General features: G+C 42.3%; 2 protein-coding genes across 5 annotated transcripts in view; both read left to right on the top strand.

Moving 5' to 3' along the window:
• The first annotated feature begins 20,095 nt into the window (after positions 1 to 20,095).
• Positions 20,096 to 54,662, top strand: LOC128709675 (voltage-dependent calcium channel type A subunit alpha-1). Of its 4 annotated transcripts, none has more exons than XM_053804684.1 (30): positions 20,096 to 20,266; positions 20,370 to 20,642; positions 20,853 to 20,953; positions 22,636 to 22,791; positions 22,866 to 23,086; positions 23,163 to 23,266; positions 23,548 to 23,663; positions 24,840 to 24,899; positions 25,852 to 25,956; positions 27,455 to 27,652; positions 27,721 to 27,935; positions 28,008 to 28,672; positions 28,797 to 29,360; positions 29,435 to 29,578; positions 29,654 to 29,855; positions 29,981 to 30,145; positions 32,413 to 32,523; positions 35,685 to 35,768; positions 35,967 to 36,149; positions 38,335 to 38,426; positions 40,537 to 40,687; positions 40,784 to 40,911; positions 41,157 to 41,359; positions 41,430 to 41,644; positions 50,876 to 50,988; positions 51,078 to 51,235; positions 52,955 to 53,185; positions 53,949 to 54,097; positions 54,170 to 54,441; positions 54,509 to 54,662. In XM_053804684.1, exons 1-30 carry the CDS (start codon positions 20,175 to 20,177, stop codon positions 54,660 to 54,662), a joined length of 5,625 nt encoding a protein of 1,874 aa, XP_053660659.1. In that variant the 5' UTR covers positions 20,096 to 20,174. The 4 variants fall into 4 exon arrangements, with proteins under 4 accessions (XP_053660659.1, XP_053660658.1, XP_053660657.1 ...); XM_053804683.1 differs by lacking the exon at positions 23,548 to 23,663 and adding an exon at positions 24,166 to 24,281; XM_053804682.1 differs by lacking the exon at positions 20,853 to 20,953 and adding an exon at positions 21,732 to 21,832.
• A 12,931-nt stretch (positions 54,663 to 67,593) lies between these two features.
• LOC128709883 (voltage-dependent calcium channel type A subunit alpha-1-like) overlaps positions 67,594 to 72,089 on the top strand; it is an 18,558-nt gene continuing 14,062 nt past the window's right edge. The window contains exon 1 of the mRNA XM_053804919.1: positions 67,594 to 67,604. Coding sequence (XP_053660894.1) covers positions 67,594 to 67,604 — 11 coding nt within the window. The remainder of the gene's footprint in view (positions 67,605 to 72,089) is intronic.

Below are 72,089 nucleotides of genomic sequence, written 5' to 3' on the forward strand. Positions count from 1 at the left end.
TGGCCGGCAGGTTTGTATCAACTCGGTACCGGACGTGACGTGACTGCATTTCAATTTTACGTCCCATGTTGGACACCTGGAATTGGCAAGCGTCACTCACCAAGCCATCCATTTTATTTGCTGTCAGAACGGTCACAATACCGTTTCGCTAGTGTGTGTGTGTGTGTGCCGGAGTGGCGCTTTGAACGGCGAACGTAACGAGCCCGGCACCCGTACGAGGTTGGAGTTTTTGATTATTTCTTTCAAAAGCGAACCGACAGAAGGCATTGAAAACGTTCGCCCAGTGAACAGATCATCGGATTATGGTAATGTGAATGCATTTACCTATTCAGTTGGCGTTTTTCAGACTGCTAGGAAAGGATTTCCCTTGGCCAGTGCCAGTGACAGTAGTTTCGGGGTACGGTGGGTTTGAAGTTGAAGTTAACATAATTATCCCGAACTTAAGAGTAGACGATCCATTAGAGTGTGCCTTGCCGGTGCAAGGAATTTCCATTTTTCAATCGTACTAAGCAGTTCTCGCTAAATGTCGCTACTAGCCCGCATGCCCATTATGCCATCTCGTGGCATGCTTTACTGACCAAACTTCGGTTCGGTTTTGGGTAAAAGCTAAATTAAATTCCTCAAACTCTTTCCAAACAGCTCCACAGTTTCATTCGATCTGTCAGCCCCGTAATTAGTTCCGATTCTTGATACGCTTGCCGAGCGACCCGAGACCCATCAGAGGGTAACGAGGATGACATCAGGTTGAAAGTTTTGGTAAATGCTATTAACACTTGAATCTAGCGTCAACCCATCCACTTAGTGAGTAGTGTCGACTGTACGAGCGGTTTGCATTCAACCACCAAACATGATGGATCCTCATTCGCTCAACCGGAATGACTTATCACTTCCTTAGCGTATCCTTTTCGTGTCCTCCGAGAGATGGTGCTGAGGGGATCGTTCGCACCGAGACGGAACGGATCCTAATTGAGTGCAGGAACAAATGCTAGCCGTCTTAAGATCCACATCGTATTATACACTACACGCACACTAATTAAAATCCATCACGCCACCGGCCTTGGGAGGGTTTGTCTCCGGATCGTGGAGAGTGTGTGTCGCTTGTTCCAGTTCGCTGCCGGGATAGAAGAGGTAGTGGAGTGGAAAACTATTTCTCCACCTCGTACATCCTAGCGGAAGCTGAAGCGTGTCCGTTTGTGGGAATTCTGTGAATCTTCATTGGAAATGAAACGGCCGAAGCACAGATTGGCATAATTTATGTTCCGTTGTGAGCCCATTTCTAGCTTTAGTGGAGTCTGATACCTTGTACTGTGACAGAACTTCACGTTTGCCTTTAGGCACCAACGGTACGGATAGGAATGTCCAAGAAAGAATCTTTTAAATAAGCCCTAATGAAATGTGTATTGTGTTTCTATGACAACGAAAGAATATTGTCATTTATCTTTCTCTTCGTTCTCTAGGTAATATGTATGTTTTTTTAAAGCTTTTTAAATGAGTGAATTTGAACGATTCTTATTACCAACCAGCACATAACGATAGCAAATGGTGTAAAGTGACTCCATTCTGTCATTTCGCTTAGACACCTGACTAACGAACATGGGCGATCGATGCCTCCGACCGTCAATGGGTTGAATACATTACACCGTCATCCAATGACGTCTTCTGACAGCCTGTATGCTTCTTTCGAAACAGGGAAAGCATAGCGTAAGGCGGATGTACCGTTGGAACGCCTCCGGGCGACCCATTTCACCCGCACCGGGCGGCACCGAAACGTCATCAATCGGTCTTGATGACATGTTTAAATCAATCCGAGAGGAAAATAATAATAATGTTGTTTGCATGCGGTAAACAGTAATTTATATCATTACTCACCATTACGTCTCCGGGATGTTTGATAACGATTCTAGACCACATGTGTACACGATTGCGTACCGATGCCAGTTAGCAGGTCTTGGAATAATTCAGACACATGGAGCAGAGTGTTGGAATGGCTGGAGGGTTTTTCTTTTTTAAATTGGTAGTTTTGGATTTTATTCGATTCTAGCGTTGATTTTTTGGTATATACATAACTCATTGATACATAACTAACTTGAACACTTGCATAATATGGTGATTGAAGTTTGGAAGTTACTTCGGTAGCTTTAAGAGACATTTTTATCTGATAAATTTTGTTACAATGACGAACTTTTTCTGCTCTGCTGGAGGAATTATTAATTGTTGGGGTGTTTTGCTTAGCAAACACAAAATAATGAAAACAATCATGATCACAATTAGCTGTTAAATGGAAATAAATAACTAAACTGCTACTAATTTTACTTAATTACTAAACGTTCGTAACGTAAAATTACCTAAAATTTTATTCACTTATTATTATTAGTATTAGCATAAATAGGAAATAGAATAAAAAATAGAATAATATTAAAAATTGTGTGATAATGTATTTTACGAAAATTCGAAAACGGTGTGATATTAAAACTAAATATAAATTATTACCGTTGTTTCCTAAGCCTTTAGTAATAATTTATATAAAAAATCACTACTTTTTGATTCAAACAACGAAACCCTTTTTTTCTGCATACTTATAAAACTACGTTTCTTTTTGATATAATAGATTGAAACATGAAATATCGCAGTGAAGATTCTTTCCTACTTCACGATTATGCTCTAGTCCGTACCGAATGTGTGTCTTATGTCACAATTTATGTACTACATTGGACGGAAATTAATCGCTCAGCTTAGAAACCCAGCACGAAACTGGCTGATGGGTAAACGTGCCCGGAAGGCACAACGATTCCGGCACTATCTTTACCCTGCCGCGGTTGAACGGATGATGAACTTTGTATAATCTTCGGAAAGACACATCCATAGCGGAGAGCCTCATTTTTGTAGGGCAGCAAAGTCTGTCGTACCGTGCGCTCGGTCGGTTCGGCTGGTTTGCGCGTGGTTGATCGACATTCTGTCTTCGCTGATTGCGCATCACCTTTTGCCCTTTCTGGGCTTTTGCGTTGGCAAAAGGGAAAAGAAGGACGAAATCGAACCCTTTTTATTTAGTATCGATGAAAACGCACGGAATGCTGTGTTTGTGAAAGGAGGTGAACAACCGATGTCGTGTTTGGCAAAATAAAATGTGCTGCCGCTTGTGCTTTTAATTCTTCGCTAATTGAATTTTCAAACGGTGGCAACTTGCAACCCATGTTTTGGGTAGGGATTTATTGTATTATTATTTCAAGTAAAGTACAGGAATACAGCATGAACACGTGCTGGAGATGGTGTAGACGAATATCGTTTTACAGAAACGGGGAAGTTTTGTTATATTTTAGAGGATAATAAATCAGAAGGTATCTATTGAACATACGATTCCGAAAATTTCCACATTCACGTGGTGGATTTTTATCATCATTCACACCTAGTTAAATTTGCAGTGGTTCAACACAAAACCACTGCAAGCTCACTTATGGCCACACAGTCGGAATCGACAAATTGGCCGGATTTTCACTGTGGTTGCTTGCATGTTTCACCTGCGCTTAGAAAACCAGCGAACAAATACAAACAATATAGTTCCCTCTATCACTGTGCAACGACACTGTTGCTCTACCTGTAACAAAAACCCTCAAACCACTAACCACCACACAGCACACTTGAGTGAGCTCTCAAGCATCCTACCAACAGTGTCCAGGCAACCGTCGGGTTGCCTGTTGCAGGTGATGCGTCCACTACGGTGCGTTGGTTGTAATTTGCTGCCCGGGTTGGTGTTTCGTCTATAACATTTCAATTACACCGTAATAAAGTACCACGCACGCCGCTTCACCTTAATTTCTCTCCCGGGAGCTCCGGGTGGTACAAAAGTTCAACCAATCCGGCTGCGTAGAATGCTCTCAACTCGGTACGTGTGCATCCGGGTGCAATAATTGCAGTTGCAACACGTAGCCAAAGCTGGTATCTCATAGCAACCGGTAACGGTGCGCTGCAATACCCCTTGGGGAAGGCTTTGCCATTTCCACGGCACCGTTCACATGCACACCGTTCGATACGTGACACCGACGTGTTTAGTTACTTTGTGTTTTCTGCTATCGTTTTAACTGCGGTTTGTTTAGAGTCGGTAACGGACATGTTCAAAAAAGGGAACATGCACTCACCTACGTAGCTCCAGTATTTTGAGCGGTAGCAAATCGGGTGGAATCAGTTGTAATAGTTGGTCGTCTCAACTGTGCCAGCTAAGACTAGTAGTATGAGATAACACTCGTGAGTAAATCTTCAAGCTTATTTACAAAGTTATCTTCAAGCAACCTGTTTTTGTAGCGCCATCTTTCAAAGGACACATTGCAGCACAAAATGAGAGCATTGGGCCAGATCATACTTTAAGTTTGAAAGCTTAATGTTTAAGACGGCATATGTCATATTATACAGGTACCAGGTCGTATCTTTCCGAAGAGATTTGTAAAGGACGTAGCATTCTGTCATAAAAAACTACCTAAGGTATCATTTTTGCGGAACCACAATTAGAGGGGCTTTAATCAAATTTTAGAAACTTTATATTAAAATTCACGTTATGTAAAATATTGCATTACATTTAATTATTAAAATGAGCCACAATTATATCATTGCAAATAAAGCCATATAAATGTTGACTGCATGTTGTTTTAAAATGCATCCTGGAGCATCATGTCTGTCAATATCGAAGAATTCACGTTTCAATCATGGTTTCAGTAGAAAGAGTCGAATCATTTCGTCGTATGCATGCCATTTTCCGTTTTAATGCTTAAAACAGCTTGGTATTTACAAAAAAGTTAATAGAAAAAGATGGAACGATGCAGATAGAAACTGAATTAAACGTTTTTCCATAGCAATTAACGCAAAAAGTCTGGATGAAAAAAGAAACAGAATATACTTCTTCGATACTAAGCCTTTGTTGAAAATCTATATATTAAAAGTACAATTCTGCAACATCGCCATCACCTCGGCTATAAATCAATTCCTTAAACATTCATCCAATATGCAAGAATAATTGTTCCACAACCATATTTTCATCATCCCGTGGACGCAGATCGTTGCTAGCGCTGCTTTACAAACCGTACATTAATCCTCGCTACGTGACGTTTTCCTTTTCAGACTGAAATGATGTTCGACTACCAAGGGATCAGTTGACACTGTTTGAGCAACTTACGAAGCACGCACGGCACTAGCTAAAGGTGAGTACCGTAAGCCTAGTCTTGTTCGATTTTTCTTTTACCTTCTTCACCCCCCCATTATCCAAAGCGCTCAACCCCGGCTGGACGGCAGCCGAGCTTTTTACCCCGGTTCTGAGAGTCCTAAAAGTGTGCCCATTCCAGATCGTCCTGTCAGCGGTTTGCCGGCATGTGTCCCAGAGCTCGTTTATTTTAACTCCCCAGACCGTAGACAATTGAATTCCTCCGGCTGCAGGGTCTTTCGCTTTAGCAAAGCGAAGGTGCTGCTGGGTTGTAGAACACTCCCCCACCCCGGTGCCGCCTTTTTTGGTATGCTGACCGTGATGCTTGTTAAATTATACATGGAGTAGATTAAAGAAGGAATGACACTTATGGGAAAGTGTGGCAAATGCGAAAACAAAACTCCTTAGAAAGTAATAAAAACAACAGCCAACATACACCGGCCCAGCAGCGCGTGCGAGTCGACACGGGTGATACGCAATGCAATGTGACAACATCAAAACAATGATGAGTTTGCGAGTTGTGCGAAAGACAACAACAACCTTTTCCAAGCGACTTGCACAGAAACGGAGTAAAAACTTTCGTGCGCTTTTAATTGACATTTGAGCCGCTGCAGAAGCTCTTTTTTATAGTGTTCTATTGTCGCTATGTATCGCACCGTTCTGATAGCTGATTTCTGAATATTTAATATCATTGCAGTTGCGGATGCTAGTGCTTATTAGGAGCAACGTTACGATAAAAATGATGGTGATGGGAAAGTTTTTTGAGTGCAACTGCATACCAGGAACACATACCTTGTGCACTACCGTCGGTTGTGCAGTTGTAAGTTCGAGAACTTTCTCGGCGTACACAACATTTCCATCGTTTTGCAAGTGTTGTCCCATTCCGCATTTCCCAGCGGGGTTCTCGCACGGGAAAAGTGCATCTCAGCGTGGTATTATGCGAAGAAAAAAGCGAGTAAAAACACACCATACTGCTAAACCGGTAAACACCTGTCATTCACCGTCGTCCAGACGGGAAAACGTCTCGCGGGCATCCATGCGAAACCGGATGAATATTAGTTAGGGAAGAGTGAAGCGTATTGAAACTGTTTTCAGCGACAGAGTGGATAAAAAGAACCGTAGCTACTCTTGCTAGCACCATTCATAACGTGTGCCATTCCGAGCGTTAGAAGTAGTTCTCCATTTGAAGAGTGCATGAGTGTGTGTGTGTTTAAATTTCAATCTTGCACTGTAATAGAGAGCATCCTTTTGAAGCTTTTCCACTGTTTTCCTGTGTTTGTCAAACGATGCAAATTTGCAAATTTAGTAGCGAAAAGTGAGACTGTTCTCTATTGTCCTTTGCTTGATAAGAATACTAGCTTGGATTTCGTTTGGTAGCATAAATGAATAAAGTTCTAAGGGAATAACAAACTTTTTAAAGCTTCCATATAAAAGTGTGACAACATACAGGGACAAAGTACGCGCCATGTTGAAAATTAGAAAACTTACTATGCGATCTAATCTTACAGGCAATTTTAACCTGCTTATCATAGCCATACTTAATGCAAACCAGAAGATGCTAAAGTAAAGCACACTATTTAGCTGATTCTAAAGCAGATTCCTCTTCGGCACATTCCCTAGCACTTGTCTTTGGACACATTCATACAGAAGGATTGATTGACACACATATCACCGCGGCACTATGTACTTCAAATATTAATATTTGATTTAATCCCAATATTGATCTTCAACTGACAACTTGTCTAAGGAACTAAGTTTCTAACGAGACAGTTAGCTTGGGTACCCTCTTCACCATGAGGTCGTTGATAGAGTTTGGAGCCTCTCGTAAGGCTTCAAATGTGTCTAACTGACACTCGCCTTTTTGCATGGTCAATTTTCTTTCTGATGTTTTCAGGTGTCTGGCTCTCTGTCAACTGTATTCCATCGTTGAAGTAGATGTGCTGTTTTATAAGCATAAAAGTTAGAATCGTTCCGGCAATGCCGCAAGGCAGATAGAATGGATCTATCTAGATGATGCTGACACTCATTTGTTGAATTTGCAGAGCGCTTCAAAATGTATTGCGAGTGTGAAGATTAGCCACCAAATCGATGTCAATCAGCAACGTCTGTTATTTCAAGGATCTTGCGTATTGCATGACAAGCCAGACACTATCATTCAACTTTCGCAAGACTTCCTGTTATGAACTTCTTGAAGAAGCTTCCGCGCTGTAGCTCGTCTATTCGAATCAATCGATGGAAAATGGTTGTTTATTAGAGGAGTGCAAGACAGTTTGGGTTGTTTTGCCCTCGTTATTGACGAAAAACTGCTGTAGGCTACGCTATGGAACAAATTACTGCGTCGGAAGATTGTGATACGATTCTGAAGAGATCTTCTACAGAGACTTTGCCTACTTTCTACAACTCGCATGGGGAATTACACAGACTGCCACTACCTAGACGGTTGTTACTTGTCAAAATGTTAGTTTTGATAGTATAGTCATGACGCAGTTCCTGATTCATTGTAGTGCTTTCTTGAAAGGAAATAATATAAAAAAGGTTACAGGTTACAAAAAGGCTCAATTAATAAACTTCAACTAAGAAAAAAATTATGCTTGAATATTGTAGTTTAAAAGAATAATAGCGCGGAAATTCCATTTCGACCAAGCGTTCCGATATCAAACATCGAAACATTACCGAACTACAACATCTGCGCCGCATTCCATGCCAAAATCCATTCAATTGATTTCCAATTATGCTTACCTTCATTCGACATTCCGCAAGCGTGCTTCTCACGTAATCCTCGTCCCAAAAGCGATATCTTTATTCACACCGACCCTCAAACGAACACACGAGGCGCTCAAACAAAGCGAGGTGGCAAAAATAGCATCAAGCTGCATTTGGAAGCAATAGCAATTGGGTTTGCTCGCTCGTGATGCAGCCAACGTTTGGCGACGATCATCGATTACCATTTTTACGACTGTACGAGACGTTACGGTGCATGTGCCGCATTTCGCTTCCGTCCGTCCTGGTGCATTAGCAAACGGGGGCACCAAACCGTTTCGGAACGATTTGCGGTGGCGTCGTAAAACTTTCCCATTACCGACAATTAGTGTTACATCCGGGTGCTTTTGTAGCGCGGACAGGGTTATAGGAAGTGGGTAGAGAGATCTTTCCAAACCGTGGCGCACAAAATGGTTTACGTTGGCTGGGATCGTGGTGGTGGCGCACATCAAGAAAATGTACATAAAATCCAAGGAAATGCACCCGTTGATAGATTTATGAAGCGATGCTGACGTACACACCGTGGTATCAGCGGCTATCCAACAGGTTTCCCGAGCTTATTGGATCAATTTTTTCAGTGCTGCATTTTCTTTTCAGGGCGCTCGATTCGTTGCGTTTCCATGGTATGTTTTTTCCATTTCCGAGCCGCATAATGTGTTTGTGTTCCGCTCTAAGGAAGTGAAAACCATGAGGAAATATTATTTAAAAAAAAAACTTATCGCTGCCGGTGACTGATAGCAAAGAATGGCTGAACACAGTCCCGAACGGAAACACAGAACGGCGCCGTGGAAAGGTAAAATGAACTATTTTTCACGCCGAAAGAAAATTCTCTCTCCAGCGCTTCTTGCACTTTTTCGAAGAAGCACCTTGCTGGTACCGACGATGGCCGGCAGGTAGTTTTATTTTGCACCGTCCTAACGGACGTACTCAGTGTGAAAGCATGCTTATACCTTTTCTTCCCATCGGAACTGGCAGAAATATCTAAAGGTAGATGTTTCGCTTTCTTTTGCACGTTGCTCACGGTGTGCGTCGTTGATGAAAAATGCTGCAAGGGATCAACCGGCTTTTAGTTTCGCCATCTCCCATACTGACGGTGTGGCTAGGTACGGCCTGGCAAGATGTTACACTTCGGAGCGCAGGATCCAGGCTGTGCATCGCGCCCTACCATCGCTCAATATTTTCCCTTGGCCGTGTTTTGTTCTTATTGCAAGTTCATTGCTCCATTCTTGCACCATTTTCTTTGGAGACGGTACGGCCATCAACGCGTCCTTAGAATGGGCAGAAAGTTTTGCATTGCCCTTTTATTCTGCCAACTACTCCAGAATGTGTGCAGTGGTAGCGACAGAACGAGAACCACCACCGTGAGCGATCGTTGCAATTTCTGCAACATCATTAAAACGACGAAGCGCTCCTCAAGCTTAAATGCATCAGCGGTGTTTTGTATGTCGCCATTGCAAACTCAATTAATTATAACGACACTGGTTGAAAGTTTTTCCTACCTTCGGTTAGGAAGGTTCAGGTTTGATGTTTTGTGTACTAATTGGTTTGCTAGTGTAAATATTGTAATATGGGAAATTATCATATTTTCGTATTGAAAACATTATATTAGGCATATTTTTTGTTATTATTAATTAATTTAATCATTATTAACCGTACTACAATTGTTTGATCTACTCCCCAGATGATTGGAAGTGTAGGAGGTCGACATATGTCGACACGGCGACGGGGCTCGTCCCCGATGGTGCGCCTAGGGAACAATCTTAACCTGCAGCTGGAACCTCCCGATGGGCTCAATACGCCGCGAGTGTCACCGAGACGAAGGCGGGCAGTGACCACCAGTGACCATAAAAGCTGTGCATTAATTCAAACAAGACTGAAACTAGGAGACATCATGTAAGTATTATGGCTAGATGAAAAGCAACCGTACCATAATAAGTGAAAATGTTTCAAAATGGCACCGATTTGTGAAAAGTTCTGCAAGCTCTGGATGAATTATTTCATCAAGTTTGACCTTTTTGGAATGTTTTGTTTAGCCGTGTTGTTAGAGATATAAGCTATCTTGCCAGTGTCGAGATAAATTAATAGCCACATCCATTTTCCCATTCATTATTTTTAAGAAAAACCTTTATTTGCTCATTCACACATGAAAAAAGTATCCAAGTGAAATATTTCAATGGAGACGCCTGGTGCTTTAGGCACCATTAAACCGTTTCATGGAGACGCCTAATGTTTCAAAGCTTCCAAGGTACTCACCGACAGCAAGTCACTCATGCATCATGAGTGGGTTTCCACTGTTTACAAATCGAACATAACCCACCCCGTGCCCACCGACGTCGCTTCGTTTGTGTGTACGGTTCCAGTTTTGACAGCTAGCGTTTACAACAGCCGGTTGAATTTTCCCGCTACGCCCGCAATGCCATCGTCATGACCCAAACAAAAACCCGTCGGCTAGTAATCAGCGCTGCACGTGCTATCGGTACAGTGGTGTGCGTGTGCAAGTGATGAACATTTAAATGTTGGATGTTTTGGTGTGTTATTCGAAAGGAAACGAAATGAACCGTCGCTAAGTGTGGTTGTGTGGTGCGGAATAGGTGGAAAATCATAAGTTCGGAAAATCATTCCTACCAGCAACGAGGGCGTCCGTTCATTCGATTTCCAGAAGCCAAGCCGTTCGAACGTGTTTGAGCTCGCGTGTGCCACTGAAAAAAAATTAAAAAGCAGTAAAGAAAATCCACCCTCCAAGAGAAGAAAAAGGAGGTGGCAGAGTTGAAAAAGGTTGGAATACTGAGGAATGCGAATCGTGGCAATTGTTTCTTGCAGCGGTGCAGTGAAGTGAAGAAATGATTGAAACATCAAAGCGAAAGATGTGCGTGGAAAATTTCACACACTGAGTTGCGTTGCAAGTGAAAAAGCCTACCCAACGGGTGGAAATCATGTGGAAGAAAGTGTGGGTTTGTGAAATGTTCCGCTGTAGTGTGCAACGTGTAACCATGGCTGGTTGCATCGTCAGCAGGACAAGTGAAAGATGTTCGAACGATAGAGCGCCCCACCCACCACCATGATTTTCATTATCGCCATTTGCATCCGTCACCATAAGCCATGGTGCCTTCCATTCGTAGCAAAAGTGAAAACCAACGCCACATCAGAAGGCTGTAGTGCGAGTAGTTTGTAAAATTTAATTACCTTAATTTGATTTGAGTGATTGAAGTTTTCCGTACCATCGGTTAATGGAAGTCGGTGCAGTTTGCAATTCATATGGATAACTTAATTTCAGTGTGAAAGCTTCCTTTTTGGTTGATTACTTTGTGCTGTAATGATGGAAGTGTCAGGCAGAGTAACACAATACGTTAGCAAAGGAAAAAAATCCGTTGCTTATGTAGCCCAACATCTCTACGGTGGCATTCCGTGATCACTTTCTAATTAATATTAAACCACTAGCACAGATCGCCCATTTTCAACGTTTTCCTCAAATAAAAGAAAGAACAACCCTCAATGTTCCACTTTTTTGTTCTCTCCCTCTCTCTCTTTCTTTATTTATTTTTCTCTCTCTCCCTCTCTTTTTTTCCCTTTTTCCTTCTGTCTCTTTTCCTCTCTCACCACCAAGTGATTGCCGTGTTTTTTTTCCTACCCATGTAATAGTGCCACGGTGGTTGAACAAAAACGAAAAATCGAGTGGCATTGAGTAAACGGGCAAGGCCTACTCCCTCACATCGTAAGCTCCCCTGTTTTTTTTTACGTGTTCGTGCTATCCCTTTATCAGCGGAAATGGAGCAACCACCCTGATGGGCCGTGAGCTCGCGTAACTGTCCCCGTGGCCGCCAAAGCGGGAGCGAAGAGTGCGCTCGGTTTTGTGAGAAGAAGCAAAAATGTGAACAGGCGCGCGCGTGTGTGTATTTGCGGGCTGCATAAGGAAAAAAAAATGAGCCGCCTCGTCAAAGAAAAGTCGCTCCCCGCATCGAAGGGTGAAAAACAAGTCAGGCACAGTCAGTCCCTGTTCCCTGTTGTGTCTCGGTGTGCTTGTGTGGGTGTGTTTTTGTGTGTGCGCTGCTGAGGTTTTGATGCTTGGTCGCCGTCATCAGCGGGCCAAGCACAAGGCACAGCACAGTCTAGTTCACGTTTGACGTACGAGCCTGATAACGCGACAGAGAAACAGCGCCAAAGGGAGCGAAAGTGATAGGAATAGTGGAGCTATACGTGTGTATGTGTGTGGAGAGTAGCAGTGTATGGTACCTGGTGTAGGACCACGCAGCACGTGAGATAGGGCAGAGAGAAAGCGAGCAGCAGTAGTGTGAAAAGAGTGTTTCCCCTTTCCGAGCGCCATCTGGTGTCGTTTGCATAAAGCGCTCGCTCGCAGTTTTGTCAAACGTTCGCCTCGGTTATGGAGCACTAAATCGAAGCCATTTGTGTTGTTCTTTCTTTCTTTTCGGTGCATGCACAACCAGGAATAGGCTTTAAAAATCATTTCACAACGGCAGAAGAAAGTGTGTATGTGTGTGTGTGCAGAAGATCCCGCAGGAGGTGGTGAGGTGGTGTAGCAGTGTGCGTGTGAAGTGAAGTTTACCCATCCCAGCAAAAACGGCGTGGCAGTGCGTCGGTACAGCTGCTGCAGCGGAAACAAAGAAATAGTACCTCCCGGTTTTGAGGGCTAACCCGACCATCCCTTCCAAGCTAGTGTTCCTTTCGGTCGTACCAGTCAGCGCGCCAGCGGCGGTGCATTGTGGTCTGCTTGTGAGATATACGCTAGCTACACCCGGAGCTGCACAAATGTATCACGTCGGTGGCTCGGTGTAACCCAATATGGCCCTACGGTCGTCCAACGCTGGTACTGCACATTGGGAACTACTGACGGTGGGTGTTGCACCAGGGACTACGATGTCGATCCCCTCGTGGGAAAACAGCAAACGTTAATCAAGCATATTTCAAAAGAAAGCACCCCCAAGTTTAATACCACCCACAGCCAGTTCCAAGCCGTTGTCCTTCGGTGAAGCACGGTCCACGCTTTTCTTGTACGTCGCTATGCAAATGAAGCTCCCTTATTGCACCGACCCGTTGGGAGAGGGGAACGGATTCCTGTGGGGGTTGGGGTGGCGGACAAGAATAGGCTAGAAAATCAATGCATTCGTTCTATTTATCGAAACCTGTTTGTCACCTTGTCGTGGAGGTTTTGGTGCTCCCACCTTCGGCCTCCACGTCAACAATGTCAATGGTTTCGGATGGAGGCGTCAAGAGTTGGTTGCTCCATGCAGCATGGCTGGGCATAGTTTAAGGCAACAGCACTCATAAGACTGTGCAATTTAGATAAATCCGTTATTACCGAGAAAGAACGTTTGGAATGTATTCCTACACATACACGCGCGCATAGTTTATTACGCTTAATTGTACATTTATGTGCGTAAAAAGCTCATAGAGCACCCCGAATTCGTTTTCTTCACACCAGGCACAAGCTCTAGCAAAGAGTTAGCCCCAAAAACCATTTCTGATCGATTGAAAACACGTTCAATTTAACATTTTGTAAGCGTCTATAATTAACCACCGTTGGGGTTGCGGTTGAGTCCACTTTGATCTGGTTCATTGGAGCATGTGTTACGAATTTGGCAAACATTTCCACGGCAGCAAGCGACCCACCATGCTAGCGCCAGCTACGTTTTCCTTTGTTCTCTAATGTGTACCACTCTGTAATGAACGGACGGGAGTGAGATGAAAGCGTGAAAAGCATTACACGTATGCTGGTTGTATTGAAGAGCACAATTTCAGCAACGTGTGCATGCTGTTGTCGTGGACTATTGATGAAGCTAGTGTGTATTAGACATGAATTTACGGAGAATGTTTTGTGAACAGAAGGAGAATGTGTAAGCAATACATTCTAATACGGTTTTGAAATGTTCACGGAAAGCAATTCTTTTATCGTTCTCCTAATGTTAATTAACAGCCAGTTAAATACTCCAAAAATTACAAATAAATATTATACAACGCCAACAAGTATGCAATCCGATGTATGTATTATTCTTTTTTAGCATTCACCAACTATACAAATCTATGTGTTTGAAACAAATAAAGCTCGCGATAAGTATTATTAAATTACAACCTTGAGTGTAATTCGCATTGAGTTCCCAATGTTAGTTAATTCTAGGGAACTTTCCAAAAAAGCAGTAATTAAACATAATAATAATGTCTTTCAAAAGTTTATGTGATCTACTTTTAAGATCTGGCACAAAAACTAAATCAAATTGGTTTATGTCTCCAACACTTTCACGCTCTTAAACAAATTAATGGAGTATCCCGAGGAAAATTTCGATGTTCCTGCCATACAGTTACATGATCGTTTTCACAGCATTTGGCGCACGAAAAGGTCAAACGGTTTGCCAACGACTTAGCAGTCCGTTTACCGCAATTGCCATCATCTCTGGCAATCGAGTGGAAATCGACCCTTACGAGTTGCAAATTTTGCTATACTATTCCCCCCATACTATGTAGGTGGAGGATTGGAGAGAAAAAAAACCCATTTCAAAGCGGCTTTCCAATTCACTGTCATTGTCAGAAAACAGTCAATCATGCATCATGAGGGTTAGTGGAGAACTCCGTCTAAAGCCGTTTAGGATTGTGGCCAAAAGAATCAAAGTCGTTCTGCCCGGTTCGCTGATTTTTTTTTGCTGCTCGTCTTGCCCCTCATGACGGTGTACTGCACATGATTCGCTTAGGAAAAAAAAACAGAAGGAAACAGAAAAGCAAGGGTCCTTCTGCTAAACATCTCACCGGACAGCTTTCGCTTACGAATGACCTTCAAGGGATGGAGTGTTTTTTTTTGCCGTTGCGTACTAAACTACTTCACAATAATGGACGGAGGAAGTGATGTAAAAACGATGAAACAAACACATACATACACACTCTCATACACACACACTCACAATAACGCATCCAGCTTCCAGTGCCGAATCAATAGCCTGTTCTCAACGAGAGTGGCAAGCCTTCCGGTGTGGCCGTTATTGGTAACATTGTTAGAGCACGTTCAAGGACGCGCTCTATTGATCTTGGTCGCATTTTCCTGATGTCCCACGTAGTCTAGTGGCGGCCGCTTAGAGTGTACTAGGTGAACGCTAATGAACAGCGTAACCGGTATCTTTCAATCAAACGTGCATAAAGGATACGCTGCCGAAGCTTTCACCGTGCTGAAGCATTCCTACCCTTAACACGTCTTATGTAATTTTGGATAATTTTATTCCACCGCTAAACAGCCGCGCAAGGTGTGCTGAGGCGCGACAGACATCGTGCTCTGCGAGGCACGACATGCAACCCGCCGTGGGGTCGTAACCATTACGCGTGGCAGCAAATAATAACGAACCGGAGGGCCATCAATCGTGCCCTAATGATGATCGGGAACCCGGGACGGAGTATCTATACCATCTTTGCGTTCCCACTTCCCAGACGGATCATATGCGTGGGTCCTGAAGCTTGCATCACACGTCCATTTCGGACGGGTGCGGGTGCGCTAAAAATAGATCGCTAAGGATTCGGTACTGTGCATTTCTCTCTCACCATGCAAACGCTTCACGGTGACGCAGACGAGTGTTTGCGGGGCGATCCTACGCGGGGGTGGACAGGCTGGATTTAATGTGTGTGAGGAAAATAATTTTCCATAGCACCACCACCACCACCACCACTGGTCACAGTGGAATGGTGGATGATGCGATGCGGGCTAGCATGTTGCTTCGAGGTTGGGAACCAACGCTAAGGCGAGTTTGTATGTCTTGTTTCGCCGCCATCGTTCGAACTTAATACGGTCTGGCACTTGAGCCGTGAGCGGTACAGCGTCAGACTTGTTTATGTGTTGACTTATCGATTATTGCATACGGCGCACGAGGAATAGGTGGATACCATTATCATCACCGTGCATTCTATTTACAGTGCCTTGCGTTTCCATAGGTCGCACATTAATATTTCCTATTCGAATCGTCCACCAACACCGGTTTGATGGGTTAGCGTTTCTTTGCCTTCCTTTTTTTTTCGTACCACCTCCTAGCGGAACAAGTGTTTGTGACAAGGCTTTCCCCTCTGTACGTGTTGTTGTCCTGTTCGGGCGGGCGTCGCGAACGTGTGAGGACCGTGTGACGTAATCGTGTGCATACATAATTTAGAGAGACAGTTTTGTCTAACCCGGTTTGTCCCGTCCGGAGCAAGCATTCGTGGTTCAGAATTGATTGTTTTACTGCCGGTGTAGTGTGACGTGTGACGGTGTCCTGCGGTTCGAAGTTTATGTCAATTTTGACGATTTTATGTCATTTCATATGATTTCGTATCCACAACCTTCACGGCCTGATACGACCTGACTGCTGGTGCCGGGCATGCAGCATGTCCGGAGGGTTGGTAAAGGAGTACATTATTCGTTTGAATGTTTTATGCGATCCGATAGAGTGACACTGGGCGACGCGTGTTCGTCGGAAAACGATAGCAAACCCCGCCGACGGGTTTAGCGTTCCAAATCTTCAGGTGAATGAAGTGCTTGTAAGGTTAAGCATTTCGACCGAATCGCCCGGTTTCTGGAACCCGCAGAACGAAAGCAGTAATACGAAGGACATCACAATTTATGGCCGGCCCGGATTGCTTCTGGTGCAGGCAGCCAAATTGTGTATTCACCTGAATTTATGGTGATTTCATGATACGCGATCGTTACGCCCGTGTGGCACTAAACAGTGCCGGAAATGACAAACAAGCGTTGCCCTGCAATGAATGAAGGCGCTATCGTTTGCCGCGCGATGGTGGCATCATCCAGCGTAGAATTTACTCACTTTCGTTGCTAATCGTAATTTTTAGCGACAGTCAACTTTGCCGCACTGTCACGCAATGTGCCTTGGTCCTGTTTTGTTTTGTTTTGTTTTTTTAATGGACCACACAGTTGGATCGTTTCACGCGCAACAGTTGATATGCGTACGGTTTGGATTAATTCACCGACATCAATCATCGTTCGAAGGGCGAGGTCTCTGTCACGCAGCGTAAATGGTGCGATTAGTAAGCAACCGCTGGGTTCGTAAACGAGCAGTACATTTGCGTGGGGAAAGAGACTGCTGCTGCAAGTCAAAACAAAAGGCAAAATGGAAAGGAATGGATACGGTCAATTAAATTTGTCCATGCCCTTTTATTATAACATGTGCTTCCGGGTTACATTTTTCAAAATTTGTCATGTGAATTGGACAGATCTACATGTTTTACGCCTGAATGTATGTATGGTTTATCATTCTCATTTGATGATCAAAAGGTTATGCGAGATAAAAGTTGCATACCTCCAGGCGTATTATTTTTTCCTCTAGCCAAAAGCAAAATCACTGCTGTACAGACTCATTTTTACCTTCATCTCGGTGTTGGAATTGTTTGTATGTCAGCTTTTACTCAAAAACTAATTACTTATGTAGGCTGCCGTATGATTCATGTTTCTGTGCTTTGTTGTTCGTATAAAATCATAAGTACTTGATTACACATTGCATATACAGAGGCGTTTTTTATGAAAATGACATTTACATATTTATGATACAATCCATCCTTTCGACGAATATATTATACAGCATCATGCAGCTCTGCTGTGCGCAACGGTAGACTTCAATGCAACCCATAAAAATCAATAAAAATTAATCATAAATCATTGCATAGCTTCAAGTGAGATATCTGACTAGAGGACGCAACTCTCGCTCCACCCGACTGAGAAACCACTTGCTTTGCTCGTTTGCTTCAGGATGGTTTGGGCTGTCTCGTGACTAAAGCCCATATCCGCGAAGTTCGTTTGTAAATCTCGTACTCTGTCGGTGTACCTGTATCGCTGTGCTTCCTCGAGTACGTGGTTTCGCGTAATGGTTGTTGTGATTTGTATCAGGGGGACAAAACACCAGCCTGTCCCACCATCAGCCAGTAAGTTTTGCTTCGTGCTCGTGCAAAACATTCAAAATAACAGGTACTTGGTAATGGTGCGCTCGTTTGTAGGCTAAGGTTCGCAATTTGCAACTTGTTTGAATCGTAACAAATGACTACGGCTTTATGGCCTCGGGCGTGAAACTTGCGTGTTCAGGGCTAAACAAAGGTGGTCCATTCGCGTATTGCTGGGTGTACGGTGGCAGGTGAGTCGCTTTAATGGTGACACTAAACGATGGTTTCGTAGCGTAAAGTAAAACCGTTCATCTCGAGAATACGTAAGAAGGCGAGCAGTAATGTTGCAGCAGTATGCAATAGTAAATTGAACAATTTCCCAGCGGCCATTTGTGACCCAGTTCCGTCTGCCTGCGCGGTTGATGAACTCTATTGCGGACTACTGAGCTCCGACTGGAAAGCATAAAGCATCATTCTTTCCGTTCGCCGAGCGCATCCCGTGTAAGGCGTAGGGAGTTTGCATACATGCATGCAGCCATTGTTCACCATGCTGCACTGCCAGTGCTAAATTTATCCTGCCCAGGTCGATGCAGCTCGGCACTGTAATAGCGTGCGACTAACGAAGTACGGCAGCTTCAGCAACAGCAGCCGTCTGATTATGATGCTTTTAGTTCCCCCGAATGCTGATGAGCCGTTCTTTCCTTTCATCACGGAAAGCTGATTGCTGCTGCACATCATCATCATCAACGTTGGCGTTTGCGTACCTGGGCAGTGCTACCAGCATTCGACCTGATTTAATGCTAGCTAAACTATTGGATTGTACGAACGTACCGGGTTCGGAGGAACAAAATGAGGGAAAGAAAGTAGCAATCTTTCTTTACTGGATTGTGCAAAAGTGGGTGGGATAAACTAGACCACATCGGTCATCCTTTGCATAAGTAGATGATGTACTGCAACAAAGGCAGATAGAGTTTAGCTTCGATGCGCTTTTCTTTTTTATTCAAAATCACTATCTGTACGCTGCTTCTGTATGTTCTTATGGGTTATCAACATGTGCGTGTGCTTATGAGGTCGTTTAAGTTTACAGTGGTTGCCGCTAAATTTTGTCCCAAAGTCACCGTGAATCAATTTCTTTAATTTTGGCAGTGTACATCATTATTCGTCTGTAAGTCACATATATCTGTTATTTTTTAATGATGTTTTGCCTATACATGCGTGTATTCTAATGTTGGACTGCTAAATCGTGGTATATCAGTTGATGCACAAAAGCATAAAAATTTATGTACAAGAAAGTTTAACTCATTTTTGATTTTGACTATATACAATCAAATAATCGCTGAATTCAACTGCTTTTGTATAGTTCTCAGAATTTACAGACGGACGATTTATAGACAAAAATTGATGCACGCTATCAATAACTGGTGACTGTGCGGCAACGACTGTATGTAGGGAGTTTATTGTTATAGAACTTAAATTTCTATAAATGCCAAACTGAAGGGTTTGCCACCTTAGAGAAGCTTATTACTTTGGAAAACAAACACACTATGATGACAACTCCTTGGCTTGACGACCCTCTAGGTCAAACCAACCATTTCTGGTTTACTATACTTATTTAACCATGTCACGGGATAGTCAGTCCTTGCGACAGGGAATTGGTTTGGATGGGATTTTGGACTGGCCCTGATGTATGAAGATCGGTTTCACTACCAATATACTATCGAACCGGTTCCAATACACCATTTACGTATTGTAAAAGTCTTCAATTCTATTCAGTTTACGCATCCATCACGAACTGTCAATGTCAAACACCAAATCAAAGTCACCTTAGGGAATTATTGGTGCGTAAATATAATATGCAGCTTAGAGAATACCATAGAAGGCAACTTTGCCGTTTTTGAGAAACCGAAAATGTAGTGAAAAGGAAAGGACTGTTCATCTTAGAAAAACTTTTGGGCGTTAATAGCTTATGGAGACTTCACCGTATTTATGAATACCTATACTCAGCAAGTGATCTGGATAAATAATGTTAAGGTATTAGGTTTTATGTTAAAATCTCGATTTTCTTACACACGAATCGTCGACATATGCAAGACCACTATAGCCTCAAATGTTTCGATAACAAATCCTTCTAATATAAATGCCGGACGGCGTGAAGACAATAACGGAAATATCTTTGCAAATTGCATACCATTAGGCGTATTTGATAATCAGAGCACAATTTGGCCATCCCTTCTAACGCTAATATTTCCACTAATTCATACTAATTCAACGTTCAAATATATCTTACAGGTTAGCTGCGGCTCAAGAAGCGGCGCTCGCAGGTCAGACCTCGAACGGGACACAGTTTGGACGCAAAGGAGGCCACTATTTAGCTGATAGAATGGGTGGCCCCAGCAGTCAAGGGGGTCAGCCTCTGGCTGGAGGCGGACCCACCTCGTTATTTATTTTATCAGAGGACAACATCATTAGAAAGTAAGTACACGGTCGTAATGGGCCGCACAACAAATCCATCGCGATGCTGCTGTTTGCTAAAATTCGCGCATCCAATTTTCCCGAAATGCCCCAAATCCACCAGATACACACGATTCATAATTGAATGGCCTCCGTTCGAGTACGCTGTGCTGCTGACAATCATTGCCAATTGCGTGGTATTGGCTCTGGAGGAGCACTTACCTCATGGAGACAAGACGATACTTGCTCAGAAGCTGGAAAAAACGGAAGCATATTTTTTGGGCATCTTTTGCGTCGAAGCATCACTGAAGATCCTCGCCTTAGGGTTTGTTATGCACAAACACTCCTACCTCAGGAACATATGGAACATAATGGATTTTTTCGTCGTAGTTACGGGGTAAGTAGTCCGGTGGGTTGGATGGCACCGTTTTTCATCCGGGAAAAGGAAATTCTTCTACATTTACAGGAAAGCACTTGAGCTTCGCCGAAGAAGCGGTGAGGTACCGTGTTCGTCTTAAATCTCCAATATAAAATTTCTCCCTGTAACTCGCTGCATAAAATGTAAATAATGCTCTATTAAAATGCCGATTTTGTTCATTCGCCACAGTTCAATGACTATTTTTGCTGAGGCCAACGTTGATGTTGATTTGCGAATGCTTCGATCATTTCGTGTTTTGCGGCCACTTAAGCTTGTTTCAAGGATTCCAAGTAAGCGAAGATGCCGGGAGTTTGCGTTTTCGTCACTGTCAATTAATTCTAGCAAAAAAAAAAAACATAGTTCTTCTAGTGGCCAGTTATAGTGCTAGACAATTACGGTGTTTCTCACAAATCTTTTTTACCAGTCGCGCGTGTATTGTTGGCTCTTCGTCGACCGAGTTGGTTGATGAGTGCCGCATTTATTTGCTACTAGTTGTGTTGCTCTTACTGTACAGCGGTTTGTCCTTTTATTATACGCTAGGAATAGTACCTAGGATGTAGTGGTTTTAGTTAAGCAGCCCAGCGCAACGCTACCGTCCGTCATTGTGCTCGAATCCATGGCCCAAGTATGTCAAGACCTGCTGATATGCAAAATCCATCGTTAACCGAAAGCATCGACAAGGTTGCAGACTAATGGGAAGAAGTGGAACTGTTTGGTGAAATTGACCTTAATAGGATCAGGACCCGCTGGAGGAGGTCAAGTGCGAAGCAAATGAAATGAAATGCTTGATTGTGTTCGGATTCGTTTTTCGGCGGTCGTAAAAATTTCCATAATGTCGTTATTTCCGTCAGCTGAAACACTTGATGAACAATGGAGCGGGTTTTTGTTGAAGGCTGCGGTATATAGAACTAACATTAGGCAAACAATTCAGTAACGAAGCGTGTTACATAAATCTTAGTACAGCTCAATTTCTTCGCTTGCTTTCACGCCTTGCTAGCTGTAACTCATTCTCTTACCTAACGTCCTAACTGATCCTTATCTCATTTGGGATTGCTCTTGTTTTGCTAGATTCATCACATTGTTCCCCCAAAAGGGACCGGAAGTAGATCTGAGAACACTAAGGGCGATCCGTGTGTTAAGGCCCTTAAAATTAGTTTCTGGAATTCCTAGTGAGTAGTCAACTAGCTGCCGACATCGTTGGCAAATTTAGAAATAGTATACATTGTGTTAACCATTTCTTTGTTTGATTTGTAGTTTATTGCATTATTTAAAATTAATGGTATAGGTAGAAATATGATTTGTTTTTAAGTATTTGTTAATGCAGAATCATCAATTAATGAAACAATTTTAAATAGGTGTGGTAGTTTTATCCTTACGCCATGATTTTATATTTAGCTAACAGCCCGAAGATATGCAATATCAAATGCGTCATCGGCAGTCACCCAACTATGGTACACACATTCATCATCCAACAAAATATATTGCAAACCTTCGGGCGTTAATCATCTAAGCCAATGAGTGCTTGGTGGTGGTCGTTTTATTACCACACCCGTAGAGTTGATTATGTTTATTAAAACTATAAAATAGCTTTGACATTTGTGTAATATTAGGTAAATTTCTCCTACCAGTATGTTTTTCAAAAAATTTCAGACATAGTTAATTTTTTGTAGTTTTGGAAAAAAAGCATAAGTTATGTAGATTGGTAAAACATTTGTATAGGCTTGTTAAAAATTACAAAATAAAAAATGTGTCTGCTAAACGGTTTAATGAATTCGTTCGTCTTTTAGTCACGTTTGCATATTTGCCCAAATTTATGCAATTCATTTGACAAAATTGCATTTCGGACATTTGTTTTGTTATTTTTAACAAGGATACTCGTGCTGTGTAGAAAACAGAATAGTAAATTTAATCAATAATACTAACATACTGTTCCGTTCTCTCCTTTCTGTAAATCAACAATACGCTCACCCAGGTTTACAAGTAGTCTTAAAATCAATCATCAAAGCCATGGCACCATTGCTGCAGATAGGATTGTTGGTCTTGTTTGCAATTGTTATCTTTGCAATCATAGGCTTAGAATTTTACTCCGGTGCGCTGCACAGGAGTTGTTATAGCTTAGAGGATATCTGTAAGTATTTGCCCGCGTATGAACCGTATGACCCAATTCCATTTACCTGGCGTACCGCGTTCCACCCGTTTCAGCGCAAATTGTGAAAGAGGGCGAATTTCCTACGCCGTGTAATGCAGATAACGATACGATAGCACCGACCGGTGCGTACGTCTGCAACAGCAGCGACAGCACCTGCATCGAGCAGTGGGAAGGGCCCAACTTTGGCATCACTAGCTTCGATAATATCGGTTTCGCCATGTTAACCGTATTTCAATGCATCACCATGGAGGGCTGGACGGCGATACTGTACTGGGTAGGTGGTCTTTTGCGAACGCATTACTGCGGTTCCACGCACCCCAGTGCCCTAACCATTTCTTCTCCACATCCAGACGAACGATGCGCTCGGTTCGACGTTTAATTGGATCTACTTCGTGCCGCTCATCGTGCTGGGGTCCTTTTTCATGCTTAATCTAGTTCTCGGTGTGCTCAGCGGGTAGGTACATTGTCTCGCAAATGGCGGAAGACGCGCTTAGTAGGCGCACCATTGGACCTAACGACAATCTTCAACCGACCGGCTTTGCGAGGATGTGTTACTGACTTTATTCCGCATCTTACTATGCGATTCGATTTTGTTGTATTCTTTTTTTTTCGCAAACATCTACAACTCACAACATTTACGTACCTCTTTATTTGATGTAATGTGCCAAAACTGTGTTGCCTCTTCCCATTTCACCTGGTTTACGTCCCACCTGGTTCTCCGCGGCACCACGGCAGAGAGTTTTCCAACGAAAGAGGACGCGTTGAGCGACAGGCTCAATTTCACAAGTGTCGCTCCAGGCAAATGTTTGTCGAAGCAATGACATCCTATCTCGACTGGATTACTCAAGCAGGTTTTAAAATTGATTTTTCTCGATTTCCCGAACCAGATCCGTCGGCTTCGCGTAGCACGCTCGAACGATCTGCCTGCCTACCCTCCATGCCCCAAAATAACCCCCTCCCTGGACCACTCACCCTTTTTTCACCCCCTCCCCACCCCCCAGTATGTTTTGACATCACCCCCAAAAAGTCCCGTTTTAGTTGATTCCTGTCTTTAGTTTCTTTTATCTGCCCTGTAAATGGCCCTTGCCTGCTCTTACAGCAGTATGCGTTTTTCGACAGAATCGAACACGTTTATTTGTTCTAAAACAACTTCCGTGCTTTAATGTTCCGTGGCGAGCTTTGAATGCAACAAAACAGAAACCAATTTCGGAAAGCAACGCCATCCGCTAGCAAATCGTAACCACGGTCGGATATCTTTATTTCGCTTATCTGTAATGGTTTGTTTCGGTTTGTTACTTTTTTTTTATTCTTCCTTCTATTACAACCATTTATCTCCCGATTTTCCTCCCGTAGAGAGTTTGCAAAGGAGAGGGAAAAAGTAGAAAACCGCCAAGAGTTTCTGAAGCTACGTAGGCAACAGCAGCTAGAAAAAGAACTAAACGGCTACGTCGAGTGGATTTGTAAAGCGGGTAGAGTATTGCTATTGTTTCGGCTTGTGCATGCAACATCCTGTTCGAACGAACATCCCGCTCATCCAGCATCTCCTTCCTTGCCCCCCACCTGCCCCCTAAGAGGGACATACGAGGGCCCAAAATACACGCCCTGATGGGGGCGCCCTTTATCCTGTGGCCCACCGAAGCGGCTCTCACACCCTGCTTCCCCTTCCCTTGCACGTCATCCACCCTCGGGAATCTTGCACGAATTCCTATCCCAGTTCGGCTCGCACCCCGTACCATCGGTTTCCCCGTACGCTGAGCGACTGCGGAGCGCCTACTAATTGGCTTACTAATTACTCTCGTCATTTTATTCTCCCATTTCAACGACACCCATTGCAACTCTCGATACACACGAACACAAACACACACATACACACACACATACAAACACTTGTATATGGTTTTCGCCTGTTCGTGCGTATGTGCGCCCCCATCTTGGACCACCGTATCATGACCTCCATCTGGAAAATGGAACAATCCGTCATCTCGCACCTCCCTACGGCTCACACAAACACACATAATCAAACACAGAGGAAGTAATCCTGGCCGAGGAGCGCACCACCGAGGAGGAACGGTTGCACATTATGGAAGGTTCGTAGCCCATTGTATGTGATTCTTTTGTGGTAAAGACACTGGTTCTGTTTGCGCTATCATTCATCCTGTATTACCGTACATCGATCCTTCCACACCGCTAACGAAGCACACGAATACAATTAAGCTGCATGCGCGATTCATTGGCTAAGGGGTAAGGGAGGTGCACACGAATCGGTACGAATTGTGACATCGGATAATACCGGTTCGGTTCACCGCAGCACATGAAACAGTTCAGGAAAACTAGAACAAATCCACCGCATGCTCACGCACTGTCCCAGCTCCGGTAGCTCCCTGCGTTCGTGCGCGGGGAAAATTCCACTTCATCTCCGTGAAATTGGACACCTGCCACCGGGACGACACGTGTGCCGTATGCGCCTGGTATTGCACAAACAAATACCAAAAACCCCGGCATACTTCGCATGCGCCGCCCGCAGTGCTCCAAACCGATGCCGAGCGACCCATTACAATCGCTTGCGTTCGGGGTTTGAACCGGGGCGGTAGTTTACTTACACCTACACCATCGACCATCAGCGGGATGAACAACAACCGAGATGAACTGCGCCGCGAATGAACGGTTTTCCACGGGTGTTCACGCTTATCACGTGAGCCTGTGCTCGTGGAAACCGTTCCGGGCGTACGTGTATGCGTGTTGTTGTTTTGCGCGCGGGAAAACGCACCCTTTGGGAGAGCTTATCAACGATGAGAGAGAGAGAGAGAGCGAGTGAGTGAGAGAATTTAAAGGCGCCTGGAGTGAGTTGTCAGACGAAAAACAAAACAAACGAAAAAAAAGCATTGTACGGTTTTTGCCACTTCATAACATCTGGTTTTGTTCATGCTTTTCTTCCTTTCTTTCCTGCTGTCAAAAGTTCACTAGAATAATACAATTTTCTTTACTTTCTATGCGCGACACTGTGCCCGTTACGGATGTTCTGCCTTACCGATCGCACAGCCCGGAGGCGCGCTGCTGCCAAGCGGAAAAAGCTGAAAAATCTCGGCAAATCCAAATCTACCGACACCGAGGAGGACGATCCGGATGATGATTGTGGTGATGACGGTAACTTGATCAATTTTTCAAAAGGGTTATATCTGTTCCTCTGTTATTACAACATCACACTTATACCAAAAAAAAAACACTGCACACCCACACAACAAACGATGGCTTTGTTTAAGCGGCAAACAAACTGTTAATAAGACCGTGCTGATAGTTTCGCCTTGAAGTATGCAATCAACATACATTACAAAATTTCCTTACGGTAACTCTGTGGATAGTGTCATGAGCCGTGTCTAACAAGGCTATCGTCTCGAAAGAACACAGTACACACATATTACAACATACGGAACAACCTAACCAACATAACAAACATATTGAAATACAACATACACAACACAACACCCTGTGACAGCTACAAACGTGTTCTATCCATGTCTGTGATCGTGTTCTGTTTCGATTGGTTTTCTGTTTTGGGTGTTACTACTACTCTACTACTCTGTTTTTACCTGTCCGTTTGTTTGTTTTTCTACTTGTGTCCCGTTTGTTTGTTGGGTTTTCTTCATCTGTCTTTTCTATTTCATGTTGCATGCACTGTATCCCCATCGTCACGCGATCTGTCTCGCAACGCTGTGCATTAAATGCCCGCTGAAAACAAAACAAAAATATCATAAACAAATCTTAAATAATGTTACAAAACAAATGCAAAAAAAACAATGCAATTCCAAAAACTCTCCATGACTTCCGCGCGCAGTGTTTGTTCCCAAGCGCAAGAAAGGTAAAGGTACGGATGTGTCATTTATTTCACAAACAATTACTACGCTTCTTCGTAGTTGCTAGCGCATATGATATGCAAACTGTTTCTTTTCCGTAAAAGCTAATGTAAATACCAGTGCCAATATTTGGGAAATGCTGACGCATTAGGTAAAGGTTTGCTGCTGTTAAGATGCGCTTGTAGCAGAAATCATTCTCAGGATTCCACTCATGGAATTGTGATCGTCAATGCATTGTGTACATTTAGCCTTTAATTTGTAGAGATTGCACTGTTAGCCTGCAATCGCAAAAAAAATGTAGTTAGGTATTATCGACAGTGCTAGAGATGTGATATAAATTTAACCATTTTGTAGCATTACATGAATAAAAATATGCATCTTCTCATCGGCTGACCGCTGGTTTGAATTAAGGATGTTCAACGCCTGAATGTATGCAAAACAAAATTACTAGTCTATACGGGTTTTCGAAAATCTGTTTTTGCATACATTCAGGAGCACATTCCAATTGCTCACCTTAACGATGCTTCACTCAACATCCAATCAAATCAGATGTTTCATAACTCTCTAATGTGAAGTACAGTGCTTTGTACATACTAAATTAGGATTATAACTAAATACTTCTGCACTAATATCATTTCCGTTTGTAACATACGCATTTTTCATTTGCAAATCATTATCTAACAATTGCCAACAGTAATGAAGTAGATTTAAACTCCGCCTTGGTAGCCAATAGTATGATCGTTTTTTTCTTGCGCCCAGTATTAATGCACTGCTTTTCTTTATTCTTCCAGGATACCTTAAAGCCAAAGTGAAAACACAAGGGAAATGCAAAGGGTTCTGGAGGGCGGAGAAGCGATTCCGATTCTGGATTAGGCACACGGTGAAAACGCAGTGGTTCTACTGGTTCGTCATAGTGCTGGTCTTTTTCAACACCGTCTGTGTGGCGGTCGAGCACTATGGACAGCCGAACTGGTTAACACAGTTTTTGTGTAAGCCTGTGTGAACAGCTTGCTTTGTTCGTGTGTTGCAATACTAATTAATATCTTCTTGATCTTAGATTACGCGGAGTACGTGTTCCTCGGTCTGTTCATGATGGAGATGTGGATCAAGATGTATGCACTGGGGCCAAGAATTTACTTCGAGTCATCATTCAACCGGTTCGATTGTGTCGTCATCAGTGGATCGATATTCGAAGTGGTGTGGTCGGAGGTGAAGGGAGGATCGTTCGGTTTGTCTGTGCTGAGAGCATTACGCTTGCTGCGAATATTTAAGGTAACTCTATTTGGTTGCCATCTTCCACAACACGGAGTCAATTTACAAAATGGTGAAAACTTTCTATTCCAGGTCACCAAATACTGGTCCTCGCTCCGTAATCTTGTCATCTCGCTGCTCAATTCAATGAGATCCATCATTTCGTTGCTGTTCTTGTTGTTCCTGTTCATACTGATCTTTGCGCTGCTCGGTATGCAGCTGTTTGGTGGTCAGTTCAACCTGCCCGACGGTACACCGCCAACGAACTTCAACACGTTTCCGATCGCACTGCTGACCGTGTTCCAGATTCTCACTGGGGAAGATTGGAATGAAGTCATGTACCAGGGCATTGAGTCGCAGGGCGGTCACAAGAAGGGCATGATCTACTCGCTGTACTTCATCATTCTGGTGCTGTTCGGTAACTACACACTGCTGAACGTATTCTTGGCTATCGCTGTCGACAATTTGGCCAACGCGCAGGAGTTAACCGCTGCCGAGGAGGAGCAGCTGGAGGAGAACAAGGAAAAACAGCAGATGGAGCTGGACAAGGAAATGGAGGCGCTGCAGATGCAAACGGACGGATCGCCGCCACGAGTGGAAGTGTCGTCTCCATCGCCCACTAGAGGCAATGGTAGCGGTGGTAGCACAAAAGGCAAGAAAAAGGAGGAAGACAAGGAGGAGGACGACGATGAGATACCGGATGGGCCAAAACCGATGCTGCCATACTCATCCATGTTTGTGCTATCTCCAACTAACCCGTAAGTAGCTGGAATGCGTACGCCTGATGATACGCAATTCGTTTTGTCAGTTTCTGCTGTACACGCAGAGTCTTTTCGTCCGACAAGGATTCTGTTGACCTCAAACGTACGTTCTTCTTTCCAGTATACGTTGTGCAGCCCATTGGGTAGTAAACCTACGGTACTTTGACTTTTTCATTATGGTCGTTATCTCACTGTCATCGATCGCACTAGCCGCCGAGGATCCCGTCGAGGAAGACTCACCCCGCAACAAAATACTCAACTTCTTCGATTACGCCTTTACCGGCGTGTTTACGATCGAGATGTTGCTCAAGATCGTCGATCTCGGCGTTATACTGCACCCGGGCAGCTACTTGCGCGAGTTCTGGAACATCATGGACGCCGTGGTCGTTATCTGTGCTGCCGTCAGCTTCGGCTTTGACATGACCGGCAGCAGTGCCGGTCAGAACCTTTCCACAATCAAATCGTTACGGGTGTTGCGCGTGCTGCGTCCGCTGAAAACAATCAAACGTGTGCCAAAGCTGAAGGCAGTGTTTGATTGCGTGGTCAACTCGCTCAAGAACGTCATCAACATCCTGATCGTTTACATACTGTTCCAGTTCATCTTTGCCGTCATTGCGGTCCAGCTGTTCAATGGGAAATTTTTCTACTGCACCGACGACAGCAAACATACGAGCGAAGAGTGCAAGTAAGTATGAGGAAAAGCTAGGGGATGAATGCAATGCAACTCGTATAACATCATGTTTTATTCCTTCCTTTCAGGGGGCACTTTTTCGTGTACGATGGTGCTGATCAACTGCCACGAAGAGAACCAAGGGAGTGGAAGACACAAAGCTTTCACTACGACAATGTGGCAACCGCCATGTTGACACTGTTCGCCGTACAAACGGGCGAAGGCTGGCCTCAGTACGCTCTTAATTGTTTTATTATTCCTTTACTGTGCTTGCTGAGCCTTGCTCTCTCACTGTCTTTCTCTTCCAGAGTGCTCCAAAACTCGATGGCCGCTACCTACGAAGACAAGGGTCCAATCCAAAACTTTCGAATAGAAATGTCCATATTCTACATAGTGTACTTCATAGTGTTTCCATTCTTCTTTGTTAACATATTCGTGGCCTTGATTATCATTACATTCCAAGAGCAAGGTGAAGCGGAACTACAGGACGGTGAGATAGATAAAAATCAGGTAAAACAATCCTCCCTCGTTAGCACACATCCTCCGTGTGGTAGTTAGTCGACCGCCGGGTTAGAATGCGATCATACTAAACGATTATTCTCTTTTTCGCAACCAACCGTCTTATATGCTTGCAGAAATCGTGCATAGACTTTACGATAGGTGCTAGGCCTCTGGAGCGTTACATGCCAAACAAGCGGAATAGTTTTAAATACAAGGTGTGGCGCATCGTCGTCTCGACGCCATTCGAGTACTTTATAATGATGCTGATCGTGTTCAATACGTTACTGCTGATGATGAAGGTGCGTATGTGGTTCTGTAGTTGATTCCTGCTTTTATGTTCTACCCTCAATACCCCCCACTGGTGGAAGAACGTCCCAGTCCCGGCCCCTTACTTAATACGATGTGCAAACTAACTCAAGCTCTAGTGATTATAGCAGGAACATCGTAAATTTTATTGCCTTAACAAAATGAGTTGCAATCAAGGTGAGGGAGTTAATTGCCAAACGTCTTCCCGTCTACGTTTCCCGTTGGACGATTCCAACTCCGTTTCTACGCGCTTCCGAAGAACTTCTTTCTGGCTTTTGGTCGAAAACAAAGAAGAAACCGTTCCACTCGTCATAGAAAAACACGCTCAATGCAATCACATACACATGATGAAATGTATATAATAGGAACTGTCCAACATTTCCTTCCCCTGCTCTGAGTACACTAGCTCAGCCTGTATTGTGATGATAGGGATAACAGTTCACAGTTTGATATCTCCGTTGAAGTGTAGCTATGGTTTTTCGGTTACGTTTTAACTATTGATTTAGTTTCCTGTTCGTTGTTTCTAATTTTAATGTTGAACCTTTTTTCTTCGTAGGTCGCACGTCTTGTATAGCATGATTTGTTGTGATGGTTTGTGTTGTTACCGTGCACAGTTTCTGTATGCGCATGTGTTTTGTCTTTTGGTTACTTTTATTTGTTAAATATCTTTATTATACAGCGATTGATGAACGATTTTGCAAGAATGTTTTAATTTTATTAGTGTGTACACTCGTTCAATTGCTTGTCTTACGTTTTCAGCATGACATAACATGCATGACATGGAAAAATTATTATTTTATTGTTAAAATTGCATCAACAAAACTTAGAAACACAAGCAATCCAAAAGAAAAAAATAACAAAAGAAGAACTTACATCTAATTTTGCTACGCTTGTCGCAAATTTTGCGCGATGAAGTGATAACTGAAATGTCAATTGTCAAGAGTCAATTGCATGTATTGTATTATACAACGAATAAGCTATATGTGTTCTAAAAATTAACGCAATATGATTTTTAACCTAATTATGCATCTATTAGCATGAAAATTAAACTTTATTTACTATGTATTATTTTGCACAATACATAACTGTGCGTTCGTGTGTATGACGTAGCTGTAATGCATTTAATAGTAAAATGTGACGTCCATTGTTGATGCTTGCCAGCTTTCTAATGCAAATGTGCCTTAGTGTTGTGTATTTTGGATTGCATTTTGCACCAGTGTTTGTTTTCTTTTGTTTAATTCTATTCAATGTGTGTGTGTGCGTGTGCCCGTTTCTGTTCGAAATGCACAAGACGATCATACGTACTGATTTCCGATCGGTTGTTGCTTTCTTGTGATTTCACAAACTGTCTTTCCTTATTGGCATGATAACTGTAAGCTGCACTTCCGTCACCCTATCAAACTTTGTCCGCACCGATGTACCATCCTGTTTGTACGAATGCATTGCGATGCGTCAGCAATACGGCGCCATTCTCATCATTTCATCCTTCGTGCAAGCATGTTCCCACAAACACACATACACATGGCACTGCAAACTGCATCTGCATCTTCCTTGCACGCGATGGAACACGAGATCTATCGACTACTGTACCTCGTGGTCCACTACCATCATCATTGTACTGTACGTTTGTGTGAATGTTGCAGCTGTATCGCGTGTGTGTTGTAAGCGTGCATCTTAGGGTTCGTTTTTCGTGACATGTGACATCATTTACACAGTCATCTATTCATACGCCATTCAATTTTACTCCATCACAAAAGTCATACACAATATTCTTCGAATTTTCGGCTGCATCGTGTTGCAATATTCACCCGGGGTCTGAATGATATGTTGTCTGAATAGGCACATTGCCAAAACCCAGTTTTACTTGACTAAATCATGACACAATTTTATAAAAATCCACTGAAGATTTCATTCGCAACTGTTATATAAGAATGTTTAATCGAAACAGGACCCGGAAAAAAAACCCTGCGAGAGATTTTCTCAGCGTTTTTATTTCAATTTTCTCAGAAGCAAAACAAAGTTACTTTCGCATATACGTCCTGTGTTTTTTGTCAAGCGCCATGTGTTTTTTTTTCGTCAGTCCCCTTTTCTAGCGCTCGAATCTTCCCATCTGCCCCGTTTCTCCCTTGACCGTACCTTCGGACTGTTCTTTTAAATAATGTCAAATTGTTTGGTTTGTTTTCTTTTCCGTGTCTACCGTGAATGTTTTCTTTTAATGCTCAAATTAACACAACCATTATACGACCTACCCAATGCGCAGTATCACAATCAAGGAAAAGAGTTTGAGAAATCGTTAAAATATCTCAACATGGGATTTACCGGGATGTTTAGTGTTGAAACGATACTGAAAATAATAGGATTTGGCGTAAAGGTGGGTATACTGGTATAAACGGCGGACGGCTCATTGGGGCGCACAATGCAACTTGGTTTGGTTTCTATTCTCAATGAGCTTATATTAATCTGCATTTCGCTATAATCCATTCCTTATGTTTCTTTACCACATCTCACAAACGCATTTGTTTGGTTTTATGAACGTTCATCACATTATTACAATCATTATAAGAATAATTATTCACCAATCACAGCAAAGGTTTGATAAGCTTCGTCGTGTTTGAAAAGTCTCACAAAACAAGGTAAGTGTAGCATGACTTGTTGTTTTTTCTTTAACTTTCAACAGCTGCGGTGCATCAGGTTGCAATGAGCAACCCATAGATCTTCCCTGGATCCCTGGTGAGTAAAGTGAGTTACCTCAGTTTTGCTTGTGAAAAATGATTGTAATAATTTTCAGCGAAGTTTCTTTGCTGCTCCAGGTAAGTGCTTGCTTCCATACATTTAATTGCTATCAGTTATCCATAGCTCGCATCAAAGAATCTTTTCAAACGCTAAAGAAGAATATCAAACCTTTGCTAACATTTGTTCCATGTTATGTTCAATTTATTTTTCTCAATTCTAATTTAGCTTCAACAATGGTTTTTAGTTTATTTGCTAGATATCAAAAAGGCGAATTACATTATTATAATTTTTATAATATTACATAACATTCTATGTGAATTTTACTATGTTTTTGAAATGTAAAAACATTTATTTTACTAGATTCTGTTGAAAGTTCTGTTGAAAACGATTTCCGATAAATGATGTAATACTTTTGTTTTATTGCGATAATTTCCTTATTTCCGATTTATTTTCATTTCGTATTTAAAGTTACATTTTAAAGTAGTTTCTTTTTAAATTAAAATGTCATCTTCATAATTTCATCGCATGGTAGACAGTCATACAGAAATAAAAAAAAAACGCATGAGCTAGCATGAAATACAGCCAACATTTTATTTTAGTATTGCGTTCGTCGCTTCGTAGCATTGAAGTCACTGTACCCGTCGCATGATTCACTCGTGGCTCTCTGGCAGCATGTTTCATCAAGATGGAGAAAGCAATGGAAATAACAATTGAGTGGTTTCAATGCCTCATATTGAAACATGAAATAATACATTCTACAGACATTTCCTTTCTCCATCTTCAAGATTATCATTTGTGTGTTCAATTGCCCGGTTGCATGTGCATGCTTCACGTAAACAATGCAATGTAGAGGAAAAGGCATCTTGGCATGCATAAATGCATGTTGCATCAATCAAATCTTGTGTTAAATCAAATTATAACCTCACTGTCCTAAAATATGCCCGACTGAAACGCACCGCTCTTTTAATCAGCTCGAACGAAAACAGCTACTTACTCTGTGTCACCTTTTCAATGTTTATGGTTTTTTTCTTTTCATTATTATTTTCTGCTGCTCTGAAATTGGTTTCCTCTTTTCGTTTTGTGTTATTGTGGAAAGGATTTCAAAGTGCATGTTGTAAGTGATTGTTTCATTTTAATTTTCCTGTTATTTTCGGTTCTTTTTGTCGTTTTTTTCCTTTTCTCTGCAATTGGGTACTCAACGGATGATTTTCACTGGAAGTTTTGCAAAGTGACAAGATCGTGTAACGCTTATTGGAAAACGTAAAGCAAGGCCCACAGTGATATAATTTAGTGCAAAGTGAATACCCCTGTTAAATTGTTATACCATCCACGCTTCCGTTTAAATAACTGAAACATTACTACCAGATTTGCTGATTTGCCACCCCTGTTCCTTCCTGCAGTTTCACGATGCGCCAACGACACTGATTGATATTCTGAGCTTCATGAATTTGGTATTCACGTTCTTCTTTTTACTGGAAACTATTATGAAACTTATCGCTTATGGATGTAAGGTTGGTACCAGCGTCACCATCAGCCGTCCGATGAATCATCAAACAAAAACAAACCAAAAACTTAAACTTTCAAAGAATACCAAAACTTCCCAAACAAGGGCAAATCGATACTTGCGTCATCTTATGTTGTTGCTTACTATGTACTATTAATTTCCTTCCTTCACGGTGTCTTATTGTTTTTTTCTTTCTTCCGTTTCGTCGATAAACTGAAACTGAACGACATATTTGCTGTTTCTAATTAAAATGCGAAGGGTATTATAGATATATACGATCATGAACTTTCTTTTTTACGTTTCAAACCATCATGTTCCGGTGTGTATGTCAGAGGAAAACAAAAAAAAAACATTTAAAAAGCATTTTCTGTTCCCTTTACAAATTTTCTCACCCAAACCTCCCTCTCTCTCTCTATCTCTCGTAACGCTGCTCGTAGTCAACCCATTTACTCATTATTAGTACTTCATGCCATTTGTCATAGTTGGATTAGTTTCATTATTTGTTTTTGCTATTCTTGCCCACACGCTCATGTACGTTAGTTTTAATTGTAGTACAGAACAAACAAACCAGCAAGCAAATTTAAACATCAATGTTCATAGACAATTCACTCTTGAATCGTTTCCATCTTTAACCTTTACAACTAACGTTTTCTTTTAAGTTGTTCGATATTTTTGTACAATTTTCTACTATCTCTAATATGTTAGTATGTTGGCTCGATCCGTTGGCTACATCCGGCCGGACAGTCGATTAGGTTTTAGTTTTAGAAACAAAGCTCATTCAACGAAGCCTTGTTCGATTTTGTTTTCGTCGTACTGTATACAAAGTATGTTTCCCTTTAATGATTTCCTCGTTTAAATCAGCTCTGTTTGATGCTTTCAAATCGGTTTTAGATTATTTTTTGTGCATATACTTTGCTTGATCTTTTTTCACAATCTACAATCTACTTTGTCGAACAGTGTATCACTTTTACGTTTTCAGTAGATGATGTAGTCATCGTCGAAGCTACTACTAGACGGTTAATGATTGTTTCGTTTGTTCATTTCATTCATTTCTTTCATTTCATCATTAACGTTTGGTTTTGTTTTTGCATAAAAGAAATCATTCATTCGAATCATCTTTTCATACATTCAACGTGCTCATGAACGCACTTGTTTTTTCTTTCCATTTCATCTCATGTACTAATTTGTTTGTCTTTCTTTTTTATTTCGTTTATCTTGTTTTTAAATTGAAAAAACAAATACCACCACTAATTACTTGCGTGCATAAAACGCTGATTCTATTCCCTATCGAGCAGAATTTTTTCAAGGACCCTTGGAATATATTCGATTTTATAACAGTAATCGGAAGTATTATCGACGCTTTAGTTCTAGAATTAGGGGTAAGTAAGCCTACGGAAATAGTTTAACGTATTTTTCCCTACATGTTTTTTGATGTAAACACGTAGAACAGTTATGCTGTTAGTTGTGGTGATAAAATAGTATCATATAAACAACATTAACCTTCTTTTTCTCTTTTTTTTCCATTTGTCTTGCTTTTCTTCTCTTTTCTTCCATTAAAACAACAACAATAATAACAGGAAAACTCCTTCAACGTTGGATTCCTAAGACTGTTTCGTGCTGCACGATTAATCAAACTACTGCGACAAGGTTATACAATACGTATATTACTTTGGACATTTGTTCAATCATTCAAAGCACTGCCATATGTCTGTTTGCTGATTGCCATGCTATTTTTTATCTACGCAATTATTGGCATGCAGGTATTTTTCCTCTTTAAACTTCGCTCAATAACAATATTTTATTTTTTTTACGAGTTTTAAGTTTTGTTTTAAAGTTGATTTTTATTTTTATTTTTGTTACTATTGCAAACAAAAGTTTAAATCACATGATTTTGTTTTATGTTTCCTGCCATTATCAGGCCTTCTGCGAGAGATGTGTGATGTTAAATACTTTTTTGTTTGCTCTCTGAATCTTATTAAACCGATTTATTATAAGTTTCTTTTGCCAACAAACGCTAACGAACGTCAAAAGCGTACTGTACTTTGATCAGCTACAAACAGGATGGGTCCGTTAGTGTTAGAATGTTTGTTTGTATTCGGATGTTCTTCTTTCCGGTTCTATTTAGAATAGCTTAAAGAAATCAAACAACTTAACATTTTAGTTTCCTTTTACTCACTTCGTTCAAATAGAACAGCAAGGGCACTTAGTGCTTTCACGGATTAACGAGTGTTTTTTTTTTGCTTTGTTTCTTCACATATTTAAGCGGAGGCACAATACCTCTGACAGTGCCACCACTTGTTTGGCCATTTTTTTAAAAGTAGAACAGTTATCATTAACAAATTATTCCTCTTCGTTCATTCATGCTCACGTTTTGAGCGTCATACCATCGGAGAACTGGTTGACATTTGTTGAATTAACGTTAACGTCATACTGTGGGGTTTTTTTCTAAACAAACGTAGACTACCAGATGACATAGTGATAGGAGTTTGTTTTACCAAGTTGTTGCCCATTCGATTTTGTGTTTATGCGTCCCGTGCTATCAACATTTACACTATTTACAAACACAATGTGTGCCTACTACAATCCCATTTGCATCGCCGACACCGATTGACCGCCATCGTGTATCGTGGAATCGGAACCAAACGAACCAAACGATAACTGCGCCATCGCACATGCCCATTGCTTACGCGCCTGCGCCACACATCTGCCATACCGGCTGCAGGTTTTTGGCAATATGAAGTTCGATCCCGACACCGCCCTGAACCGTCACAATAATTTTCAAACGTTTTTCGGCGCCTTGCTGCTGCTTTTTCGGTAATAATCCTTGCCAACCCGGTTCCCAAAAACATACCACCCCACCGAAACCGAACCCGCTAGAAAGATACACTTTGATTTGCCAAACAATTAAACCTAAAGTTGAGCTAACTGCGCATATGCTACAAAGCAAACTAATACACCCACACACATACGATAAAAGCTCAAACTATCAATACTACACACACGCACACACTGATCCCCCGTTAATTCCTTATAGTTGCAACGTTTACCAACCAACGGCAAGATGGCTGCCACACTCATTATGACCCTGTTGTATGTAAATGTTTTTATTATGGCGTACATTGCGAGTGTGTGTGTGTATATGTGTGAGTTACGGTAGTCGTTTAGATTATGGCGACTGCAAAACCATATAGATCGTATAAAAAAAAAAACCCCGTTGTGTACAGTTTGTGAGTGTATCACGTCAATAGTGGTTCAGTATTTGCGTAATTGCCACCACAGAAAGAGTTGCAGTAAGTGAACCCTATCCCAAGTCGTTTCAAGTAATGCTATTTGCAATTGAACCAATATAAAAAAAAATACATAGACGAAAAAGTATTGAAGTTTTCGTATAAAATTATTTTCCAACATGCCTGGCGTGCAATGAGCCTAAATGACTACCAAATGACATGACTACCTAAATGCAAATTATAAATTTCAATACTTTTGCGATTTTACTACCCATGTTTGGCATGTTGTACATATGTTGTCATTGCGAACGAGTTAGACAAGTTCAAGTGCAATAGTGTGTTTAGTTTCGTAGTTCATAGTGTTAAAGTTTATGCTACCTCGTTTACCGTAGGTCAGTTTTTAATAGTAAAACGAGTTTATAATTAGACAGACCCCCGTTTGTACCACAAGCTCCTTATGTCGGTAACTTATGGTTTTATCTAGTTTAAACCCACTGTATCATTTGGAAGCGGTTTATCATATTCCGTTCGTTTTTCTTTTTTTTATTATTGTAAATATACTTTGTATTACCAACTCGAGCCGGTGTTTAAATTGCGTGGGTTCGCAGCTTTCAAGCGCAGGATAGTCGAACGGCGCAATTTAAACGCCCACCTTGTGGTCGTCCTTTTAAATGCGCGTGCCGAGAAAACTATACCAACCATTTCCGCCTGAACTTAGGTATTTGGGAATATTGAGCTAGATCCAGAATCATCTATTACTAGACACAACAACTTCCGCTCATTTGTCCAAGGGCTGATGCTACTGTTCAGGTAGGTGTCCAATAACACTGCTATCAAACGCGATCAATAGCATAAGACAACATCTACCACAATGTATACTACAAGACTTATACCACAACTATGTATTCCACTACTACTACTACTACTACTACCTCTCACCTTACTGCGAACTTTTAACCGTATTACAAAACGTCACGAATATTTGTATTTTTCTACTACTATCAACACATGTCAAAGCAATCGCTACTGAATCTTCATAGTACTGAAACTTTTGTTATTTATCAAGATATACTACCATTTGACCTAGCCATCTTATGAGAATAGTTTACAAAACCCGTTCTTGCTGTACATTTGGACAGCAAAAGATTTTTTATTCACTTTTAGTACAGGAAAGTAATAGTAAGCGCGTTAAACCTATATGAAATAATGTAATGTAGTACCAGCACTTGTAGACTCGATCAAAACGCATCGGAGTACGTCCATTGAGTGATCAATCTTGATAATGTAGTGTAATCTAATTAGAACAGATTACTCAAGTTTGATAGATAAAGCAAACTTAGACCAATAACACTGGCTTAGCTAGAAACTTTATTTCTGATCTTCTCGTTTTGTGTACTAAAATAATGAAACATCACCATATAAGTGAACCACTGTTTATGACGGTCTTGTTGCTAGGTTGTTCTTTGGATTGACACCTTCTGGCGACTTCTAATAAGTTAAACATTTAATAGTATACCTTCAGGCGTTGCACATCCAAGGCAAAAACCGTCAGTGTACCTTCAAACGATAGAACCTCAATAATACTAAAATCATGCTAGCTTTACGTTTAACGTGAACGCATAGTTGAGACTTATCATTTTGGATTGCGAAAAATATTTCATGAAATTAAAAAAAAATAGTAATACATAGAATTTGCAATAGAAGTCAAAAACTAGAATACTGTTTCAGCAGGTAAGCTTGGGCTACCTCTCATTCCTCCACAGTCAAAAACTCTTAGAGATTACATTTAAAAACACACACATTTCTTTACGTATATTAATTGCATTTATTTGTTTCTAGTGATAGGCGCTCTAGTACGCAAGAAGTGTCATCAAAACATGAACATGAATTTATAGGAATTGTACACTAGAATACTACCAACGAAGGATTCGAGTCTAAGCTCAATGTACAGTGTGATAGCAAAGTTATAACGTTAGTTTCGTTCACTAGTTCCATTTGTATTGTTTTTGTTATGTTTTGTTCTTGCCTTCTTTTTACATTTTGTCAACAATTAAGCTTATTCTTTCACTTTTTGGTAACGTTTGCTACGGTTTTTTGCGCTAGAGCACACTTGTTGAAGCAATAGCTGATTGCTTTGTTATCTCAATTATTATTAAATACATTTTAGACCATTTGTCTCGTTACATTCCACATAGGATAGAGTATTTGATTAGTTCCGGAATGCTTTCATAGTGCTATAGAAATACGTTACGAGTTGGTTTTGTTCCCATAGGAGAATGTAACACCGATAAGGGGTGGTTTTATTAGATTGCATCCATGTTTTCGTATTTCGTTCATAAGCAAGTTTACTAATCTTACATCTTGATATATAAACAATCGTCCGATTGACTTAATCGCTACCGAATTTCGAAGAATAAGTTATGCTGCAGGGCTGGTATAAGCTGAAGTGTAACCTATGCTTTCGAAGACTTGTATCGCAAATTAGCTTCTAAATTGCCTACCTAAAAAGTTGTATAAAATATTGTGTTGTACATTTGCTGTATACATTCCCGCTCTATTTTCCTTGATGCCTGGTTTACTGTTATAAGCCCCTCATGCCATCTCTTGGAAACTTTCCACACCATACACCTACAATACACATGAAACAAATTAAGAACAACATACGTCCTCATGAACAGATTGTACCCTCCCAAAATGCCATATTTTTTCTTGTTCAAGCTAATACTTTTACGTCCGCTAGATGCCCTTACCATTTCTTCTAGTCTTTAGGCTGTATTTAATTCGCTAGCCTTTTCCTATTCCCCATCGCGTGCCATATCCGTTCGTGACTAATGGTGTTTCACCCCTTCTGTTTGTATTTTGCTTGTTTTGATCTGGACACCGTTCACGCCGTTTTATCCTCTTGCATACGCATGCTCAGGTGTGCTACGGGCGAGTCGTGGCCGAACATTATGCTGGCATGTCTCAAAGGGAGACCGTGTGACCCGAGAGCTAACAAACCGAACGAAACGTGCGGTTCGACATTGGCCTACGCATACTTCGTGTCATTTATCTTCTTCTGTTCGTTTCTTGTAAGTATTCTCGCGCTGTGCAGTGCGTGGTGCTGTAAATTAATGATCGTTTTTTCCTTCATCACTCCTTAAACTATTCTTCTCTTCCCTGCACAGATGTTGAATCTTTTCGTGGCCGTTATTATGGATAACTTTGACTATCTAACGCGTGATTCCAGTATTCTTGGCGCACATCATCTGGACGAGTTCGTTCGGATATGGGCTGAATATGATCCTAATGCTACGTAAGTAATTCCCAACAGGAGAATGCGTTTATTTCAACATCATTACGATATTCACCACTCGTGGGTATTGAGCAAACGATGTTTCTTGCGGTTATGTTACGCCTAAAAGTATGCAATAGCCAGGTTTTTGCCCATTCTTTAAATGGGGACAATCATACTAATCTTCTCGTCGGTCTCATGTTATTAATTGGAAAATGTTACCTAAACATAAACTATATTGAAAAATGTTTTCCTTTCCAATGTAGGGGTAAAATTCACTACACTGAAATGTATGATATGTTAAAAAACATGGATCCTCCCTTGGGATTTGGTAACAAATGTCCCAACCGACTCGCCTACAAAAAGCTCATACGCATGAACATGCCGCTCGATGCAGAGGGAAAGGTCGCATTCACCACGACATTGTTTGCATTGATACGCGAGAACCTCAACATCAAAATGAGAACTGGTAAGCGGATCGCCTTTCTGGCAAACCGTAAACGGTTCCCTGTTCTTCTACTATCGATTTCTTCCTGCAGCCGAAGAGATGGATCAAGCAGACATGGAACTGCGGCACACAATCAGCCACATCTGGCCACTGCAGGCGAAAAAAATGCTCGACCTGCTCGTCCCGCTCAACGAGGAGCTGAACACGGGCAAGCTTACCGTGGGGAAGATATACGCCGGTTTGCTGATTTTGGAGTCCTGGCGCAATACCAAGTTTGGCCAGGTCGAATCGGATCTGCCGGTAAGTGTTCGATGGTTCGAGTGAAAGTGAAGCAATCTCCAATCACGTTTGATTAGCGGATATTGATACACACACATTGTGTCCTTTCCTCTTTCGTTTTGATTGTGTTTTTTTTTCCTGATCGAGCACAAAACGCTCTCAAACTTAAAGTGAAGAAACATGGCGAAACTCTGGCGCAGAGCTATAAACTTGCTCAAACCTTGTTTACAACGCACATGATCTCCATTGTTAATTTCAATGAGTGTATTGAATTGTTAAGTAAAGATAAATTGGCTTTTCCTTTTCTCAAACCAAAATGGCATCGTTTCGAACGGAACACGCCCACAACGCTATTGGAAACAACAAAACATTCTAGAATAGTCTCTTACTGTTTATTTCAAATCATCAATCTTATTCGTTTGTGATTTTCTCCAATTTTATCAACAAATGCGAAATTTTGTTTAACTCACGTACAATTATTATTCATTTTTATTTTGTTGTCTTTTTAACAAGTTTTGCAATGTGTAACTTTATTATTTCCTGTGATTTGTTAGTGTTTTATGTGCTTTTTGTTGTTAATTTTGTTGAAATGTTTTTTTTTTTAACGTACTGCCTAGGAAGGTATTATAGTTCTCGTATAATACTCTCTATCTCTCGATTGTTCCATCTCTCCGGTCTATACGGTTAGCAATACTTATTTCAACCGGAGAGTCCTTTTATCCCGTTCTGTATCGTGATTGTCGTTAACTGTACCGGCTTCAATTAGTGCAGTCGAACTAATGTTTTGTATATTTTATTTCACTTTTTTGTTTCGTGTTTTAATGTGTTATCACATTTGGTTCGCTGTTTTTAGTTGATCTTTTTATTGTATATTATTTTAAGTTCTTATTTTTTGTCGCTGTTTGTCTCACATTTGTTTTCCGTGTCGTCAATGAATAACATACCATGCAACTGTCACCGCATATACACTATGTGTCCTGAGTTGTAGCCATGTTTAATGTTGAGTACCAGGTTTTTTATTACCTATGTTTGTATTCTTTTTGGGAAATTATTTGTGTGAAGACTGTAGGTCACTTTCGTTTGAACATGTCTTTTGTTTCTTCTGTTGTGCCATTTGTATTTATCCTGGTTTATCACTCTTACCCGAAACCGTTCAATGTAGTAATCTACACTATGGAAATGAATGATTTGTTTTCTGTTTAGTTCTTCTCTACATATTAGAAAAGTTTTTAATGTTTCACACCTGTCATATCTCTAGAAACGTTTTTCTTTACAACTTGAACCAATCTTCAACCTTTTCAACCAGAAGATGTTCAAACGAAATCAGCTTTTGTTTTAGTTACATATACCAGTGTTGATTACCCATCAAACTACTGCCCTTACGCACCCGTCCATAGCGGATATGTAGTACGGCAGTAGTGTACCGTGAGCAGTAGATTTAGCCAAAAATCCAAAACAATATCAAAACATTGCACCTCTTCTCTTTCATTCAAACGATGCGCCATGATGATTAAAAAATGAAACCTGTTATCCTGGCTGTTATTTTTCAGGGAAATGAAGCAAGCATTAATAGCCCAACGGCCAGACAGCCGGTATTATTCAAACACTTTTTTCCTACAATATCGTGTTCATTTTTTTCCACTCTTTTTTCTTAGCTAGGGACGAGTTGGTTTTATTTTTGCGCTCCTGTTTTGTTTTACTAGCCTTTCCAGTTTTTTACTACCTGTTTGATGCGATCCACTAGCAGAGACTGAACGTGTTGATTACTTCAATTGTAGCACCGTAACAGCTCTTGCCTGTTTTGGGTTTTGTAAATATATTTTTATAAAAAAAACATCCAAAAATTGCTCATATGCAACCGCTTCCGAATAATTCGCCAATATTTAGCTCTTCTTCAAAGTTGCAGGCTTTCGGGTCGTTTATTTATTGCGTTTGTTTGGCTGATTGGGTTTGGTTTTACCTTTGTTTGAAGAATTGTTTCTTTCTGTAACAGTTTAGAAATTATTTTTCGAGTTAAGTATTTATGAATCGAAAACAGTCTAGAAGAGAATAGATTAGACAACTTATCTGCACAAATGTATTCAATAATTGATAATTGAGAGGAAACATTTGCTGATCGCAGTATTTTCCGCGGATCAGTTTAAGTTCAAGATCAAGTCGCAAAACAGCACTCTGATACATTCCGTTTGGAAACAGCACACAACACACTAAACGCTCACTACAGGCGTCATCCGAAGATCATTCCAACGTTCCAACAGTTTGGAGGTAGTTAGGAATAATATTAAACTAGTTAGCTCATTCCCTTTCTTTGCGGTACGATTACCATTGACCATTCTTCAAAGTAGTGATATGTTCACTAGAACCATATGTAGCATTTTCTAGCGATATCTTCTTTACGATCACATAACGATCATGTTGGAAACATTCACCGACTGCCAAATGTTCGCTGAAGAACGACTTATGTGCCCATCTGTGTAGTATGTAATTGTACCCAAAAGTATTAGTATTTCCTGTAGGCTATAATCGATCCTGTTTCATTGCTTGATTCGAAAGTAGATCCTTTCGTCATATGCTAATCAAACAAATAGGCCCCCCAAAACGGAGTTGCAGGGCTTATTTTCATCAAAAAATGCCTACTACAGAATGAAAAAAACGAAGTATGCATTTGGTAGGAATCATTTCATCTATAGCCAACCAGCTACACTTGGCCAAACAGATTTTTGGTGCCACTCCTAGTCATTTCACAGACTGCAGTGAGTCACCGTTGTGTCAAAAGCCTTACTCGAGTGCAATATAAAATGAAATGCACTTCCGAAAGTGATGTTTTGCCTCCTAACACTCCCACTAACCATTATCCTTGCTCCCTCTTCTAAACGCTAAACCAAAATCACCAATAATCCTTGAATCTTCCTAATGGCCTTTCAACAATTATTTTACAGAAAACTCTTTCGATACGTTTCGTGAATGTTAAACCCTGTTGTCCCGATGAAAAGTACTGAGCAACTTAACTGTCCCTTGTTTTGGGACGAATGCGGTAGCCAAAATTCCATCTGATCCTAAGCGTACTGAGGGAGATAGAGTGAGAGAGCAAACACAGAAGCAAAGAGAATGGAAGGGTAGCAAAAGAAAAACCGATTATCCTGACACACACGACATGGTAGCAAGTACCCGGAGCGGAGCGGAGTTATATAGTTGCTCGAACGACAGAAAACGAAACAGAACTGTAAGGGACAGAAAGTGCGTTCAGTCGATCTGTTTAGCCAGTGGCGTACGCGATGAAATGGCATTTGCACTATTTTTCTCACAACCAAAAACCCTCGGGGTATTGTGGTAGCGTACGCCCACTGGCACACCGGATCACTGCGTACGTCCGGTACGCCTTCGCTCGGACTCGCTCAGAGGCTCTGCAGTAGCGTGAAAGAGCCCCCGGGTTGGCATAGGATGTTCTAGGTAAATGCAAGATAAGTACCTCGAACAGGTTCGCGCACGCGTTCCAGTCGTATTATACCAATTTGTTTCATTTTTACTGTACTTTTATCATTCTTGTACTTGTACTGCAAGTTTTAGTTTGCTCCCAATCAACTCATCAATAACGTATTCATTGCCAAACAGAACCAGCTACCAAGCGGAACTGTTTGTCTTGCAAAACAGTACCTTAAACTAACTCATTACACTGTTGTACTTTGAAATTATCTACCCGTACGTATCGTATTTTGAAGCGCAAAACTAGCAAAACCATCTGTATCCGTGCAATACGTTGAGAACAGTAGAGTCGGTGTCACCTGAACATAAGTCTTTGATGATCACTTTTGCGTTTACTTACTAACGTTGGCTGAGTAGAGTGTTGATATCCAGCAAAACATTTATCTAGCGCACCTTCTTGTCACGACCTTATCCGTATTGAAAGTCACACTCGACGATGCGATTGGGTGTTTACTTCGAACTCACATCTGCTCACAACACGCTCATACACACGTTATAGTTCTGCGTGGGTTGTACTAACCAGAACCTGTACAGCAACAGCAAAAAAACGTTAAAACCGTACCAAATCGCCACGTAACGCAAAGCAAATACCCTGTACATTGGCTTTCCGTAGTGTAGGACTTGGGCCAGTATTGTTACAGGCGTGCAAGGCCGTGGCCTATATGCAGAGGAGCGCGGCATAGCTGCAGTTCCTTTTTCTTGTACTAAACTAACACTTTTGTCAAACTGTACAAACTGTGTGTGTGTGTGTGTGATGTTGACTTTATCTCTTTCTCTCTCGTCCTCTTTCTCTCTCTCTCTCTCCCTAATCCACGTTCGTTGGTATTTTTGTTGTGCGTTATCTCTTTGTGCACAGTTCCACCCGCACACACGTTATCTTCATCCATTCCCTCTTTCGCTCACTCCGTAACGGTGCGTAACGTTGCGTGATTCTGTTCGTTGGGTTAGCTGGTGTTGGTCTTGTTACAAGGATACAAATTCACTATAGATAAGCCTATTCGCGGACGATTCTCAAGAGGTGTGGGTGTAACGGAAGAACGCTTATTTTTACACTGGCCACTGAATTCAATCAGTTGCAGTGTCGGTATGTTCCCGGTCTCTTGTTTACTCCCTATCAACTAGAGTAGAGCATAGACTCCTTATATTTAGTTCCATTGTTTTCTAAACCATTCGCAAAACACACGAACACGTATCTGCTGACGCCATTTGCGGTAGCTTGTTAAACTTACGTAAACTTACGGTTACACATTACACATTTTATGCTGTGGCGTCTACACTACACTCATATTCGCTCCGGAATCTCTACACTGATCCACGCTCAAAGCTCATCAGAATGTAAATTTGATCACATGCATAAACACTGTTCTGCCCACCGTTACTAAACCACCGAAACACTACGCCGTGCATATTGAAACACTTTTTCCTCTATTGTGCAGGTTATGTACACTTTACTATTGCTTTTGTAGCATGTCTTTTGATTGCTCCTATTTGTATGATGCGCAAGATTTACCCTTCGTTAATTTAATTCGTTTGATGCTCAACTCGTTTTTGGTTTGAAACTGTTTATTTTTTGTCTCGATCGTGACGTAGCATACACTAGATGCCTCTACTGTCCTAGACTAGGTGCAACATTTTTTCTCAATTACCATTCAATTGCATGAGAACGATCTGGTTGTGTGTAACATTCGATTTTCTAACAGTTTTTCGCCTTTGGTTTTGAGTATGTTTTGTTTTATACACGAGAGCGTGTTTTGTTTGAAGACAAAAAACACAAGTTTGTGAAATAATTATGATTTTATAACAATTTTTTCATGGTTTTTGTAAATATTTTAGTACCTCTTTGTTTATCCTTGTTTATTTTATCTTCTATCGAATCTATTGTAAATATGTGATACGTTTCACCGGCACTGGACATCTTCAGTTCAGTTAATGTAAACGAAACTGGTTTTGTTTATGCACCAAACAGTTTGTCAGGTGTTCAAACAGAAAACGTTCGTTTGTCAAATTGGTGCTGGTTTGGTTTTCTTATGCTCTGGTTTAATTTATAGACTAAACACAATTGCTCACAATTAGCTCACAATTGATGATATCGCAGATGCGTTTATTTATGTTTAAACCTTCCAACCATATACGTTGAAATTTTCTAACGTGTACGCAGATAATCTTAAACATTAATCATTGAAATGTTTGCAGTTGTATTAAATAAATTTTGTTTGTTTGTTTGTTTTTTTTTCGCTTCAAACATTTTTCTCTACCAATCGCTTCCGCTAAACTCCACGGAATAAACGTAATCTAATGTAACATAAAAAAAATACTAAATCCATTATGAACTAACATTTGCCACGATAAAATTTGAAAATTAAATTAAATCATATTTTACTATAACGATTCACTGCCATGCAACATGGACGTGGATGGATGTGTAAATATTCAAAATATTGCATAAACGACGACATAAACAATTTGTAAAACACATTCTTTTGCTTTGCTAACAATTTAAAACTCAATGTTCAAATGGACTTTATACAATTGCATTTTTTATGGCATATTTTACAACTACTGTTTTGAATTCCATTGTAACGGTTGAACTTTAAATTCGCACTTGCACGTGTGCATCACTTGCATTCTACCATTCATCATGTCGTCCAAAACAAAACCGTAAACAAAAAAACCATCACTTTGTGCAACCACATCTTCCTTCGAATCACATCTTCTACTACCACCTGCGCTACCTCTGCTACTACTTCTACCACTACTACTACTACTACTACTACTACTACTACTACTGCTACTACTGCTACCTATACTACTGCTGCAACAACTGCGACTGCAATTATCACCACTGCATCGATTGCCACCACTCCGTTAACTCCGACTCCCGACACCATCTACCTCTCCCAACAATCCTCACATGCACCGTGCGTGCACGGTTTTCACAATCGTCACGGCCGTTACCTCCTGTATACAGAAACCGTCCCTGTTCAGTACGATACTGGATATGGCCGTGATGGAGAAGTCGGGTGGTTCGCGTACCGGGTCGCTGAGCCTAGAGAATGGCGAAGGAGTCAGCTCGCAGACCCACCTGCTCTATGGTCACGGTGTCAACGGGAACGGTGCGCCCGGCGACGGCGGTGGTGGCGGTGTCGGTGGTGGTGGTGTTGCTGGTGGTGGTGGTGGCGGTGGTCTTGGTGCCGGCCTGGGAGGCGGTCACGACAGCACACTGGACCTGCATGGCAGTAGTTTGGCCAGTCTGGCGCGTCGCACCACAATGCGCAAGCGGTCCTTCAGGTAGGTTCGAGAATTTTTCCAACAAATGGCTTTCAAAATTGTCATGCCCCGTCATTTCCGCCTTTTCCAACTCATCCAACCATTATCTTCCCGGCGAAACCCCCGTTCCGAACCCTATTACGCTCTCCATGACAACCAACAGTATGCACACTGCCGAACGCATTGATGACTGACATCTGTTTCCGTTCTCCATTTCTAGGAACAGAAAGGTGATGTCTTGTTTCGCTCTGTCTTACAAAAATAAAAACAAAAACCCTCAACTCAATGCCCCCTAGCGATGGTAACATTTCACAAGCAAGTTGTTACGTTTATATGTTTATATCTTCTATACCTTCTCGTCTATCTCTATTATTACCTCTGCACTGTTTATTCCCCTCCCACCCAAGTGGACCAATCTGATTTCTTTTCCGAAATTTCAGTAATTTTCACACAACTTCCTAATAAAAATGCATTGCTTTGCATATTGCATACTGTATGGCGTATGCGTAACAGTAACCACCTGGTTGAACATTGTGTAGAAAAAGCGCCTAACAGTATGCAATTTTCATTACAAAGTTACTCATTCTCGAGTTCCGTACATTTTAATGTTAGTTTTTCTTTTCATACTCTCTTCTCTTCCCCTCATTTCACCTTTATCTATCGATCTTTTCAACGCCTGTGCACCTTCTTTTATCTATATCTCTTCAATTAGTTCCTTTCGTCTATTATTTTTCTATACTCCTCTTTAACTATATTCCTCGATGTGTGGTTTCGTTTTTGAAGTAACAATTTTATGTATGTATGTGCGTATCTGTATGTATGTGTAAGTGTTCTTACTGATTTCTATCTTACATCCATGTGTAATCGTTGCTGGTAATTTTTTTTCTGCTGGTACCGATAATGTTCCAAATAATATCTCTTCTAGAAATCCATCGCAATGTGTGAATTAGTGTTTTTTTAGAATTTTATCTAATGGAATAGATATTTTTTGAGATCTATTGTACTTGATGGGAGATCAAATAAGATTTGATATTAGAGTTTTCCATTAAATTTTCACTCCTTGTTGGCGTTAGTCTTCCCCGTTTCTTAGGAAACGTGTCTGAACACCGAACACTTTTCCAATACCATTTCGTTCCATTTAGAAGCTGTCTACTATTCATTCATTAGCTAAGCCCATAAAGGTTGTGAGAGTAAACGATTACATTTGTTCATCTGGTTCGTAGACTGCTCCATAGACTGTAGAGCGTGATAAGTGTACTTGGACGCGTTATTATGCGTTTCCAATGAGTGATTCCATTAGTATTGGTGTTGTGTAATTACGGGTAGAGGTAAGTAAGCCTGTATTGCCTTGTTCCTTTATCGTAGGTTACTATACTGGCTAGAACAGTAGTTCGGTTATTGCTATGCCAATTTAGAGCTCTTTCTCGATGTCTGTTTTAGTCGGCCCATAGATGAGCCAAACTCGTAGACCGCTAGTATTTGCATGACTTGCTTCTCTATGGCAAATAGTAGTAGTACATCCTGACAGCACGTAGCTTAAGTAGACATCTAGTCGAACTCATACACAATACTCACACTCACTATCACATCACACTATCACAAAATTCAAAAGCAACACAGCCACCGTGTACATCCAAACTTTTGTTTTACTTTTGCTTTCAATTTACTGTGCCACGACTTCGTGCACCTATGTTAGATCGTTTGCAGGTGCTTCCGTTGCCATTCTACACCCAGTTAACCTCACAAAATAGTACCAACAGTAGAGAACAGACGGGGAAATTAACTATAACATTACCTAGCTGTTACTCACACCTGTTCCATTCGATAGTGAAGTTTCTACCCCCTTTGTGTGTGTGTGTGTGTGTGTGTTTTTGTGTTTGTGTTGTGTGTACGTGTCTGGGGGTATGTGATTCGATTAGTCCAGGCGCGTACTGTTACCACACAGCAACGCCACTATTACCCTCTCTGCCACAGTTCATTGTGGCAATAGTTGTCTAAGATTGTTGTACGTTACTAATCGAGTAGTGTTGAACGATGGATTTTAGCGTTAACTTAATCAAGCTTCAGAATCGAGTTCCCACCCTCTTCCCACTGCCCGCATTATCAAAACTACCAACCAAACATAAAAAAAAACACCTAGTGGTGTGCCTAGTGGTGTTACTTATATACTTTGTGTACCCCGTTTGCAGAGCAGACTCGTGAAGCTCTTAGCCAATTTCATAACTAGCGATGCGTTTATCTGTAGTGAAACTAGCGTTTGAACAGAACCCAACACGAAAGTAACGATATTTGTACGAACCAACTTTGCTACCCATCCGAGACAAGGCCCTCCCAACGGGGGGGTTACCAAGTAACCTCTATGGGGAGGGCAAGGTGTCTCAACAGATTGAGTGAACGTTATCGCCCACAAAACTGCGTGCGAAAGCAATCATCCGGTGTGGAGCGTTAATTGTATCTCTTCTTTCTATTGCTTGCTCACCCCACTGTGCAACAACTATCATCGAGCAGGAGCTGCAGGACGTATCGAGGCAACCGTCCCTTGAGTCGCTGGCGCCTGCGGATGGACATCTGCATCCAGGGCACGCTTATCATAATGGACATCGTAGGTCTCCGAGTCTGAGGTATGGTTGGGAAAAGTTTCGCACGCAGCTCTTGGTACTAACTCCACCCATTGCCTCTCTGTTCTATCCCCCTGCCCCTTCATTCACAGACGGGAGTCTCCGCTGGTGCGCACACCGAGTCCGCGGAAGCGGCAACATCAGCACGAGATCGGATTCTCCGACACCGTGTCGAATGTGGTGGAGATACAAAAGGAGGAACACAGACGTGGTAGGCATCATTTCGGCTATGCGCACAGGCACAACCGAGGTAACATAAAAACTCATAACCCGTCACTATTGATGTTGAGTGTCGTACAGCTCTGTTTTCGTCTCCTCTACAATCTCAAAACGTGGATTTGATTCTTTTGCTTTCCACTCTATCTCAAGTAAAATTCGTACTGAACAAAATCTACGCGAACCAGCGCGAAAACGAATTAAACACTTCCGTTGCTTCTTAACATTCAATTGCAATTTGGTTATTATTCGTAAACCGTAGACCATTGTTTCATTACTAAAAGCGCACCTGTATGAAAGCCTCTTACTGTGTGAAGTGATAGCGTTTGATTTGTTCAAGCAAAATTTTACTCAATCAAAATTTCCTCTTTCATTAATGGACTGACACACACAAACTCAACATCAAACGAACTCCTCGTCCGTGGGGAAGGAGAGCTGATTATGAATTTTTATGAGCAAACTTTCACAACATTTCCGGTAACGTAACATCGGTCATGTGCATCATCTGTTTTGAAACTATAGACTTAGAATACGCTTGAAACACACATAGTGCATACATACGAGCTGTACGCCTGTCTTGCTTCTTTTCTCGATTTAGTCGCATTTAGCGTACCTTTTACCTTGAAAGCTCACTGATAGAAAAAGCACCCTGACTAAATTCGTTAGACTAAATTTTAGACTTAACTTTTAGACTATGTTTTTTTTAGGTTTTTTTAGAAAATTTTAGACTAAATTTTTCTGGATGATTGACAAAACTTCTCCGTAGATCGAATAAAATTAGGCTTACTTTTAGCGGTATTACATTTACAACCACTCAGTGAGTATGCAAGGTTAAAAGTGAAAATTATTTGAGGGAAAAAATATTCCGACAATATGAAATTGTATTCAAAATTGCTGATTCGAAGCTTAGAGATAAAAAGCTTTCAAATAGTTCGCACATTAATTGTGTCTGTGCCAGTTTTAAGGATATAGTAAGCTTTAAATATTTATGCTACTGACAACAAAAATAGTGAGAAAAGGACCTGAAATCACAATGGTTTGTGTTGTTTTTTACTACGCTAGCGGCATTTAAGAGAGGTTTTAGAGTGTGGTTTTATTTACACTTGATGATTAGTGAACGAGCACGCCTGAAAGTATGCAATCTGTCGTGCTTTTTAGTTTTTTCTTCTGTCATAGCCTTTATTTTACACACGTTTTATTATGACTACGATTCATAGTTGTTATAATGTTAATAGCCCGCTTTTAATCCCGTAAATATGTGATGTATTCTCATTTCTCACCACCTGTACAGTTATTTTAGCATAGTTATACATATCTGTATATTAGAAATCTGCTGTTAGTAGTGCGGAGTGACACGCGACTGTAAAAAAAAACAATCATATCTGTTCTAGTAATATCGAATCATTTGGGTCTGTCCAACTACATATTGTCATCCTGTTCTACACACACCTACCTAGCTTGGTGGTCTATTTGTTTACCTTCTAGCGCCTAGAATTGATCTCTAGCTAAAGTACTAGCGTACGCCTGTCGTATACGTACGTGCCGTATGTGTTTTCGTCTTGTGCTACTAGAAGTGTTAGCCACATTCATAACCGACGCATGTCACCGCACCGACGCGTTCCGGTTGAACGTTCTCGGGAAAAAGGTGTTGGGGTGCCCCGATACCACTACACCTACAAATGAATCCTCTTTGAATGGTTTGCTCCAATGTTGTTCCCTTTTTGGTTGTTGTTTCTACTCCGTTCGTTTCTAGGTTCCTGGTCGGCCTCAACCAGCCCTGCCCGTTCGCCATCGCCCAGTCGTTTCGGTGTACATAGTAGTGCCCAGCATCGCAGTAGTAAAGACCGTTCCAAAAACCACCTTGTTCATCAACCGTACGATACGACGATCCTCTGCGAACGATCGCGTTCGCCCAGCCCGGCCCAGCTACTGCAAGAGCTGCGTGACCGGGACCAGGCCCGGCGGAAGTATCGCAACGGAATGGGTACAGCAAAGAGCGATCGCTCATATGAAAACCAAAACAAATACATACACACACACATACACACACCTTCCTTCATTCTGCTCTCTGTGTAACCCCTCTTCTGTCTCACACGCATTCACCTTCATACTGGCTGTTGTTGTGGACTTTGTTTATCCAGCTGTACTTCCTTTGTTTCGTTTCTTCCTAGCCCTTTGAACCCTGTGTAGCTCTTCTTGATTTCCTAAAAATGTCTCCCTCAAACAAAATGTCCAACAAATGTCCAAGAAGAACTTCTTCCGAGAACACTGTATCGTCTTTTCGTTGTTAAATGTCAGCTGTCAAACTGTGCCCTGTTCAGTAGGAAAACCCTTGCACTCATCTGCCTAATGCACCAAGCGGTCTCCCTCTGTTTCGTTACCCACTTAGAGCATGAGGTTATGTTTTTGTCCCATCCTTTCTCCGCTCATTGCTGTCATCCGTACGGTGTGGGAGTTAGAAGAGACAGGTTGGGGAAAAAAGCATAAGATAAACGACCGGGTATGACGTCTTACTCCTTGTATGGTTTCCCGTATACGTATGTGCTTATTTTTCATCGCAATCATTCACACTGTATCCTTAACTGTATTTTTGTTGAGTTATCACCATGTTGGTGTCTATTGCTTACTCCATACCGAACACTCTGCATTTCGAAACATCATTCTTGAAAACAATTCGCTTTTCTCTCCCCAACTGCTTACGCACCGGTATGATGGACACTAACCATAACCCCGTACAGGTTCTTCAGGGTCTCATGTGCAGCACAGTTATCCTGTACTTGTGACACGTCGCCAGGGTCATGGACGCCGGTTACCGCCCACTCCTTGTAAACCCTCGACGCTGCAGCTGAAGCAAACGAACATTAACTTCCCCAAGCTGAATGCTAGCCCTACACACGTAAGCTGAACCGAGCGTACAATTGTTCTGAAATTGAATCAAAATTCCTGTATGTAAAAAATTGTATTCCAGACTGGCCATTCGTCTCACAACACGCCCCACAGCGTCCACTCTCTGCCCCAGTCGCGTGAGTTCCTCCGGGAGCCCAGGGAACGGGACCGTGACCGGGATCGGGATCTGTACTATCGGGAACGTGACCGGGAACGGGATCGCGAACGGTTCCGCAACAGTCGCGAACGCAGCCACGAAGATTACAGTGTTCGGTACGAGTTTCGTGATCGCGAGCGCGAACTTTACGAGCGTGAACGGGAGATCGAGCGCGAGTTTGAGCGCGAGTACGAGAGGTAGGGAAATGTTTGCCGAAACGTTGTGTTTATGTCATTCATCTTACCATTTCGGTGTTTTCGGCAGAATGGAACACTCGGTACCCTTGTCGTACGAGCAGGCCCTAGCCATGGGTCGGACCGGTGGCCGGGTACTGCCGTCGCCCATTTTGAACGGCTACAAACCAAAGGGAGCGCTGCATTCTAGACATTCCGATTCGGATGACGAGGACTGGTGCTAGCATAGGGTGCGAAGACGGCAGGGTGAACGGAAGCGTCGAGAACAGATTTGGGTGTAAGACAAAAGCGACCCTGCCATTAAATGGAGGCAGTCCTTAGGCATGCCAAGACGTCGATATTTCGAGGCTTTAGCTGTTCGATAGCATGATCTACGATATCACTATACTACTGTCACGGCCGAAGAAGAAACAACTATAAGGCGTTTAGCAAAGCAAATAGATAATACTCTTACGTGCGATTCGTAATTTGAAAAAAAAAATACATGACCAGTAACAAGTTTTGGCATGACCCAAAATTTCACAGTTTACAGCAGTGCATTTCCCTTTGAATACACATCGACTTATTTGAGGAACTTTCAAACTACACCGGCACAAGGTGACCGTCCTATCGGTGGGCTTTTCATATGACCAGTGCAACATTATCGAGATGAAAATCCATGCACCAAGAAGCAAAAAACCGTTCATGCAATCTCCCGGAAAGGACATTCGCAGACTAGTTTCATTCGTACACCATACACTATATCGAAGAACGATCCCAACACTCGAGACTGCTGCTGGTGGACTTAGGATCACTGATAAGTACCGAGCAAAAAAAAAAAAAGACTGAAATACGAAACAGTGAAAACAGAGAAAACAAAACATATAAATGTAAAACTTTTACTGCAAGTAACTCGCGAATCGTCTTGCAGGGTTAGATTTCGGTCGGTAGTACGGTAGCGTATGTATGCGCCTAGAAACCACTAGTTAGGATGAAATTAGCACATTCGCCCGGGTGTTTTACCCGTTTGGTTTGGCTAAAATGCCACCTACACATGCACACAATGACAAACACACACACACACATAAATGCAGGGAATTTTTACGTAGCGAATCGAGACAGGGAGCGTAAGGATTATGTAGCAAACAAAAAGGCACTAAAAACCCCATCCTAGCATTTTGGTTACTCGTTCAACTGACCAGCAAAAGCGAGAAGGAATGAAAGCTCGCATCTTTTTTTAGTGTGCAGGAGGATAAACGTGTAGCATGTAGTGTTCATGAACTATTTTCGAACGCAGTAGTGCAGTTTCGCATAGCATTTCGCATAACTTATCAGCTACAGAGTTGCAAAATAAACAAACCATCATCGAAAGTGTGCCGTGATCCATCGGGTTTTATGCAAAGGTTTAGATAGTCGTATACCGTGGACGTGTAGCTCTCCACGGAGAATGAGGAATTTTGGACCAGTGTTCTACGCGTGACATTACTAGCCATAGTTGTACTGTATCTAGCGATATACAGGGATTGCACAATGTAGATTTCTGCTTCTTTGTTTTTTCAACCGCGCCCCGACAATGTGTCACCTTGTGTCCGGTAGTTCTCAACGTTTAAATTCTACCGGCGTAAGTGTACAACGCTCCTCCACGGTATACAGCCCAGCGTGATGAGTTACTTCCATTCGGAAGCGCCTAAAAGTAGGCAGGGGTGGTAAAATAATTTACCTCTTAGTGGAGTCGAGGGATCGCAAATACATTGCATAACTTCATGGGTTTGCCGTTGGGAGCAGAAGTACACGCTGCCAAATTTCGACAAAATGAATAATTCTCCTTCACCAACGCGCTTTAGCAAGCGGTTTAGCAGTATGAAGAAACATTTAGAATTGGTCCAAGCTGTACGCTGGTGGGTAGCAAACAGGCAACTAACAAGGTTATCACAAAAGAAGAAGAATGAAAACGCTTCTAAGAAATTGAAGCACCTAGAAGGGCCAGAAACAAATGTTGAACAAACATTGATTGAACTAGCTTTAAAAAACTGACAAACAATTCCAAAAAAGTTCAGTACTCTATGTATAGAGTAAGTGGCCCAGCTTGGAAAGCAACAAAACAGGCCACCCGTCGACAGTGGGAAGGATAAACCTAAGACGTCAAAAACAAAAACAAAATGTTGCCAAAAATTGGATCCGTTTATTCCTCCCATCCCGTTTGCTGTACATAGTAATCGATAAGATGCAAAAATTTGACCGGAAAGCGTCACATCAAAAGTGAAGAGAAAAAAAACACCCGAATTATATTAGCAAAACGGTGCTGCATTTTAGGGAATGCGAACGTTACACACAGGAACGATTCGGTAGCTTCGTCTTTGTAACACTACGTGTAGCAAACTTCACCGGCGTAACGGCATTCATACATCGTTAAACTGCCATTTTTCCTCTCTTCTTATACTGTTTCTGCATGAACGTTTCGTGCAAAAAGGCAAAACAAAAAAACACAAACGATTATAGCGTAACAACACAAGAGATACACCTTTGCCAATATCTAGAGCAAGCGCGAGTGAAACGTTCCCAAAACCGAAGATTTAACTACCAGTTTTGCACCTATATTTCGCCTATCGAGAAATGATTGTTGTGTGGGGAAGATTCACCCCAAAAAGCTAAGATCGTAACCACGAAGCAAGCAACCTTCGTTCGTTTTTACTTCTAGAGTTTTATTCTCCGTTTCTTCGTAGCGTTGTTGTAGTGTTTCGTTAAACGACAAATGTTGAGATTAGTGAAACATATAAAGCTGAATCTAACACCGTTCGATGTTTGCGTACATTTCGATAGTTCTTTTTCCTGGTACGGTACGCTGTAAAACGAACGGAATGAAACAAACTCTGTCTATAAAAGAAACCAAATGTCACGAGATACAGAGAGACAGCCAAAAACATGTCGGTAGATACGTTATGAACTGCTATTTGCAACATATGCGCGACGTATCGATGAATCGACCGAGCGGATCTAGGTGAGCAAATCGTGATTACTACTAAACGTGAAATAAGCAGCAAACGGTGTAGCACCATATCGAGCGATACGTTTCTGATCGTTGTATGTAAACTGTTGTATACTTCATGTACAAGCATCTAAAGAAAAACGCTTCATCTGTTGCATAAATCAACCCGTCATCATAGCTCATCGTATAGCGTAAAACAGTAGCCAATAGGTAAGGTACACATTCGAGTCCATACGATTCATGGATCTTCTTTAAATACACCCAAGCAAACAAAACAAAGAGCAAGGAAAAACGGCTCTAAACAATAGTAACACGAGCTAGTGTTTATTCAACATCCCTCCGCTGCATCAACGGCATCCCGGCCATTCTCTTCCCGCAATAGTTGTCGTTACCGTAATAACACCCATAAAATGCAAATTTCAACAATTGCAAGCCCAAAAAATTACAAAAAACACGAAAGCAAAACCTTCCCGTTCCCTAGTGCGAAAGTAGGGAAGAGTAAGCCATTGCATAAATGTTCCAGGAAACCGAGCGATTTAGTGAGGAAGACAGCAAACTTTGAATCCGATGTTGTACATACATTTTTTCTGTGATACATCAACGTTTAAACCGTATAGAAATGAAACCAACAAAAAAAAGAAAGAGGCGAGAGAAGAATTAAAATTAAACACTTAAACAACCGATGAACGAAACGTAAAAAAACACTAAAGGACGTAAATTGGACAACTCGACTCGAAATGTTTTTTGCATACCTCTCTTTCTTACGTTGTTGCATTGTTCGTCGAGTCGTTGTATTACAGTAAAGCCCCAAAAGCCACCTAATGTGATTTTGCGGTGCGGAAGAAAACCACATTTATGTAGAATTTATACATATATTTATTCTATCGGATACTCTAATCCTCACTAAGAAATGAGATAAGAATGCCCGCTAAAAACCATACACAAACCATCACTATGTTGCGGTGTGTGTGTGTGTATGCGCGTGTCTAGTGCTATTAGTGGGAAAACAGAGTCCTAACCACGATTGTCCGTGTACAGCAGCGCCCTCTATATCACTGTGTCACTCTCCATTGTATGCACACTAGTTGTTGAATGAATCAGCTTCAGAACCAAGACAGAAAAAAATCTCCATTTTGAATCCTCAAATGCCTGAAAATCATCAAAGATTCATGAATGGCTAAGGAGTTATGACTTCACGCAGCCACATTTATCTACACAATCGAACACTTGAGTTATTTTATTTTATTTTTTTATTTTTATTTACTCGTTGCTAGAGGGTTAGTCTTGTGTAATGAGGATTAATCCGTAAGAAAGTTTAAAAACAAAAAAAAATGTGTAAAGTTATTTATATTTCTTTGCGAGTCATGAATATTGCATGATTCGTGATTTTTTTTTTTATTCTTAAACCTATGAATCTTGATGAATCTTTGATGATTCGTGAGTTTGTGAGGACTATTTCTGACCCTGGAAATCAGCATTTAGAGCATGACTCTGAACTGATGATTCACATGAATACGTCTTTTCGAAAGATTCACTAGACACCACACTAGTGCATACGGTGGCACGATCAATGACATACTGACGGGCTTCACGCTTGTCGTGCGCAAAAGTACGCAATTTGTGTTTGTGAGCGCTTTCTGATCCATGTGCTTGTTCGGCGGCTTATCCCACGAACCCGACCAACCCCGGGGGGAGGCATTTGCTTTTAACCGTATCCGCAGTAATGTGTCCAAATTTTGTCCACCAACGAACGTATTACGCATTCAACCGAACACGGTGAAAGGTTTACCGGGTAGCAGCAGTCCCATCCACACGTCATAGTAGACAAGCGTAGCGTTTTCTAACATAACCTTTGATCCGTTTTCGATACTCGGTGACCGTAAATCCATTACTCGATGGCTATTATTACCCGTGGCAGTGCAGTTGCAGGTGGCTGTAGAGAAAGAGGCAAAGCAAACACAGAGCAAACAAAAATTCTATGCAATACCAATGTATAACATCCGGTTAGTACTATGTTTGGCGAAAACACATCTTAATCTATCGCGGGGTTTTTGGTTCTATATTAACTGGTTTTTGCGACAGCTACGAATGCCATTAAAACAAACCAAAAAGAAATAAATCAACAACAACAAAAACCGATAGCATAAAATTTAACAAATAACAATGAATCAAAACGAATGAGTTGGATGGGTTTTCTTCAAATTTTAATTTATATCACACTTTCAGCGTGGCAATGGCATGAATGTTTTAAAACTGTCGTTTTGTTATGCGAATTGCGTTACCGTCTCGTAAATGATTTAAATTATTCTCAAAACAAACCCTTGTAAAGGGGATTTCCAATGCCATATTTGAAATATTTCACACGGAATGAAATATTTCACTCTAGCTCGTTTTCTTCTCACAAATCCGTTTATAAGAGGCGAAATTCTACGAGCTTTAGCAAGCTTTCGTTATGAGTCCTGGTAGATGTCCTAGTTTCACGAGCTTTTTATATTATTTAGGATAAATGTTGGAACTTATTGAAGGGAAAAGCCGATTGTAACACTTAAATAATAATGTTTTAAAAAAATGTGTTTGATATTAAAATTCTACAATACCTACCCGATCTTTTGTAGTAAAGCATAGTCCAACACATTTCAACCTTTGATGCGCTAAAGTTACCACAGCACACCACTATTTTCAGCAGAAAAAAAACGTGATCGCTGAAGCCTTCTTCAGCGAGGAAAGCTTTTCATCGTTCGCAACCAATCCCCCGGAAAACCTCCCCGCAGTAGTGTAACTTTTTCCGGACCGACCCGTAACAATGAGCAGGTGAATTTAGCATACCGAGCAAGGGCCTCCCCTCCCCAGCAGTAGCGGGTGGGAACGTTTCATCTCGCTCATTCATCTTGCGCACCGTGGCTCGCCGGGCTCCCTCGCACACTAGCAACACGCTGCTGCTAACCGGCATTTGCTCACGCGACGGCCGCTCTCGCTCTCACGGGGCGGGCGGGAAACAACAGAACCCTTGCCAGGACCATCACGAGACCCGTGCCAGGAGAATGTGAACCGACCGAACGCGAACGCACCGTGCTCTCGGTCACCTTTTGCTGCAGGTTAAGGTAAACCGTCCGCTCGCAACCGAACGCAGAACAGTGCAGGCAGGCATCGAGCCGAGACCTCGTCCAAACGGTGTGTCCCGCCCGGTTTTTGCTTGCTTTTGTTGGTGTCAGGTGTCGGGTGTGAGGCAAGGCAGCGCAACGTGCAAAACGCGAGAGGCAACCAATCTTCTGCTGCTGCTGGTGAGCCTCCCCCTAGCGCGGTCTCTGTGTGGGTGTGTGTGTGTTTCTGTGTGGGTGGGTGCGTGCGTACGTGTGCCGCATGTACGTGTGCAGTGTGAACAAAGTGTACGCGCGGCCATTGATGTGGATTTTTTTTGGGGGGGGAGAGGGGGTTTTTGTGTGCGTGCTGTATGCTTCATGGCTGATAAGCTGATTGGTGCAAATGTGCTCTGAAAACGAAGGAAAAGTGGGTGCCTGCACACGGTTTCGGACCGGATCTTTCGTTAGAGGCAGGAAGTGAAAACAAGGAGGACGACCCTCGCACGGTAGGAAAATTTCCCGGGGTCGAAGGAGCACCAGGTGGAGGTGAAAAGTCCGTAGTGAAAATTCAACCACCCAGGCCCGTTGTGCAATTGTCCTCGGTGGGTTCGCCAAAGGTTGAGAAGCAGCAACGCAACGCAAGAGAATCTGTTTTTTTTTCTGCCTTGGCCTTATATTCTGCCGCTCCGGGGTCGTTCCGAGCCAATGGATACACGGTGACGCACGAATGTATGCGTGTGCATTTGTGAGTGTGTGCCTGTGTGTGTGTGGAAAATGGTGTGCGTTAGTGGTGGAAAAGAAATTTAATTCTCAAGAAGAAGTCAAGTGTTCCAACCAGGATCAGGACATGGTTCTCGTTTTTCTTGTTCCGTTCCAGAACATGTGTGTGCGTGTGATAGAGAGCGAGAGAGTAGAAAAAGGGTAGAATAAGTGGAAAATAGGAAGAGAAGCATGGGGAAAAATATAATTATCATTTCATCGGACGAAAATATCTTCCCATCATGACAAACCTGATTATAGCTGTACGTGTATGTGTGCCTGTATCCTTTGAACGTCGTTGAAGAAAGTGCTGCTTTTCTTTGGTAGAAGAGAAAGAGCATCAATTGTGAAAGAGAGAGAATGAATGAGTATGAGAGAGGGAGAGAGAGCAGCAAGGGGAAGAGAATACCAACGTTCGAAAGCAACTGCAATCCAGCACCACCCAGTACCCTCATTTGGCCGGATTTTTCCACCCCATTTTACCGATCACGGATGCCGATCGGGAGCAAGAAAATATAAGCCCCAAGAAAAGAACATGTGTGTGTGTGAGAGAGAGAGAGAGCAAAAGTGGAACGAGAGGGAAATAGATAGAAATAGATAGAGAGAAAGATGGAAAGCAAGGGAAAGGAGTTGGATGGGTGGCGGTGGGTGAAAAGGTTTGCTTTTGCTTAACGGTGCACTGGCAGGACATGCCAGCACCAGAACAAAAGCTTGCTATATTGGGTTCTGTGGTCCGATGTAAACGACGAGACTGCGGCGAGCTGGTGAACCGCTTCGTGTGTGTGTCTGTGTGTGGTGGGAATGCGCACACCACCACGGATGACACACTGCCGAACGCGGAAAAGAAAAGGAAACTCGAGGATGAAGATAAGGATAAAAATAGAACCAATCGAACCCGCCACCCCACACGGTGGTGGTCCACCCACCTTTCCCATCCCCAAACGGGGTGTTGATCTACGGAGCGATGAAAAAGGATAATGTTTATCGTTCCTGTGAACTTGCCTCGGCGTGCCAGGATGTGCTGTGGATCGTGCTCATGCTCTCCTTACATATGCACACACACATACGAACACATACCAGAAGAAGCTAATAGAATCCCGGTTTTGGGTCACAGCGAAATGTGTACCATACCCCGCCGGCCCTCCTTCCTCCCTCAACGGAGCAGGGAAGGAATTGGGCACGTGAGCTCACGACACTCGATTCCAAAATTTCGACGGCAGCCCTTGTTCGGTTCCGTGTGTTCGAAAGGAGGACAACCGGGTTGTAGAAGTGTCAGTTGCATCCACTGTTCCTCCTCCTCCCCCTAATCTCCACCCTGTCCTGAAGCTGGTCACGGAGCAGAGGATAGCGATGGATTAAAAATTAATTTCCGTTGGAACGATGCCAGTGCTGTGAAGCGATTTGTGTTGGGGAGGGTCTTTTGCACACCCATTTCTATCGCTTTCCATCTTTGCCTCGCTCTTTCTCTCGTTCTCACATAATGTATAAAGGATTACCGAAAAAAGCGAAACGATTGGATTTAATTACGCTTAAGAAGCATTGATTCAATCATCGGCAAACGGGTTTGATAAATTGTTTCTGTCCAATTTTGGAATTCGCAAAAAAACTGAATAACAACTTTTCGGGTCTTTTTTATTTCTTTCCTTTCTTCTATCCACGTGATCCACACGATCGCTAGTGAATGGGCTTAATTCACACACATAGACGCCCCTGTACACGCGTCACAAGTGATGATCATACGGTTGTGCTGTTGTGTTGTGAGTGCAGTGTTTTCTAACAAAATAGGCCAAGTAAGTGTGCGTTTTTAAGCAACCAAAAGGAAGAAAAAAAATCAATACGGCAAAACAAGCAGAGTGCGGCTGTGCGTGTGTGTGTGTGTTTGGGGAAGAGAAGGGAAGCTGCCCAACTGCCCCTTTGGGTTCGGAAAAAAATTGGGTACCCGTTCTCAGGCAAGGTTTGGCAAAAGGTGGGGCACAGTGATACGGGCCGCGGTGCTCGTTTGCCTTATGAATAGGAATAGTAAATAGTGCGATGGTCCCAAAGGTCCCACTATCGGGTGTGTGTGCCGCACGAAGTGGATAATGCGCCGGATTTGCAGCGTGGATGTATATAAGTTTTAAGGTAAGCGTAGCGGTTTTGGATATATTTTTCCCCCCTTTGCTTTTTTGTTTAATTTCGATGGTTGGAAATGGAACATCCGTGGGCAACGTGGATCACCAGAGGGTAAGGGTTCGCGCAAAATTTTTAGGACAACGCAAACAAGTGCTGTCACTGGGTAGGAGCAGGACAAACACTGTCACGCTTGACGTACAGGGACACATCTGGCACTGGTAAACGAGCTGCTTCGTGTGCTCCGTGTGCACGGAATTCCCATACAATCGACGCTGGTACGTTTGCACTCTCCGGTCTAGTGGGCCGTGAAGTTTACGCTAACGATGAAAGGGACCCTCCCCAGCACCCAACCCGCGCACTAACCTCACAAGTTGAGCGCTGATATGTTGGGAGAACATCCACGTTATGAGACAGAACGCGACCGTCGGATCCCTGTTTTTTTTTTTCGAAAGTTGACATTCCCCAACTGCTCCACAGTGCAAAAGGCCCCAGCAAGGCACAGTAACACAGTTCGTATTGCCGTAGTCCCATCCCACGGGTAGCTGGTTGGTCGATACATTAAACTGAATTGCTGGTCAACGCACCAGACTGACACCGTTCCCGTTGGACGCATTCCAAGAATCGGTTTGCTTGGCAGTTGCAGCAGCGGTGCAGTCGCGCCACGTTGCATCTGTGTTAGTGGGCAGTGTCGAGTGTGACAACTGTGGGTAGCAGTGCAGCGCTACCAGCGATGCACAACGTATGTTGCTGGTGTTGGTGATGCCATGCAGTGCGCATAACTGTGGACGTATGCGGCAGCGGGTGTCAAGAAAAGCAGAGAGTGAAAGTTTTTCTTTCTAAGGGGCGCGCTTTTCCTCTACACAGGGACCGTGCGGGGTGGATGGGTTTGTTGCAAAAAAAAAACCTCGATTGTAATCTTTTCTACCACAGCAAAGTCCATCAGCGCACTGTGGTGTATATTTTTAGAACCGTTCGTCTATATCCATCAGGGTCCGTAAGGCTCGTTGCGGTACGCATTTCTCAACCAATATGAAGAGAGCGTGAACGGTAGCAGGAAGCTGGAAGGGAAGCGGGAAAAGGCGTGGGGTAGTGCGAGGAAGGGTTGGGAGGCAGCCTTCAGGTCAGTCTGCTTTCAAGCCTTTACACGTGAGCTTCGGTTTTCTCGATGGTGCTCAATCTGTTGTCCTTGCGATTCGCGAAAACCCATTTTGCGCTAACTAAACCGTACGAGCTCTACCCCTTCACGGAGCCGGTGATACATTATGACACACCCGCGTTTGATCGATACATTCGTCACCCGTGTTTCGTATTCGGCAGGATGCTTCAGTTAGGTTCCTTTTCCACTGTGAAGGTAAAACTTTTTCCCAACCTTATCTTTTTTATCCGAATGGGCATCAACACAAAAATAAACGAAACCCCCTAGATGTGTCTTTCATGGCCTGCTTATCCAGAACGAGTTTGAACAAGAAACTAATCTGTATTAGCTTGCTTACAAACACACACCCATCAGCATTGAGCTGACCCAGGGCACGACCTTTGCAATGTATTAGTGACACTTGGGAAAAGTTTCAATCCATTACTGCCCGAAGCACAGCAGCTACGTTGCCATCGTGTTGCAGATAAATACAACGGCCTCTTTTCTTACATTCCTTCCAACCCCTCCTCCGGTTTGCACTTGTATGCGTGCCACAGGACCATCTGAATCGGTGTCGTACCGTCCGTTTTTCTCTCGTCCCTGCTCGCATACCAGGCTTTTTTATGAGGACAAAATAAGAGCGAATTCATTTCCAAACATCACGCACACATACGCAATCCATACCTCTTGTTGAGTGTGAGAGTTTCAGCTGTATAAGGGACACACGATGAAAGTTTTTTTTTTTCGGAGAGTTTTGCTGCGCCAGCGTCGCTTTGACAAGGGATCCGGATTTGTTTACAAATCGTTCAAAAAGTAAACTGAGCACTGGTTAGAATAGAAGGAAGGTGGTGCTCAAGATTGATACGGGGATCGTTGAAACCCAACTCAGTTTAATGCAGTGCAGTGGAGTGTGATGAACGTATGCTTCAGCATTGTTCCACTTATTAGCGCACAAGTCCTGAACCATTTTGTTTGTCGGATTGGTGTTACTGGGTCAGTAAGTGGTGGTTTATGTTTACGTTTGGAGAAATTGGAATGCAAATTGGTTTCGGCTCGGACCCGAGCCGTACACTGCAAAATAAACGGTTGTTGTTTTTCTTTCATTTACACACGGTAAAAGGCTTGGCTGGTGTGTGTGTTTATTCTGCAAAAGGACATTTTGCTGAATTTTATACTGGGACTATCAAGTAGATTACCCATGGAACCTTACATAACGCATGCTTTTTCCAGCCTGATGATTAAATAATTGGCAGGGTAAATGATGTTCAGTACGGCATATTTTGTTTACCCAAATGCATATCTTCAGGCGTTAATTAAATGTTAAAAAATGTAATTGTTTACAAACACTTTATGTTTCATCTTTGCGATCTTAATCGTGGTATGGAAAATCATCGCTAAATAAAAGTTTGCTACTTTCATCTACAAATGAGCTACGGTTGAGACTTCACGAAAGAATGGTATGTTTAATTTAAATTACAAAACTACGCATAACAATGTTGAAAAAATGCTATTTTACTATTACTGATGTAGTAACTATAATTAATGCATAAATTGCTACTATAAAAATTGCATAGATTGTTCGTTCAAGTGATATATTTCCTGGTACAAAAAATGCTGTAAAATAATTCGCCGTTTCTACCCATCGCCCAAACTAAAAGCATTTTGCAGGAAATGCATGTATTGTAGCTGTTAAAATATGCCAGCCTTTTACTTCGAATTAATTTGCATCCTTATTTGTATGCGCAACGGTAACACGTGCTGTGCTTTTCCAGTGCGTTCACACGGCACCGTTTGACGGTGGTCAGTTGTAAATGTAAACAAATTTCTCGGAACGCTTCGGTAACGCAGAGGCCCTGTGATTCGTATGCACGCAATCATTTCTACGAAAAATTGGAACATTTGCACTTGAAATCAGTATTATGTATGTCTTTCAAGTCGCTCAACTGTATTTTAATCAATGAAAATAAAATGATGGCAATAAAACAAGCACAGAAATTTTACGAATAAAGACAAGATTTTGCAAAAGATTGATATTCCAATTGCAAATTGCGAACAAAATAGCAAACCGAATCCCAGATGAGATTGCAGCGTTCGCCATATCGTTTGCCAGGATAGCTACAAACACCTTTAAGTTCACTTCTGCGCTGCTCCTGCTCTGCACCCGAACCGAGCATAATGAATGTTAATGTATTCCCGCTACCCGTTGACCCCCGCGTGCAGCTCGAGAGCCTTGAAAAGTGCTTGCTGTAATCGGTCACCTTTTTCGCCTCTAGTAGCAGTCGGTACGGACGCCGTACCGCTGTCGATCCGCTCGAGTGTACCGCTCTCCACCCATGGCATGATGACGAAATGAGCCCGTTTTATCGTACCGCACCGAACGTGCCGAACGAGTTTCTGCAAAACGGTTTCGCTTACTTTTTATTCATTGTACACATCTTGAGGAGAGGGTGACCATGTGCACCACTTGCCTTTCCTCCGGGCTCTGCTGCTGACGTCGATGAGCGCCCGAATCTCTGCGTAACTCACCGGCACTCAGAGAGTGTGTTGTAAATACACGTCATCGTTTACATCTACAACCGTCTTCCTGTTTAGGAAGACGGAAAAGGAGGTAGAAAAGGAAATAGTATTTTCTCTCTTCTGAACACACACACCCACACAGACAGTCACGGATATACATCATACGGTATTTCTAAGCAGAATCATTCTTGCCAGCAGGAATGTTGTTTTCAAATGGAGGCGCCTGGTACTCCACGTTCATCGTGAGATCCCATCTTTAAAACGGGGACCGTAGTGCAGGGGTGCGGGGCGTACGCGGAACGAACGAGCTGAGTGCCCGAAAACTTACACCAAATGACTGCCCGTAAGCCTCGACACAAAGCCACTCGTATCAGTCGTACGGAGCGACGGTCGCGTTCGTGGTGCGTGCTTTGTATATTCCCAAGCGTTTCGAAACGGCTGTGGCTGTGGCCGCTGGTGGAAAAGTGGCCGTTCTGTTGTTATATTTTCCCCCTTCGTTTTGTTGTTTCACCTAATGTTTTATTTCGTACTCAAACTAACCGTGTGAAACGTGCGGAGACACCGTTCTCCGATCGAACTGCCGCCAAATGTACAGTGCGTGAGTATTGAGCGTTTAGCGAAAGGGTAACATCACCGTTTGGGGGTATTTTGCGAGGCAGCTGACATGCCCAGCATACCGAAAATGTGACTGTCATCGACCGAAGCTTATCCGGGCATCATCATTTCCCATCAGCAGTACCAAAAAAAAAAAACGATGCGTCACCAGGCGCCTCCATCGCTTGGAAAAACCAAGTCCACCCGGAGCAAAAAGATGATGATTCATTTTTTATAAACTCACTTTTTACTGAGGCTAGTACGAACTGTTCGTTAAAAAAAATAATCCACCATCTCCAGGGGGTTACATATTCTCACATTACTTTGACGCTAGGGGTCAAGTTTGGTCCCTAAGGGGTCCTCTTGCTCGTGGTCATTATAGGTAGCAACGATTCTCGTTTACCAAACTTCCGTGCGTAACTGTGTGAGTGTGTGAGAGTTTCGAATGCTTTGGTGCGTATCCATACTTCGGACGGGGCAGGTCTTTGGACTTTTGATACTAATTTTATTTATGCTCACCTATTTGTTTTCGGCCCCATTCCGACTCGCACTCTTCTCGCTGGTATCGTGGAATACCAGGACCAAAAGTCAAACCACCCCACAGTACAGAAAATTAAAAAAGGGCCCCAGATACCCGTCTCACCGCGATCGATAAACAAATATTCGCAGTAAAACGGTGAGCGGCAAGCTACCGTCAAAACCGTTCGCGAGTGAGTGGTGTGATTTGGTGTATGTGTTAATAGCACGGTTTGTTATGCTGCTCGCACGATGCGTGAAATTGCTGCCGCTGTCGATTGCCGAACCACCGCCGTGGACCAGAAAAGGCCACTGAAGCGACGGATGAGATGAAACTTCCTCCCGAAGGCACAAACGTGCCGATGTGTGGTTTATAATTTGAAAAGCGTACCACCAGCACCGCCACCAGTTCCTAGCAAAACGGCGCATATCTCGAGACGAACTTTGCCATCTGCGGGTCGGTTTCGTCTTCGTGGTTCGCGATCCCGCGACAGTGAGGATGCTGTCGAGGGTGTGGGAGTGTGTAACACCGAAATGGAGCGTCTGCCCGTTCGGGTTTGGCGTCTTGATGTCTCCGACCTTCCGTCCGACCTCCCAGAGCCCAGCCACCGTCCAGCCAGTGGGGGAGCCATTTTATGCTCGGGCAAAAGCGCGGTATGGTGCTGCGTGCCACCAAAACCACGACATCTTTGGCCCAACCGAAACGGTTCGGCCATGACTCGCGTGAGTGCGCTGGTTGTAGCTGTATGGCTGGTCCTTAGTTGTTGTTCGATTTATGTTGTGTTTTTGCTCTCCCGCTTTTACTCTCTCCAGTAGGGGGTTTATTCTTTTCATCTGTAGAACTCCTTACCAGCAAGGGCGTCAACAAGCAACATGATGCCGTATTGTCCCCTGTCGTCATCACTGACGTCACGGCTTGGCACGATGGGTGTTTGTATGCGTTTGATTAAAGGAAAGGCAAAAAAACGATACTGTCACGACTCTACGAACGCTCGCCTGCCCTAGAGCATCCTGTCCTTGAAACGATTGAAAGAGAGTCCTTTCATGAGTGCCTTTACACCATTCACACACACATACACCCGTGCTGATCTTTCCGCCCGCTTGATAGCATGCATCGCTTTGCAGCCAAAGTGTTCTGTAACTGGTCCCCCGTGGTGTCGGTGCTCTTCATCATGCGATTGAAATGATGCAATGTAAAATGAATTTTTGATACACGAACGATGAAAAGCGCTCATGTGAACTGGGTCACCTTTGGGACCGCTGATCCTAATTTTTCGGACAATCGCTATGGCTGTGATGGCTTTTCTAGAACATGGATGACCTTTCAAAAGCAGTGGGCTGAGCGTGCTTACAGTACACGGTAGTCATGTTTTGGCTTCGCGGAGTGGAGGTTACTTTGAAAAATGTTAATTAATATGAATAGGCAATTTTTGTACACCGAGCTCCGAACATGGTTAGTTTTTTTTTATTTTTTTGAGTTGAGACACTATGATTGCTGTTACTAGATCGCTGCAACGGAGTTAACTGGAGTTGATATTCTGGAAGTTCTAATAACTTAGAGCAGGGTTCGGCAAACTTCTTGGAGCAAAGAGCCAAATATCATACAAATAGCCATACAAGCAGTGCAACAGTGCTTGGAATAGACTGTCAAGAGGTTTATGAAAAGTTTCCATTTGATGCTTCATGCTGCATTATGGCCCAAGAGAGAAATGGTTGGCTAAGGCTAACATAAAGTTATCACGCACTGTAGCATGGCTCAAGCCTCAAGTAACCGATTCAACCGACCTAATCGGTTATTAAAAGATCCCATATTCGCAATGTTTTCAAGGAAAATTTCAACAATGTCTTGAATGTATAAAAATATTTTAATGAACCAGCGACAAGGTTAAGATGAGTACCATTTTATGGTATAATTTCAGGAAGCTTGGCAGGGAAAGGACCATTTTCGACAAAGTGCTACACTGAAAGTGCGAAAGAGCCGTACACGGCTCCGTACTTTGCCGACCACTGACCTAGAGTGTTTGGTTCCGGATTGATCTGCGTTCAAGAAATTGTGTGAAACTATCATAATGTTCTGCTTCCCAACGAGAAACATTGATATTCCTGGTCAACGCAATATTTATATACCATAAAAATATTAAAATATTTAACTTGTATCGCCGTAAAATCTTTTGAAAATGATTTTACGCATTCTTTTGCATACTTATTTAAAAATATCAAACTCAATTTCTTCTCATCAAAAATTCCATAGTTGCAAACAATGTTTTATGGTTCGGTTTCAATAGTGTTCCTACATCCTATTCTTTTATTTATAAAAATAAAAATCTAAACCCATATCCTATGAATGGAACAGCTCGATAATTGAATTCCTAACTAAACAATCCGTCGCCTCGGAACAAAACTTCAAATGTTTACACATCGTGCCAACAACGGACGACCTTCTCCCTTCTCCCATTTCATTATCGATCATTCGCCTCGCTGGCAACCGTCCCCTAAATTCTTGTCCCCAAGCACACACACACACTTGTCTGCTGTGTCGCCTGCAGAAATAACAAGTGGAGAAACACAACATCAAGACATCAGACACTGCCGGCATCGGGGGGAAAGTTGAAGCAACCGTACCAGTGATACACAAGCCAACTGCTGCCGGGTTCCAGTTGAGGCCATTCAGTAAAATACCCATCCCGGTCGTCGGTGGATGGTGCCGCTGGTTTTGTTCAATGTTTACCATCACCACCACTCCCTTCACTCCCCCTCCATCGCCCGACACTACACGTTGTCCTTGCGATGGCAGCTTGCAGCCATCATTATTCATCTTTCGCCCCTTTCCGCTGCTTCACGACAACGACGATGCACGAGGCGCACTGATTCGCAGGAGAAGCGGATTGACGAATTGACAGAAGATTGATGAATCATTAATCAGGGCAATTTTTGGTTTGGAACTGTACCGACCGAAACATACTGTCCGAAACCATCAGCGATTAGACTATTTGTTTAACATTCTGCTGAGTGGCCGCTTGATTTGGAAGCTAAATGTACCATAACGTTTGGCACGGTCCAAGTGCATGACTCAGGAGTGTTGGAATACAATCATCGCTTACGATTGTGCAACTTGAATGAGTACTATTCTTTCAATGTTTCTTCAACAATGAACAAGCTAATATATCCCTAACGCAGTAGTATATGTCACTTCGAGAGTACAAAGTCAACAGACTGAAACTGTTTTAGGTTACTAATCTAAGTGCTATAAGACTTCATTCGGTGTAATAACAACGGTGTCATAAAATCCGTTTCTTTCTATTTATAATTCCAAAAAGTATAAAACATTTTTTAAAATATGTTTTTACGCATTATGCTTTTTGATGAACAAAGCAGGATGCTCTTCGCTTACGGAAACCCTGCCAGAGATCAACCACTACACATCACAGTGATTTACGATACGTATACGCTCGCTTTAATCAACCATCGATAAAATCTTTCATGCTCATTAGCATCACACTGCAGCACCTATCGTGCACGATCGTTAAGAATATACTTCAAGCGGAAGATTAATATTACAGCTTTTATGCTTCCGACTAACCACTAAACCCGATAGCGCTTTGCAATGATGCGATGTGCATTTTGTCGAACGGTTTTTCGTTCCCTTCCTTGGCTCTTCGAATCGTTGATCAATAGTGCCTCACTCTCGCACTCGTTCCCTAGCACCGTAACCAACGGCTCTGGGGACCGTTTGCGAAACATTAAGATTCCGATGCGAAAGTCACCATCGAACGGTGAGCGTATCTTCGACGAACATAATCTTCCAAGCCGTAAGGATCTACCATCTACCGCGGTTCACTCCGCCGGTTCGTTCGCAGCAGGAGCAGCGACTGGACGTTACTTTACGCTCTCGGGCCGTGCTGTGACCGACATCCTTTCTAGCACGGACCGTTGCTGTAGATGCTGCCTTTTTGGTGAATCCCGTCGCCACACG

This window comes from Anopheles marshallii, chromosome 2, assembly GCF_943734725.1.
Source record: "Anopheles marshallii chromosome 2, idAnoMarsDA_429_01, whole genome shotgun sequence".
NCBI lineage: Eukaryota > Metazoa > Arthropoda > Insecta > Diptera > Culicidae > Anopheles > Anopheles marshallii.

Coding starts and splice junctions, on each gene's coding strand:
- LOC128709675 (XM_053804684.1), top strand. CDS start 20,175: ATGGGTGGCCCCAGCAGTCAAGGGGGTCAGCCTCTGGCTGGAGGCGGA. Junction 27,653..27,720: donor CTGGTTAACACAGTTTTTGT/GTAAGCCTGTGT, acceptor TCTTGATCTTAG/ATTACGCGGAGTACGTGTTC. Junction 41,360..41,429: donor CAACATCAAAATGAGAACTG/GTAAGCGGATCG, acceptor TTCTTCCTGCAG/CCGAAGAGATGGATCAAGCA.